Source organism: Heteronotia binoei, chromosome 3 (assembly GCF_032191835.1).
Source record: "Heteronotia binoei isolate CCM8104 ecotype False Entrance Well chromosome 3, APGP_CSIRO_Hbin_v1, whole genome shotgun sequence".
Lineage (NCBI taxonomy): Eukaryota > Metazoa > Chordata > Lepidosauria > Squamata > Gekkonidae > Heteronotia > Heteronotia binoei.
Window position 1 is genome coordinate 159,576,205 of NC_083225.1, and position 72,089 is coordinate 159,648,293.

Here is a 72,089-nt window from a genome sequence, read left to right on the forward strand (position 1 = left end):
GCAAAGTATCTAAATTCCTTCATAAAAGCATTTGTCTCCTGCAGTACATCTTATTTGAGAGACACAGCTGATTTTCTAAATCATATTAACATCATTCAGGAGCTATTGCAGGAAGCTATCTTTGTCACTGTGGATGTTGTTTCTTTATATCTGAACATTCCTCAAGATGAAGCTCTGGACCTCTTGCAGGATGTTTTGGATAAGAAGGAATGCTTTTTCCAGCCGCCCACCCCATCCCCACATTTTTTTAAACCACTTGACTGAGTTATTTTGACAAAGATTTTTTTTCCAGTTTCAAGGACAATTCTTTTGGCAAATCTCAGGTACAGCCATGGGGTGTAAATTTGCCCCAGAATTAGTAAACTTGTTCATAGACAGATTAGAAAACACCTTCATCCTCCAGAGGGATAATAATATCCATATGGAAAGCATAATCCTATATAAAAGGTATTTGGATGATAATCTCATCCTTTAGAAAGGTTCAGAGGAGTTCCTTATCCAGTTTGGGCAGTATATTAACACTATACATCACAGTATTACATTTGAAATGCTACAACAGGTCTAGGATTACCTTTTAAGATGTTTTGATTAAAAAGGAAGGTATTGAATTACATACTAATGTTTTCAGAAAACCCACAGATGCTAACTTTTTAAAGTAGGTGATAGATTCTATCACCTGAAGAGAAATTTACCTTTTTCTCAGATGTTAAGGATTAGAAGAAATTGCAGCCATGATATAGACAAACCAACATCCTTATGGAACAATTAAAGGATAGATTATATTCTTCCAAAATTCTCAAACAAGCCTTTTATAAAACTATGAATATACCAAGGGAATCATTATTGACACCTAAGATTCACAATAACACAGATAGGATAATCATTCCATTAATTTATGATGGCAGTCATACTTGCATGAGAAATATAACTGGAAAACATTGGTACCTTTTGTCTGACATCTCTAGATCAAAACCTCTACTTACTTTCAAGAGGACTAAAAATCTTAAAGATATGTTGGCCAGAAGTACACTTAATGAACATACTTCAGATGATACCCTGGCAGGGGTTGGACACAGTCCAAAAGGTTACTTTCCATGTGGCAATTGTTCTGTTTGTGACCTTTGCCTTAAAACCAATGTATCCCAAAATTCTTCAATGACCAGAAGTTACTATATTAGATCTTTTGTTAATTGTAACTCTAGAGGCTTATTTATTGTATACATTGCCCATGCAATTTGCTGTATGTAGGAATGACAATGCGGCCAGTTAAAGTGAGAATAAACACAGAGGCTGCATCAGACTGCAAAGATTGCAGGCTCTGCTTGTGAAGCACTTAATATCCTTGACACATACATATAATGAGCTTAAGTTCTGGGCCATAGAAAAGCTCCAAGTGTACTATTTACAACAAATTGACTTTAGAAGAAAAGGGAGTCTTTCTGGATCTTCATGTTGAATACTCTTGTGTCTAGAGGTTTGAATGAAGAAATTGATTGGCTTTGTGTCTGATGGACTTAGCTGCTTTTTGGATTCAGGAGTGCAACTAGGCTGATGCAATTTTCCTCTCCCAGATAGTGCTGATTACCTTTATGTAATCATTTTCTCTCTCTCTCTTCTGTTGCATCACATTTCCCCACCCTCACCTGTTCAGGGGGTGAACTATTATAGTGCTGATTTATTTTCTAGTTGTACCTGCACACTCCATTGGAACTTTGAGCACTTCAGATTGGGCCTAACCAGGTAAATATTGCACCACTGCAGGTCCACCCCCACACCAGTTAGCGACGTACTTTCCCCCTAAAATTTAGAAGACTTAAATTTGTAGTTGTTTAGTCATATGCTTTATGTGTGTTTTAGATCCAAGTGCATATGGACTATTGTACATCTTGATGAGCTGCCCATGTTGCATCTCAATAATATTTATCATCACGTATTCCATAGGTGAATATCTCAATGTAAGGTAGTTTCCCTAGTTCCATATATTTCAAAATATTTAATTTTATTTCATAAAAATTGTTGCTCAACAAACATTGATAATTATTTTTTTCTCTCCCCATCCCCTCATTTTAGGTCCATTCTGTATATATGGAGTGCCCAGTTTGATTTTTACCACTGAGGGAACACATTTGGTATTGGTTGTTGTGTACCCTTCAACTTGTATTTAGATGACTGGACATTTGTCTTTATATGCAGAACCATAGAATTGTGGTTTTTAAATGATATTTTAGCACTTTTGAATGCATAATTAAAAGTATATATGATATTTTGTACATTAGCACTATGTTAAACAAGGTTAACCACTCCTTGTAGGGACATTGTGTCTTATTATAGTGCTATCCTGCTATTACTACCATCATTTAATCTGGGCCTATAATTGCTTATCCTGTATGATGTATTGATTTAACTCTGAATTGTAGGTTTTTATTGTTATTACTGTATGTTGTGATCCACCCTGAGCCTGTTTATGGGAAAGGATGGAATATAAGCCTACTAAATAAATGAATACTAAATAAATAAATAAATATTATATAGACATCCTTGAATATCTCAAGCTTAACGTGTATACACTGCAAGATTTCCTCTCTTGCATTTTCATCTGGTTTTGTCCTCTTTCAGTATGACATAAAAGTACGTCAGCTGTTAATAAATCTTTCTTGGGCAGATTGTTTCATTGCTAACATACTACATGGTTCTTAATGCTATTCTAGCATCAAAAGTGAACCATGACAACTCTGTTTACAGCTTTCTTGTGGTCTAAAAATAATGTTAAAATGTAGCCTTATAGAAAAAAAAAATTAGATTCTGCTTCTCTTTTTTTATTACTTCCATTCCCCTGTAAGATTACATCCAATTTGTGAAAAAAAAAGATTACATCCAATTCCTCTCATATGAAGTAAAAAAAAAAAGTTGGCAAACCATGGGTGAAAGATTGACTATAATCACCTAAAATCAAAGTAGTACATCTTGCTGGTGAAATGAAATGATCTTTCTGGCAAAGAAAGGATATATATAAAGCCCCTGAGTGCATATTATAAATAAAAGTACTCATCCTTTTACATGCCAATCAACCATTGAACAAACCTCTTAATTTCAAGTACAAATATCAGAATGTTTAAAGAGCTTGTTTACACTTTATTCAAGCATGTATTTATTTCATGCCCTCTGTAGGCTTTGCTAGTGGTGTGAGAATTTGTGTGTGTGTGTTCTGGCTCAGCCTGCTTTTGAGATCCTGCAGAAGCACTTTTCCTTTGGCTTCGGTTGCCAGCCATTCTATACTTTATGGGGCACTCTCTTTTAAGATCAATAGGTTGTCCCAAGTCTTGTACTGAGAGTACTAGATGGGTGAGGTGATAACGCTACACAAAATGCACCGTTCTGATCTCTTTGTCTTAAAACGAGGACCTGTGTAACATGGTAGGTAAAGGTGGAAAAGAACCTGGGGTTGTGGGTCAATGGTAGAGTATCTTGTTGGCATGTAGAAGGTCCAAGTTCAATCCCCATCATCTTCAAAATAGGTGGCATGAAAGACTTTTATAAACCCTGAAGGTCTGATGCCATCAGTTTAGGCTGTATATTAATCTTGAAAGACTAATGAGCTGATTCTTTGGCAGCTTCATGTATTCATGTGACCTGCACAGTAAGACCCTAACAAGTACTAATTTGAGACAAAGGCATTAGGAAATGAATGATGAAATGGCCAGCACCATGGTGGCATAAAGAAGCTATGTATATCCTAAGAGGAAGGGCAGGTAGACCTAGGGATGCCAGCTTCCAGGTGGGACCTGGAGATTCCCTGGAATCACCTGTCATCTCCAGAGATCAGTTCTGGAAAAATGGATTCTTTGGAGGGTGGATTCTATGTCACTGTATTCAGCTGAGGTCCCTGTCCTCCCCAGACTCCATCTCCAAATCTCCAGGAGTTTCCCAAACTGGCTGCCCTCCCCTCCCCTGGTGGCCAAGGGGACCTGGCAACCCTAGGACCTGGAAGGCAGTCTGACATTTCTAGTCAGTGAGTCAGATGTGGATTTCTCTGCTGTCCTCCTGCTTCTAAACCTTTTTAATTTAAGTAAACTACATTTCAAAACACAAAACCATCTAATTATTTCAGTTAAAGGTCTATCTTATTTAATTGAAGCTACAAACAGAGACATAACAATTTTCTTCTTCCTGCAGTGGTCATAAGCAAAGGTTTATTGGTGGAGTTCAATTGCAAAAATCTCTCTTATCAGATGGCATTTTAAATGGAAGCCCTGCTGGGTACCCAACAGCTGCATGAATATCCAGAGCTTTTATTATTGCAGTATAGTGTTTTTCCCCCCTTACCACTGTAGCAATAGTTTTCTATAGATGGATTCTGGAAGATAGACAGTGGCAAGTTTTGTTGCCGGAACAGCAAGCATTAAGTAACATTTATAAAGGAAATATTAAGCTTATCTTGAATCAGATTCATTATACATTTTCAAGTATTGCTTAGCCTATGATCTTGGGAGCAGGTGCTATTAAAGTCAGAAAGCATGCTTGGAGGTAAGTGTGCCTAGGTTCAGCGAAAGTGATGTACCAGTGTAGATGATGTTACTGGTTGTTGTTTTTTTAAATTCTCCCATTGCTACTCTGACAACTGGAGTTGACTGCAGGAGGCCTGGGAGCCCTAAGTGGTATAACCTTGTACCAAGCACAAACTGAATGTAAGTTAGAAAGGACCAGAACGATACACGGGAATGAGCAATAGCTGCCATGATTTTTCCTTCTTTAGGAACTCAGCATGGGAGGATTAAGCAGAACAGAATGAAGGGATCCTGTCTCCAAAATTTTCTAAAAACATCAATGGGATTAATGTAGGATTGTCAACCTCCAAGTGGAACCTGGAGAGCTTCAGGAATTCCAACTGATTTCTCCAGGGGAATTTATCTTGGTTGTAAAGGTGAAAGATTTCCAGGTGCCAGCTGGAGGTTGGCAACCCTAGAGTCCACCTTCATTCCCCCCCCCCCCTTCCGCAGAGGAACTAATGAATATCTATATTTATAGTGGGCTATATTCAAACTATTGGGCCATTGCACTCATTTCACATGCCAGCAAGGTCATGTTAAAGATCCTACAAGCTAGGCTTCAGCAGTATGTCGATCGGGAACTACCAGAAGTTCAAGCTGGGTTTCGGAGAGGTAGAGGAACTAGAAATCAAATTGCCAACATTCGCTGGATTATGGAGAAAGCATGGGAGTACTAGAAAAATGTCTATTTCTGCTTAATTGACTACGCTAAAGCCTTTGATTGTGTGGATCACAACAAACTGTAGCAAGTCCTTAAAGAGATGGGAGTACCAGACCACCTCACATGTCTCCTGAGAAACCTGTATAAGGGTCAAGAAGCAACTGTCAGAACGGGATATGGAACAACTGTTTGGTTTAGAACAGGAAAAGGAGTTCGACAAGGATGTATATTGTCACCCTGCTTATTTAATTTATATACAGAGCACATCATGCGGAATGCAGGCCTGGATGAAGCACAAACCAGAATTAAGATTGCCGGGAAAAACATCAACAACCTCAGATGTGCAGATAACACCACTCTAATGGCAGAAAGTGAGGAGGACCTAAAGAACCTCTTGTTGAGGGTTGAAGAGAAGAGCACAAAAGTAGGCTTGAAATGCAACATCAAAAAAACTAAGATCATGGCATCCGACCCCATCACACCTTGGCAAATAGAAGGAGAAGACATGGAAGTCGTGACTCTTGACAGACTTCACATTTCTGGGATCCAAGATCACTGCAGATGGTGACTGTAGCCATGAAATTAAAAGACGTTTGCTCCTTGGGAGGACAGTTATGGCAAACCTAGGCAGTATAATAAAAAGTAGAGACATCACCCTGCCAACAAAAGTCCATATAGTCAAAGCGATGGTATTCCCAGTAATGTATGGCTGTGAGAGTTGGACCATAAGGAAGGCTGAACGCAGAAGAATAGATGCTTTCAAGCTGTGGTGCTGGAGAAGAATCTTGAGAGTCCCTTGGACTGCAAGAAGATCAAATCAGTCCTAAGGGAAATCAACCCAGACTGTTCACTGGAAGGTCAGGTGCTGAAGCTGAAGCTCAAATACTTTGGCCACCAAATAAAAAGGGAGCACTCCCTAGAGAAGATCCTGATGCTAGGAAAGACAGAAGGCAAAAGAAGTAGAAGATGGCAAAAGATGAGATGGCTGGACAGCGTTTCTGATGTAACTAACATGAATTTGAGCAGATTTCGAAGGATAGTGGAAGACAGGAGGGCCTGGCATGACTTTGTCCACAGGGTCACAGAGTCAAACGCGACTGAACAACAGCAAATGGATTTAGAGCCTATGGAATTATTATGATTTTTATGGTTTTTGACAGACCCTCTGTGGGCCTTTCCTCTCTTAGGTGCCCTTCCTAGGCCCTCATGGTGACCTCTTTAGCATGTGAATTTCTTGTCAGGGAGTCCGGGCCTATTTGCTTAATAGATAATTTCTCTCTATGAGGAGAAGGAATTAGTCCTTCTCTTTATACCTAAAGACCTCAGGGGAAACTCAGGACTCAAAATGGCCCTTATGCATTTGAGAGGGACAATGGAAACCATTCTCAAGTGAAGTGGTAGGAAACTGGAGAAATTATACAACTATGACTTTTTTTCTGGGGGAATGTGGTGGAACGGAGTTGTGGAACCTCTTCATGGAAACAAGATTATAAAAAAAATCTTTAAAAGTTTATGAGAAGCACCTGTGTGTTTCTCTTTCATTTCCCTCTTGAGAATTCTGGCACCTCTTTTTCCAGAAAAAAAGTCCTATATATAACCATTCTCCCAATGAGCTCAGCAAGCATTCTATGGAGTTGAATAGCAAAGACTGTAGCTTATATCACCATTGTGTGCAAAGAAAGTGTACCCTTATCTCATGCTGGGCATGTTGGTATGTTGGCTTGATTCAGAGTCTGTCTGAGCCATCAGAAAAATAGATGAACTAGGGCCTACTAGTTCAAGGTTAAGGACAAGTGAGGAGGTGTTTATTTTTCTGCTGAATGGAAAGGGGTACCTTTCCATTCAGGGACGGTAGCTCAGTGGTAGAGCATCTGCTTGGGAAGCAGAAGGTCCCACGTTCAATCCCTGGCATCTCCAAAAAAGGGTCCAGGCAAATAGGTGCGAAAAACCTTAGCTTGAGACCCTGGAGAGCCGCTGCCAGTCTGAGAAGACAATACTGACTTTGATGGACCAAGAGTCTGAATCAGTATAAGGCAGCTTCATATGTTCATATGTTCATGATCCCCTCCCTATCCAAAAACTCCTACCTGCTTCCATGTCAATAAATCACCAGAAGTAAGGTTTCTAGCAATACGGCAGCTGTGTTTAGTAGTAGGTATATGTGATGGCCTTCTATAAGCCTCAGCTGAGCAGCTGAAGTAGGTTCCCCTCACAGAGTAATGTAAAGACCTTTCACATGTTTGGGGGACTGTGGAAGCAGAAGAGAGGAGAATGATGGAAGTTTTGGGTCACCATCGGGGATAAAGACAGGATGTAAACAAACAAACAAAGTGCTTCAAGACCTGCAAAACCTTTCAGACCAAAGTCCATAGAAGCACGAATGAAAAGCATGCGTGCATCATGGTTCTATCAACCTTCCATTGAATGCATTGTTTGCCTCTAGTCACTGAAGTTTCATATCCTTAAAACACTGAAGGTAGTCCTTTGTCTGAGAATTTGTAATCAGTCTGTCGGTTTCAGAAGGCACAGGGACTCTGGCTGTAGAAACTGGTAGATGCTTCAGTCTCTGTAAAAGGGGAAACCAAGCTAAAGTGTGGGAGGTGAGGGTGTTTTTGTTTTTGTTGTTCCTTGTTGCAAATAAGCTAACTCCAACAGACTGCGTTCCTTCACATTCTGAGTGGCATGAACACACACAACCCTGCTAATTGGCTGGCTGGCAATGCTGTGGTAACAGCAGGACTTCAAGAATGATTGCAATAATGAATTCAATCATACTAGACTTTTATTTGAAGAAGATGCACAGGGCATGAGAAACAGGCATTAAAAAACCCTAAAACTGGTGAAAAATACACTCACAAGTCCTCAACAGAAATTAGCTTTAAACAGATTGGGTGGTGAAGCAGGCAGCTGCAAGGCTAATTTTTCTGCTGATAATCAGCACACACATTAATTTCATATGCTTCAGTAGTTTGGCAAGAACAATTCTATTTTGCTTTTCATGAAGACATTTCTTTTAAAATGTTTGGCACAGGTGCACTGCATTTTAAAAAATTTATTTCATCCTCCTGTCCTGGATTTTGAGATGTTTCATCTCATCGTGACTGGCAGATGCATCTTTACTCTTGTCCCAGGCAATGATCTGAAGGCACACTGCTGAAGTTAAGCAGGTCTGGATCTGATAGGAGATCTCCTGGGAATCCTATCTGTGCCACCTTGCAGGGGATTGATGGGGGAGTTTGTAGGGGAGTTTAAAAAGATTTCAAGCATTCAGGATTTCATACTTTCTGCTGATGTCACCAGAAGCACAGCAGAGTTTTTGGAATATGTAAGGGCCTTGGAAAAGCTAACTACTTTCGGGGGGGGCGGGGGGGAATAACACAACTCGCACTGGTAAACCTAGGGTTCCTAATCCCAACACTGCATTGGCAAACATTGATAAATCTGGGGGGCAGTGCCTGAGGAGGATGGAGTTTAGGACTATGTGATGTCATTGCTGGGTGATGCCTTAAGTCACCTCACCTAGTCTCTATGATCTTTACTTTGGTCTATAATACAGAGAAGGGGAAAATGCTAGAGTGTTACTATATAAGGCCATTTTTTCTCCTGGTACTGAATTTCTCAGGAGCTTGAAATTGGGGTTGGGAACAAGCAAAATCCCAGCCAGATACATGTGAGACCTAAATCCATTATGAATCAAGTCAGGAAGTTTTTGCCCATCACTAATTTGAGTAATTATTTCCAACTAAAGTAAAAAAAAAAGATAAATACATCAAAATTTTAAAATTTGAATGTTATGCATGAAATACAAATGTTGATACAATGTGAATAAGAACATAAGAAAAGCCCTGCTGAATCAGACCACTGGTCCATCTAGTCCAGCATCCTGTCTCGCACAGTTGCCAATGCCAACCAATTCCTCTGGAGGTCCAACAACAGGGCATAGAGGCCAAAGCTTTTATTAAGGAGAACTCACAGATGCAGCTACAATAGATAAATACTTCCTGCTGTTTTAAAACCAGTGGTTTCCCTGGCAACCAGTTTAAGTTTCAAATAATTATTTAAAACACACAACATGAAGTACCGACTGACAGTTTTATCGCAAAGTAATGAAAATGTTTTAAATATAAGTATCAAATCCTCTTTAGTAAACTGGATATCCTGTGCAGAGACATGGATCCCCAAATAGATTAGGGAGAAGTTAGAGGATATCTCTACAGAAAGGAGCACACATATTGTCTGTAAAAAAAGAAGACGTAATTTTTGCTTTCTTCCAGTATTGGTGGCACCTGAGAGTTGTCCATGCACAATGCTCTCATATTTTCAACTAATGTTGGGAGCAGAGAGAAGCATGGGAGCACTGACCCTCAATTTCCTCCCACCCAGATGAAAGGCTGAGGGAAAGCAAATGAGGGTGGGGCTCAGACCTGTAGCCAGAAAATTTTGGGTGGAGTGGCCTGGGAGCTAAAAAATTGGGGGGAGGGGGTGCTGTGGGGCTTGACTGCTTCTTCCCTCCAGTGGCCAGCCCACCGGGCCCTAGGTCTCTCTTGCACTCTCTCTCTGGCTGTTGCTCTGTCTAGTCACTGTCGCTCTCCCGTTTTCTGTCTGGCTGTGGCTCTCCCACTGTCTCCTTCTCTCTCGTGCTGTCGTTCTCTCCCTCTCTCTCTGCCACTCTCTCACTGTCCCTCCCTCTCGCACTGCCGTTCTCTCTCTGCCGCTCTCCCTCTCACTGCCCCTTCTCTCTGCTGTTTTCTCTCTTGCTGCCCCCCTCATTCTTCCACTCTCCCCCTCACTACCAAAGGCGGCAAAGCTGGGGGGGGCTGGCCTGGTGATGGCAGCAGTGGCCAAGTGGCTGCCCAGAAGGAGCAACCAGCCAGAGGTGCCCAGGCCAGCAGGAAAGGGGAGCTGGGAAGGCAGAGGACACAAGAGGAGAGTGGGTGGGCAACTGGCAAGGGAGGGGAGGGCTGGGAGGGGGTGGGCCTGGTGGGCCTCTTGCTCCAGGAGGCAGCTGCAGGAAAAGGGCTGGCTGAGGAGCATTGGTGGGCAGGAGTGCTGGCCAGGCCATCGTGCAGAGCAGGCTTCCTTCTCTGCCCCACCCCGTGTCCCCCTGAGCTGCGCCAGGGTCTTCCTGGGAAGGCAAGAAGCAAAGACAGCTGGATGGGGGAGAAAGGGGGGAATGCCACTTTCCCGTTCTCTCTCTCGCTGCCCCTCCCTCTCTGTTGCTCTCCCATGCGCTCTCTCTCTCACTGGTCCAGGAGGCCCTCCAATGGAGGGGCCCTACATAGGGAAGGGGGGGTTAATAGAACAGCCTGCCCCCCATAGCTACGGGCCTGGTAGGACTGCCAACTCCATGTGGGGAAATGACTGGAGATTTTGGGGTGGGAGTTCACCAGAGATGTGATGCCATTGAGTCCACCTCAAAACCAGCCATTTTCTTCAGGGGAACTGAACTCTGCAGTGCAGAGATCAGTTGTAATTCTGAGTGATCTCCAGGCTCCACCTAGGGGAGTACGAATTGTGCCTGGACAACACATATCTAAGGTGGCACCAGTCCCCACCCCCATATATATCCTTTAAGGTACTATGAGACAATCTGCACACAGACCGGACTGCGGCCCTCAAGCATATCTTCTCCAAGCCATCAGGTACATCAGATCAGCCTTTGGGCAGATTGTATAAGGCTGCCAACCACCAGGAGATCTCCCAGCATTACAACTGATCTCCAGACTACAGAGATCAGTTTACCTGGAGAAAATGGCTGCTCTAGAGAGTGGACTCTATGGCATTATAGCCCCACTGAAGTCCCTCCCCTCCCCAGACTCCACCTCCAAATCTCCCAGAATTTTCCAGCCTGGAGAGCTGACAACCCCAGCTATCCACCATGACAAGACCCCAAGATCTTTTTCCTGCTCAGTCAACCTCAATTCTGATTGCATCATTATATATGGAAAGTTAGGATCCCCCCGCCCAATTCACTATTCACTTCCTTATATTGAACGTCATCTACCACTTCTTACCTATTCACTCATTTTGGAGAAATCCTCTTGGAGTTCTTCACAAGCTGCTTTGTTTTTCACTGGCCTGAATAATGTATTATAATTGGCAAATCAGATAACTTCACAGGTCATCCTCAGTTCTCAATGATCTGTGAACAAATTAAATGGCACCAGTCCTGATACAGATCCCTGGGGAGTCCCACCACCTACTTCCGTCCATTGTGAGAACTGTCTGTTTGCTCCCAAACTCTGCTTCCTGTTGTTTAACTGATATGTACTTGGCTCCAGTAAGGAAACATGGGTAGGGAGTGGACAGGGATGGTATAAATAGGGAAAAAAATCCTCTTTGTGCCTTTGCCATGCTCTTCTTTGGTGGTGGTCCTGTGTATGTGAGTGTATACCTTTAGTTAATCCTCAAGAACTAGTTTCTGTTTCCCCCATCAGGGCCTCTATGGAGGGAGCAAGTCTTGTTCTTGATGCTGGTTGCAGTTTCTCAGCGTGTGTGTTTGTATTAATGTTCTCCTTTGGTAAGTTTTTCTCTCCTCGTTGGAAGCAATAAGGAGACCTATTGTTGAAACTACCTGAGCCTCCTGTGTGCTGAAGGATGAACTGAACCAGGATAGGTTAGCTCACACCTACCTACCCTACCCTAAAGGATACTGCATGATGTCAGAAGTGGATTGGGAGTCAGACAGACTTATAAAGGGAGAGGTCCATTCAATGGCGAACTGGGTCTGAAAATACTGGTTGCCAATGAGACAAAGGAAGCCCACCCACAACTATGAGGCTATCATTTAATTTTTATAAGAAATAAATAAAGTATTCAAAAAATATATTAATGGAAAAAGGTACAATTAAAACTTGCAAAAATGTATTATTATTTTCATTAAAATAGTAATACAATGTAAATTTTAGTTGCATTACAGTAATATATTGGAACTTCTATTATACTCTCAAGCTACTAAAAGGGCATTAACATTTTTAACATATTGCCTAATGTTTAAGGGGACCCACTTCATTAGTCAGTCTGCTGCTGGGTCCATCCATAACTACTACCCATGGTGACTAGAGGGAACCTGCATGCGCTGAAGCAGCAAGTCTCTGAATACCAGGGCTAGGAGGCAGCATCAAGGGAAGGCCTTGGCCTCTACACCCTGTTTGTTTGATTCTCTATGTGGCATCTGGTTGGCTACTGTGAGAAAGAATGTGCTGGAGTAAATGGACCACAGAATAGTTTGGACAGCACAATCAATATCTAGATTAAGATTTCTATGCATGGACAGAAATAGATTGGCCCTCTGTCTGTTTTGGGGAAAGTTGTGTTTATGCACAACATAGGAAAATGGCTGGAGTACCATTTCAGATTTCATTAGAGTTGGGCCAAAAAGATGTCAGTAGAGAAGTTAACAAAACCTGACAAGATACAATTACAAACTTTTGGACATAACTTTTGATTAAGTTGCGAAAAAGCAGAATATTTTAAGAGTGTGTCTTGCATTTACTGTATACCTGATGTTGATGTTTTCCTTGAAGCTTTTCTCATGCTTACATAGTACATAGATTGAGTTCATTGCTTATAGCAAAACTTACTCAGTGAGTAACTAATGAACTATGCAGATGCTCCTCAGGAATAGTGACATACCTCTCTCTCATAAAGGCACTGTCCATGACTCGAGTAGACCATAGACTTCACATGCAGAAGGTCTCCAGTTCTGTCCCTTACATGATCACCTAAAGAAATCTCAGGTGCCTGAGATCCTGGAAAGCCACTGCTGGATAGAGAAAACTGAAAGAGGGTAGATGGACTAATGGTTCAACCAAATGGCTAAAATTATGGGATAGGGGAATAAAGAGGGCCTTCAGTAAAACCCTGAATTACTACTCTCTGATCCAGTTTGTTTCCTCTGCTGCTTTCTAAAAACAATAGTTAAGAAAGGCTTTTCTCCTGGTGGTTTGGATGTGATTGATATGAAGCAACCTCCTACATTCTTATTTTTCCCAAATAGTACTCCCCTTAGGATGTTTGCTTTTGCAGCTACATCTCTCCTAATAACTTGTTCTCCCTTCTGCTACTTAATGGTTAATAATCACTCTATGGGTTAAAAGGGGGAATGAGTTATATTTATTTTATTTTTATTCATTTCACCAATGAATACCTGTGGGAAAATGATTTAACTTCCCTTTAACTGACTTTTTTTTTTACATCAAGTCAAGCTGATTTATGACAATCCCTAGTGGGGCTTGAAGGCAAAGAGGAGGCTTGCCATTGCCTTGCTCTACATCACAACTCTGGTATTCCTTGGATGTCACCTTCCAAATACTAGTCAGGTCTGGCCTCACAACTTCTGAGATCAAAGAGACTGGGCTTGCCTGGGCTATCCAGGTCAGGGTGGTAATCAACTATTGGCATTATTGTGTATTTATGATCATCTTGATAATCTCAAACTACTGGCTGTACCACTGTTATGAATTAATTAACTTTCTAAGAATAAATGATGCAGTTTTGCATGCTCTTGCTGCTCAGTTTTTCATTTTCCTGGCTTTCATCCTACTTATTTGGGTTCATTGGCCCCGTTATGATCTTTCATTGAACCCCATTATCTTGGCCATCACTTTGTTCCCCTTGTTAAGGTGTGTTTGCATTTGTGGTTAGCATGACCTTCTGTATGAGATGCTTGTAAAGGTTCAAAGGGAAACTATTTATGCCCTGTGCAAACTAGATGGTGTTCTTCCTGTTGGAATTAATAACCTTAGTTTTCAGATGCATATATAGTTACAAAACAAACCACTCCACTGCAGCTCAGTTGCTATGGACAACTGTACTATGCTGTGTGCCAAGAATGAGGGAGCTGCATCTAGCTTCACTAAGGTATCAAAAAAAGAACCAGCTGTACTAAAGCTACACCAGGATGCTTAAAAGACTCTTGTGATTCAAAAGCAGGCGAACTATAACATCCTGCTATGCTGGAGAGCATGATGAAAGAGCAGGCAGTTGAGTATTCTTTAACTCCAAAAGACAAAGCTGGGTTTTATTGAAGCTTATTCAGTTAGATTTCTTATGTCACGGCCTGCAGGGCTTTAATAATACATCTCAAGGCCTGATAGGGATACATGTGAGTTTTCCGGTGGGGTAAATAGTCACTCTCTGGGCCTGTTTCAGGTCAGGAAAATGGCACAGTGGGAAGCCTGAACCCCTGCCCCCGTTGAGCAGTAGTTCTGATCTGAATCAGGGCTCTATGTGATTGTAATTAAGTTGGGAAAGTGGTGGAAGCTACTGAGATGTGCATGCCTGGGGACCCAACATAGCAATCAACCTAGGATTGCATAGTCTGGCTTGAAAAATTCCTGGAGATTGGAAGGCAGCATTTGAGGAGGAGGAGAAGCTCAATATGGATATGATGGTATAAAGTCTGCCCTCCAAAGCTGCTGTTTCCTCTAGGGGAGCCGATCTTTTAGCCTGGAGGTCAGGTGTAATTCCAGGAAAACTCCAGATCTCACATGGAGGCTGGTAACCCTAAATCATCCTGGCACTATTGTGGCTACTAATCATGGTGACTGAAGGAACCCACCATCTACGGAGGCAGCAGACCTCTGAACTTGTGCAAGGAGGCGGTATTAGGGGAAGACCTTGGTACCCATCTCCTACAGGGTAATTGGTTGGTTCTAGTATGAAAAAAGTATACTGGGCTGGTCTGATCCAGCAGGGTCTTCTTATGTTCTTACTGTGGGCTGACATAACCCATTCTTCTTTTTGTGCAGATAAGTATTTGGATTGGCCAGGTGAGGTATAAATACTAGAAGCTTGGCCTTCAGTCTGTTTTGGTCAATACTGTATCCCAGCATAAGCTCCTGACTGCAGGGGCTTTGGACTGGATATACATAATCCAGATAACTGAGTGGATCCAACCAGCCTCCAGGGAGCCCTCCTCCAGCCTAAGGAATCTTCCTCCAACAGAAGAGCCATTTCACTTGAAACAAGTCTCCTTAGGATAGAGGGAAGTTTTATGTTTTCCTCAGTGGAGTGGTAGGATAGGCACAGGATCCGTTACAATATATACTCCAAATGCTTTCCCAAGCCAGTGGGGAGTTACTTCTCACAGGAAAGAGTAGTGTTTCATTTTGGTGACAGTCTTTGGTGTTAAATTCTCTTAATATCTGTTCTATCCCGTTTCACGCACTATTAGCTGTAGGAGGGTATGGGAAAGAAACAGCAGGGGTAAGGACAGAGTGCCCATTCATGGGATTGGATTCAACCATAAATAAATAAAAAGGTAAAGGTAGTCCCCTGTGCAAGCACTAGTCATTTCCAACTCTGGGGTGACATTGCTTTCACAACGTTTTTACGGCAGACTTTTTACGGGGTGGTTTGCCATTGCCTTCCCCAGTCATCTACACTTTCACTTAATTTCTATCTGGTAACCTATTAAACCATCTGTTGTCTCACCTGCTAGTTCTAAACGTTGGCCACCCAGTCAAGGAAAGAAAATGTAATTTCAAAAGAACAGAGGACTTCTCCTTTATCCCCTGGTGTCAAACGTACATCAGAAGCTATTGATATGTTTGTTTGTGTACGTCATGGTAATTCTGCAAATGCTCAAAATAGAGAGATGTGTCAAAGAAAAGAGGGTGATATATGAGAATTTTGTTGGCTGGGAAGTTATGTGAGGTCAGCATAATACCCTCTAGAGAGATTAATCTAAACTTTGAAATTCTAAGTTTTTGAAGATGATCTCATGGGAAAGGAAACTAACTCCTCTTCCAATACTCGTGTCTGGGAAACGTATAATTGTCTTGTTTATCAGAGACATGCATGAATCATGCAAGTAAAACCACTTTGTTTTTCATATAAACATGACAAGTTGCTTGTTTTTTTTTTAAAAAAAAACACTGGCTTGCGTTTTATATAGAAATTATATATTACAGGTGTTGTTAATGGGAAACCTGATGTTTTGATGAGATGAATCCTGAGCCAGCTAACAAGGCGTATATTGCTTACACCAAATCAAATGCAACCTGCCAACCATGTATTGGTTTCTGCTAGGATCTTGATAAACCCCTGCTGAGACTGCAGAAAAATAGGGTGTGTATGTTAACATTTTTGGCAGGCACCAATATGTGTTTGCATTAGGCTTAGTAGGTCAAAGGTTGTTCAGATCTGATAAGTGGACAGATGTTCAAATATCACATGGCACATCGGCATTTGGTACAATGCCAGTATCTTTCAATCTAATAGCCAAGGGTTGACCCTTAAAACAACCTACTCCTCTCTTGTTTTGTATACAATGGGAAGAGCATAAGAGGAAAGGTAGAAAGCAGAAAATTAATTGGCTTTGTACTAACTGCTTCATCATATGCCAAAAGCTGCATGAATTCATTCATCCTTTATTCACAAATAAGTTTTGCATCTGGTTGATTTCCATAGTTGTTACATTTACTTATACGTCTAAAGAACTACCTCATTTAAAAAAAAATGTTACAGACATCTATTAAACTGCCAAAATATTCAAAATATATATGAAGCTGCCTTATACTGAATCAGACCCTCGGTCCATCAAAGTCAGTATTGTCTACTCAGACTCGCAGCGGCTCCCCAGGGTCTCAAGCTGAGTTTTTTTACAACTATTTGCCTGGACCCCTTTTTAGCTGGAGACGCCAGGGATTGAACCTGGGCCATAAGAGAAGCCATGTTTGATCAGACAAATGGCCCATCCAGTGACCAAAAAAACCCAGGTGTGCCATCAGGAGTTTCATCAGTGGGACCAGGACACTAGAAGCCCCCCCACAAGCACCAAGTATACAGAGCATCACTGCCCCAGACAGAGAGTTCCAGCAATACGCGGTGGCTAATAGCCACTGATGGACCTCTGCTGCATATGTCTATCCAATCCCCTCTCGAAGCCGGCCATGCCTGTAGCCTCGGTTGACAGCTGGTGTAACTAGGAGACCACTTGGAGTAGGGGTACAGAGTAGGGTTGCCAGCTCTGGGTTGAGAAATATCTGGAGATGTTAGGGGTGGAGCATGGAGAAGGCAGGGTTTATGGAGGCAAGGGGAGAGACCTCAGCATGGTACAATGCCACACAGTCCACCCTTCAAAGCAGCCATTTTCTTCAGATGAAGTGATTCCTGTAGTGTGAAGATCAGTTATAAAAGCAGTTATCCAGGCCCCACCTGGAGGTTGGCAACTAGTGCAGAATGATCCCCCCTCCACCTCTTCTCACACACACAATTAGGATTTCCAGGGCTTCTGTACCTTTACCAGCTATGCGTCAAACATAAACTAGCAGATTGTACTTTCCCCCCATCACTGAATCCTTAGGTCAGAAAATTTCATCTCCTGTTTTCTGGCACTAGCTTAATCTCAGCTCTTCCTAAACGACATTTGCATGAAAAAGATTAAGCCTGCAGGAGCCCTTAGTTATCCTGTCAAATTCAAACTGTTTGTTCTTGACTCACCAGGGTAAAGTCTGAGAAGCCCTACCAAATGTTGAAATCTCTTAAATAAACAGATGGTTCAAGACCTTTTTATTACACTGGAGGTTGCCAATGAGCTTGTTGCCATCTGGACCCTGTAATAATCGATAACCCTACTCATGTGCACAAAATTGCTACTGACAATGCATTTGTATTCAACTCTCTGGGCAGATTATTCTTCCACAAATCTAAGACAATCCCCCTGTTGTGTCAGTGCTGACGTAAAATAATGCTTGCTCTGCTAATTAATCCTCTCATCATTCCCACAGAGTATCTCCTGGATGGCTCAAGGGAGCACTTGCAGTCTCAGATTTCCGTTGTCTTTTCTGCCAAGGATATTTCCTGGAAGACTGATAAAAAATACACATTGGTCACAAGTGCGCAAAATCTCTTGCTTGCTTCTGTCTGGTTTTGAGTACAACCAAGCTGTACTTAGTTTCAGCCTAGGTGCCCATGGACAGGGAATTTGCCTAATATATATTATAAATTATATTATAAAATTATGGATAGAATTGACAGAGAGCTCTTTCTCCCTTTCCCAAAAAAAGAACCTGAAGGCATCCAACGAAGCTGATGAGCTGTAGATTCATGATAGACAAAAGGAAATACTTCTTTACACCAAGAATGATTAAAAAGCTAAGTTCGCTGTTGCGGGATCTAGTGATGACCATGGGCATAGACAGCTTTAAAAAGGGGATTAGCCAGATTCATGGAGGATTAGGTCTACTAGCCATGATTATTAAAGGCAACCTCCACATTCAGAGGAAGCAAACCTCTGAATCCCAGTGCCAAGAGACAACATCAAAGGGAAGGTCTCAGACTCTATACCCTGTTGTTGGCCCTCCAGAGGAACTAGTTGGCCACTGTGTGAGACAGGATGCTGGACTAGATGGACCACTGGTCTGATCCAGCAGGACTCTTGTTATGTTCTTATATTTAAAAACAGCATTATTCAAGGGTTATATCCCTTTGCCATTTGGTGTGCTCTGGCTGCTACATTTGTCAAGGCACAAAAGAACCTTTAGGGACAATCTGCCCCAGCAGAGCTCTGAGAAATGTAACTGCTGGTTTTATAAACATGTTCCTATTGGAATATTTGGTTAATATAGCAGAGTTTTGCCAGGTCATAGAAGTGTGATACTGAGTGCAGTAAATAAATCTCCCAAGAAGTATATTGCAAAAAAGGTAAATTTACATTTATTTAAGAAGATCCAGTTCACATTCAGGTTGCAGTCAACGGAAGAGAAAGAAGCCTAATCTAAAGAGTACTTTCCCTATGATGGCCAGTTTGTCCAGCATCGTGTATGGGCATATGGCATTGTCTGTAAGTACAGGAGAGAACTGCAGAGATATATTTCTCCATGGAAGGCCATGTAGAGGGAGAGAGGACAAGAGAGAGGAGGGATCAGAAGGCAGGTCTCAGATTAAAATAAAGAGAGACATCCCATTCAAGTAGATAACACTTATACATACTTAGAGTGATGTGGTGCCCTCCCCCCCCCTGCACCAATGTCCAGGTATGTACATTTTACTTGTGGAAAAGTGGAAGAAGTGCTACTTACTCAGTTTTCACTGAGTAATTATAGAATCAAAGAGTTGGAAGGGGCCATGTGGGATAGCTGTGAGAGTAAACTGAAGGAGGAAGGGACCAAGTATACATTGTGTTCCTTGCAGGAAAAGTTGAATAAAAGCATCTAATAAGGCACAAATCCTTATCTACAGTCCTGAATCCTGAGTAGGTTGACAGCCAAGGGTTGGCAATCCCCAGGATATGGCAGAGGGTGTAGACTCACTTGAATGGCATTCCATAGTGTAGTAAAGTCATTTCCATAACCAAAAGTGATGTTACCTCATTGTGGGATGCTCTAGCATTTCTCTGAAACTCTGTGGTAAGAACCACAAAGTTTTGGAGAAATTCTAGAATATCCAGCAACACGGGAATGTCATTTCCAGTTTCACAGCCAGATGGTGCCAGATGCTTTCCCCCTGTTATGTCCTGCCAGCAGGGGTCATTTTGTAGACAAAGAGGTGCTCATTAGCACACCTCTGACATCACCAGAAGCTGTACTAAATTATATCAGCATCTACCTTAAAATGCTTCTTGAAGTCTAATTGTCATAATAAAACCTTACTCCCACATACTTTTAAAATTACTTTCTCCTATGTGGAGACAGTGGCATGATGAAGATTTCCATCTGTCTGCTTTCTATGTTTTTGTTATTTTTCCATGTTTTGTGGGGGGAAATATTAGAAAGTTTGTCAAATCTTAAGAGTTCAGCAAAATTCCCACAGGGGGTATGAACAATGGAGCCCAGAAGCGAGTATTTTTTTTGGGGGGGGGGTTAAGAAAGAAAGAGCACAATAAAATTTAGAGGTTCCAGAGCTCCACTCCCGTGAGCTCCTGCCCAAAATGAGGCCTGCCAGCCAGCATTGATGAGGAACAGGGGTGCTTCAGTAAGAGTTTACCCTTTGAAATCAGGCAGGTGGTAGATTTAATCTGAGGTCTGATTTTTGCCTTTTAGGACCAAGACCTTCTTAGTAGTAGCATTGCAAGAATAGTCCTTATTGCTCAATTTTAGGCAGTTGGTTAAGTATCACCATGTTCTTAAAATGCTATATTTGTACTGCTTAAAAACATGGTTTTGTTTCTTTTTTTATTGTCCACTATTGTGATACAGATAATGCTTAATTATTTTACACTATCCAGAAAAGTGAGTACTCACCCAGTTGAAGACAGGAGATCCCCTGGTTTGGAGGCCCTTCCCCCACTTCAGGGTTATCAGAAAGTCGTGGGAAGGGGATTGAATGTCCACTGGGCACTTCATAGGGTATAATGGTCTCCTTAGGGTATAATGGAGAATCGATCCATGGGTATCTGGGGCTCGGGAAGAGCCTGTGTTTTTAAGGTAGAAGCACTGATTTTTTCAGCATAGCATCTGGTGTCTCTCCCAAACCTCCTCCTAATGTTTCAAAAAGATTGGACCAGGGGTTCAATTCTATGAGCCTCAAAAGAAAGTGCTCCCATCCTCTATTATTTCCAAGGAAGGGAAGACATTTAAAAGGAATGCAGTCCCTTTAAATGTGATGACCAGAACTCCCTTAGGAGTTCAATCATACTTGTCACAACTTTGGTCCTGGCTCCACTTCCAAAGTTCCCAAATATTTCCTGAGTCGGACCTGGTAACCCTACTCACTAGAAAGGTCATAGATAGCTTTTAAAGTAATAATATTGCAGAGAGTGCCAAGTTCAAATCCTGACTCTGCAATTATTCCAGAGTTTACTTTACTCTCATCTTAATTTAGCCCACATAGCTTTCGTGAAGATAAAATGGGATTGTTTCATTATGCTGCCATGGGCTGCTTAAGGGATGGGAGGCATACAAATGTGATAAATAAGGTCATGTTTATGAACATTGGGTTGGATCCCCTGAGCCATGATCAGAACAATGTTGGGAAATGCCATCTGACAAAGAGAGCTTTGACTGTCAAAAGCTTACACCAGGGGTCACCAAACATGTGGTTCTTTCACACATATTTTGTGACTCTCAAAGCTCCCACCATCCCATTGACTGGCTTGGAGAAGGCATTTCTCTCTTTAAATCACTTCTCCAAGGCAAGCCAGCTGGAGGCTGTGAGAATGCATTTAAAATTAAAGTCTTTCCACCTTCACCTCCCTCCCCAATCTAATTGCCTTCCTTCCTCATGGCTCTCAAACATTTGACATTCATGTCTTTTGGCTCTCAGACATCAGATGTTTATTCTGTGTGGCTCTTACAGTAAACAAGTTTGATCACCCCTGGCTTATACCTCCAATATCTCATTGGTCTGTAAGGTTTTACTGGATTCAAATCCAGGGAAATGCTACATGGTACTGGAGGATACTCTGAAGAGGAGGAACTGAAGTGGTTGAAATTAGTACAGAAAGATTTGTTCTGGCAGAAGTTGGGATATTTTGCATGATTTCCCCATCTCATTGCAGCCTCCCACCTGCCAGGCTGTATTTTGTCCAGAACATCCCCTGACCTTTTACTTTTGATTCTGAATGAAATTAGTGCTTCGGTATTTTTTATGTTATTTATGGAATAGCTTTTTTTCCTACTGCATTAGCTGGTTGTGTTGATTTTGTTTTTGATTCTGTTGGAAAATGCTTTGAGAAGTGATACTCTTATTGTTGCCAAGTTATCTGTATGTTAAAGAATTTATTCTGTTCCTTACTCTGGGATAGCTAGGACAGAATTTGATGGGACAAAACATAGGATTACCATTGAAATTGGCAGTTTAGTTTCTCAGCCTCTCCCTTGAAATATATGACATCATATCATGTTGTGTGTTCAGCCACTCCTCTCTGCTCTGCATCAATAGTTGCCACAAGGTGGGGGGTGGGGGCGGGGTGGAGTTTAGGATAAAGTAAAGTGTGCATGTTTTCATTACTACATATTGTGTGGAGGGATGGCGGAAGCTGACGCACGGTTGCCATTTTTGGCATCATGTTCTTTGTCATTTCTAGTTCTCTAACTCTGTATTAAGAGGACATATGACTTCAATGGTAGCTCTTTCATCTATGCCTACAAAATACAAAAAAAATCTCAGGCTCATTAGCTACAGATGTTATCTGTCCCATCCATTAAGCTAAATCTATAGATGAGGATGTAAGAGCAAAATTGTCACAGACAGAAAAGGAGTGACTCATCCCTACTTCCCTGATGCCACAGCTGAACTGTTCAGTGGCCTGTTTATGCTTGCTGAAGTGTCTCTCTTTCTGTTTGTGATGTTCTCCATCATGAAAGGTAAACAAGACCTGTTTATTTTCACCATAATTAAAATTAAACCTCTGACTAGTCAGCAGATGGAACTTGTGACATGATACTTCAATAACATCATTGGAAAGCATAGCACCTGCCATGTATGGTGCCTCTGGGTGCCATACAAACAGCACTTCCTTGCATTGTTGACCATATTTATATGACAATGTGTTGTAAATTGATATACTCCAGTCATGCCAACCAATCTGAACACCATTTATTTTTTCATGTCTTGAGGTCTGGCTCTGATAATTTCCTTAGCCTTCATTCTCATTCAATCTCCCTTTTCCTCTATTTGGTACTTTTTTCTTTGATCTCTCTCTAGCCAGTTCTCCATACATGATGGTCTAAGATCTAAGCATTCTACACAGCAATATGGAATCTTCAGGTCTTTTTTTGTAGAAAAAGCCCAGCAGGAACTCATTTGCATATTAGGCCACACCCCCTGATGCTAAGCCAGCCCGAACTGCATTTCTGTGTGTTCCTGCTCAAAAAAAGCCCTGGGAATCCTAGTTCTTGCTCTTAGGTGATACAGATTTGACTGTTCCAACCTACTCATGTGCTCAAAGAACTTGGTAATGCTGCAGTTATCCTTCTGTGTATTCTTTCCCAAGGAAGGCAGTTTCCCACAAACTAGCCTCTGATTGGTATAAAATTCAGACAGACAGCATCATTTGCTTTCTCCTTGGCCCTGGCTGTCACCTTGCCTTATACTGTTCTGGATCTCATGCCTGCATCTAGTCTTTATCTCTTTTTGCAGACCTGGCCCTGCTCCAGTCCTACTTCCTTCACTACTCTGTATCTTGTTCCTAATTCTTCCCCAAGCCACCTCTGGTTACAGAACTGAACTGACTACATCTGGTTTGACTGTCTTCCCAATGTGCCACATCACATGGATTCCTTGGCTGCTGACTCTGGCTCATTCTTGACTTCCTTTTAGACTAGAATCTCTGCCTCTTCTTGATCTTCTTCTGATGTTCTATATTTCTTATTCTCAGATATTGTCCTTTATGCTAAACCTTGCCTTACAGTGCTCTCTGCCCATACTGTGACAATAGAATTTCAAGCTAAACCTTAGTTTACCAGAAGTTCTGGCTCATGTGTGGGCAGGCAGTGGTAGTCCTGAAGCAGCATCTGTCCCCACATTTCCAACAGCAGTCCCATTCCAAGGCTGTTTCTTGCCAGGCAGCTCCAAAAGATTGTTTTTATCTGGTTGAACTGGAAGCTGCACATCAGCATCCTTCCATCCAAAAAGCAGGAGTGTCTTCTGAAACTTACCACATTTGTAATTAGTCTGATCTTCTGGCCCATTATTTACTATTAATCATCAACTTGTAAGCCATACAAGAATTTAGATGTGGGTTTTCTTTCCTGGGTACAACAAAGGATCATGGCCTATTACAACGAACTACTTACAAATTAGCATTGCATCTTATGAATGTAAGCACCATCAAGTTTCCACCGGCCATCAAAATAGAGGGGCACCAAAGAAGAGGTACAAGGACTCCTTGAAGAAATCCCTTGGCACCTGTCGCATCAACCATCACCAGTGGTCTGACCTAGCCTCAGATCGCAAAGCATGGAGGCACACCATCCACCAGGCTGTCTCTTCCTTTGAGAATGCACGCATAGCTGGTCTTGAGGACAAAAGGAGATTGAGGAAGAATCGCACTGCTACAGCACCAATCCCAAATCAGACTTTTCCCTGCAGCCACTGTGGCCGGATCTGCCTGTCCCGCATTGGTCTTGTCAGCCACCAGCGAGCCTGCAGCAGACGTGGACTACTGCACCCTTCTTAAATCTTCGTTCGCGAAGTCAAGCCGAGAGAGAGAGCGCCTCTGATTGGTATAAAATTCAGACAGACAGCATCATTTGCTTTCTCCTTGGCCCTGGCTGTCACCTTGCCTTATGAATGTAAGCACCATCAAGTTTCCACCGGCCATCAAAATAGAGGGGCACCAAAGAAGAGGTACAAGGACTCCTTGAAGAAATCCCTTGGTACCTGTTGCATTAACCATCACCAGTGGTCTGACCTAGCCTCAGATCGCAAAGCATGGAGGCACACCATCCACCAGGCTGTCTCTTCCTTTGAGAATGCACGCATAGCTGGTCTTGAGGACAAAAGGAGATTGAGGAAGAATCGCACTGCTACAGCACCAATCCCAAATCAGACTTTTCCCTGCAGCCACTGTGGCCGGATCTGCCTGTCCCGCATTGGTCTTGTCAGCCACCAGCGAGCCTGCAGCAGACGTGGACTACTGCACCCTTCTTAAATCTTCGTTCGCGAAGTCAAGCCGAGAGAGAGAGCGCCTCTGATTGGTATAAAATTCAGACAGACAGCATCATTTGCTTTCTCCTTGGCCCTGGCTGTCACCTTGCCTTATGAATGTAAGCACCATCAAGTTTCCACCGGCCATCAAAATAGAGGGGCACCAAAGAAGAGGTACAAGGACTCCTTGAAGAAATCCCTTGGTACCTGTTGCATTAACCATCACCAGTGGTCTGACCTAGCCTCAGATCGCAAAGCATGGAGGCACACCATCCACCAGGCTGTCTCTTCCTTTGAGAACGCACGCATAGCTGGTCTTGAGGACAAAAGGAGATTGAGGAAGAATCGTACTGCTACAGCACCAACCCCAAATCAGACTTCTCCCTGCAGCCACTGTGGCCGGACCTGCCTGTCCCGCATTGGTCTTGTCAGCCACCCGTGAGCCTGCAGCAAATGTGGACTATTGCACCCTTCTTAAATCTTCATTCGCGAAGTCAAGCCGAGAGAGACCATCAAGTTGCAACGGACTCATGACAACTTCAGCAAGAATCTTTCAAGGCAAGTGAGAAGCAGAAATGGTTTTCCATTGCCTATATCTGCAGAGCAGGGTTGCCAAGTCCAATTAAAGAAAAATCTGGGGACTTTGGAGGTGGAGCCAGGAGACTTTGGGGGTGGAGCCAGGAGACACTGGGGGTGGAGCCAAGAACAAGGATGTGACAAGCATAATTGAACTCCAAGGGAGTTCTTGCCATCACATTTAAAGAGACAGCACACCTTTTAAAATGCCTTTCTTCCATAGGAAATAATTAAGGATAAGGGCACCATATTTTGGGGCTCATAGAATTGGACCCTCTGGTCCAATCGTTTTGAAACTTGGGGGGTATTTTGGGGAGAGGCACTAGATGCTAGACTAAAAATTTGGTGCCTCTACCTCAAAAAATAGCCCCCCCAGAGCCCCCAATACCCACGGATCAATTTCCTATTATTCCCTATGGGAATCATTCTCCCTAGGGAATAATAGAAGAAGAAGAAGAAGAAGAAGAAGAAGAAGAAGAAGAAGAAGAAGAAGAAGAAGAAGAAGAAGAAGAAGAAGAAGAAGAAGAAGATATTGGATTTATATCCCGCCCTCCACTCCGAAGAGTCTCAGAGCGGCTCACAATCTCCTTTACCTCCCCCCCCCCACAACAGACACCCTGTGAGGTGGGTGGGGCTGGAGAGGGCTCTCACAGCAGCTGCCCTTTCAGGGACAACCTCTGCCAGAGCTATGGCTGACCCAAGGCCATTCCAGCAGCTGCAAGTAGAGGAGTGGGGAATCAAACCCGGTTCTCCCAGATAAGAGTCCACACACTTAACCACTATACCAAACTGGCTAGTGTGCCTAGTAGACATTTCCCTCCCCCCCCACGCTTTCTAAAGAAGGGGAGGGCCTCCAAACTAGGGAATCCCCTGCCCCCTCCCTCTCACACACACACACTTACCAGATCTTCCTCCAGACAACTCTACTTCCTGTGAAAACGAAAGCAAAGAAAGGGAGGGGCCGTTCTCAGAAGCCCTTTCTGCTTCCTGCCCAGCCTTAAAGGGGCAGACATTTTGCAAACGGCTCAGGAGCTCTACAACATGAAGCCTAAAGGTATGTTCTCCCCCCCTCCACCCCCCACCCCCGCTTCCAGAGTTTTGAAGAGCGGGAGATGAGGCTGCGAACCCAGAAGTCTCCCGCCAGAGCGGGAGGTTTGGGAAGCCTACTGCAGAGTCTTCCTTGGCAGGGCCAGATTAACAATTAGGCCAAGTAGGCACTGACCTATGAGCCCCATGCCTTTAGGGGCCCCAGGACAGCTTTTCTCCCAGCTTGCAGCCCTCCCAGGCTGCACACACAGCCAGCCACTGAGCTGCTCTTTGTCTGACTTGCCTGGTGCAGCTGCTGCTGGAGTCACCAAGTTTACCTCTCTCTGCCTCTCCCCCACAGCTTTATCAAAGGGGCTTTCGAGAAGGTGCCTGCAGGCTACAGCAGGGGCCACAGGCAATGAGGTGGGCATTCTGATTCTGAGATAATTTGCAAGGGGACTCCTGAGATTTTGATTGCCTAGGGGCCTCTGGCACTGTTCCTTGGTGATCCCAATCCAAATGTTGACACTGCTTAGCTTCTGAGATTGGACAATCAAGCTATACCATGCTCATTTATAGGCTTATTCTTCATCTCTCCATTGTACCATAGATAGCATTAAAAGATAACTATATGGAGGATAAGCCTATAAATTATGATTAGCCATATTCTGTATACCTTTATATACCCTGTTGCTTGGGATGAGGTTGTATCTGGAAGAGGCTTCAACCTCTGTGCTCCTGCTTGTGGACTTCAGGAGTATTTGGCTGGCCCCTGTGGGGAAAGGAATGATGTACTTGATGGGTCACTGGTCTAATGCAGCGGAGCTTTTCTCATGTTTCCTAATCATCTGAACAAATAATTCATTCTAAAGATGATCAACTGTTACTTCTGGTTACATAAAAGGTGCATAAAATAAAGCAAGAATATCCTTTATTATTTTTTAGATGCAAATTTTGTGGCACCTTAAAGACTCATGAAAGCCAAACAGTACAATATAGATCTATGACTGGATTTCCCATCTTGTTAAATTTATCTAAATATCATGAATGGCCTAACTTGGATAGCCCAGTCTTGTTAGATCTTGAAAGCTAAACAGGATTGCCCTAGGTTAGTATTTGGATGGGAGACTACTAAGGAATACCAGGGATAGTATGTAGAGGAAGGCAATGGCAAACCACCTCTGAATGTCTCTATAGGGTTGCCATAAATTGGTTATAACTTGATGGGGTGGGATGCACGAGGGGAGCGGGATTTGGGTTGGGACTATCTTACAGGGTGGGTAAGGTTAACATTTCCCCCTTTTACCACATTTTCTTTACCTGTGGAAACAGCCCTTCTAGAGCACCAGTTTATACTGGGGGAAATAATGTGTATGTAGGGAGGTAAATCCCCCTCCAAGCCAATAACACAGTCCCAATCCAGATAATTCCCCTCAGACACCCTCTCCACAATTGCTATTTAGAGACTGTTTAGGGAGGGAAGCCAGTCACAGTCCGGCTTGTCTCTAACAGATTTGTTGTGGAATTTATTGGAAGGATGGATGTTTGGCATTCAAAGTTATTACACAAATGTAGAGTTGTGAAGGCTTCTATGAATGATGTAGTCCAGCCCTCTTCCACAAGGGGTTATCTTGTTTTTCCTCAAAGAAGGCCCTATAGGTGGCAGACCTAACCTTTTGGAAAACCTCCAGGATATATCTGGAATTTGACTAGTAACCACAAATAATTCCCATGACATAATTGTCAGACAGCCTCACATCCAGCTTTACTCATAAATCAGACATAAGTATGCCTCCAAGCCACCCTCTTGAGTCTCTGCATGTCTAGTGTGTGATTCATGAGTAGACGTGGGCATGAATTCTTCTACGTAGGAATGATGAAGTCTCAACAACATTGGAAATGCACTGCAGCAGACAAACCATGCCTGGCTGTAATGGAACTTGTTGTTCTTTAATTTCTGGGGCTCAAAGGATGGCATTCTCCAGAAGTCATGCACATACAGTGTTGGCTTTTTATTTCTCCCAGATAAATCTGTTGCACCTTTATATGAATTTGCTTGTGACCCTCACAATGGAGAAACATGCATACAATTCAAGTTGGATCTGTTTGAGAATGGTCATTCTGAAGAAAAAGTGCACAGGATTTTACAGATTTAATAGTGATGTGGTTGAAAGTTGTATGAGTTTTATATACATTTGATTGCACTCTTAGTGGATAAGAACATAAGAGAAGCCATGTTGGATCAGGCCAATGGCCCATCCAGTCCAACACTCTGTGTCACACAGTGGCCCAAAATTTATATATATATATATATATATACACACACACATACACACTGTGGCTAATAGCCACTGATGGACCTCTGCTCCATATTTTTATCCAATCCCCTATTGAAGCTGGCGATGCTTGTAGCCGCCACCGCCTCCTGTGGCAGTGAATTCCACATGTTAATCACCCTTTGGGTGAAGAAGTACTTCCTTTTATCCGTTTTAACCTGATTGCTCAGCAATTTCATCGAATGCCCACGAGTTCTTGTATTGTGAGAAAGGGAGAAAAGGACTTCTTTCTCTACTTTCTCCATCCCATACATTATCTTATAAACCTCTGTCATGTCACCCCGCAGGCGACGTTTCTCCAAGCTAAAGAGCCCCAAGCATTTCAACCTTTCTTCATAGAGAAAGTGTTCCAACCCTTTAATCATTCTAGTTGCCCTTTTCTGGACTTTCTTCAATGCTATAATATCCTTTTTGAGGTGCGGCAACCAGAACTGCACACAGTACTCCAAATGAGACCGCACCATCGATTTATACAGGGGCATTATGTTACTGGCTGATTTGTTTTCAATTACCTTCCTAATAATTGCCAGCATGGCGTTAGCCTTTTTTATTGCAGTCGCACACTGTCTTGACATTTTCAGTGAGTTATCTACCACGACCCCAAGATCTCTCTCTTGGTCAGTCTCTGCCAGTTCACACCCCATCAACTTGTATTTGTAGCAGGGATTCTTGGCCCCAATGTGCATTACTTTGCACTTGGCCACATTGAACCTCATCTGCCACGTTGACGCCCACTCACCCAGCCTCAACAGATCCCTTTGGAGTTCCTCACAATCCTCTCTGGTTCTCACCACCCTGAACAATTTAGTGTCATGTGCAAACTTGGCCACCTCACTGCTCACTCCCAACTCCAAAACATTAATGAACAAGTTAAAGAGCATGGGACCCAGTACCGTGCCCTGCGGCACCCCACTGCTTACCAACCACCACTGTGAAGACTGCCCATTTATACTCACTCTCTGCTTCCTATTAATCAGCCAGTTTTTGATCCACAAGAGGCTCTGTCCTTTTACTCCATAACTCTTGAGCTTTCTAAGGAGCCTTTGATGAGGAACTTTATCAAAAGCTTTCTGGAAGTCAAGGTAAACAACATCTATTGGGTCTCCTTTGTCCACATGTTTGTTCACCCCCTCAAAGAAATGTAACAGGTTACTGAGGCAAGATCTTCCCTTACAGAATCCATGCTGAGTTTTCCTCAATAACCCGTGTTCATCAGTGTGCCTACTCATTCTGTCCTTGATAATGCTTTCTACCAACTTTCCCGGTATTGAAGTCAGACTGACTGGCCTGTAATTTCCCGGATCTCCTTTGGAACCCTTTTTAAAGATGGGGGTGACATTTGCTACCTTCCAGTCCTCAGGAACGGAGGCAGATTTCAATGAAAGATTACAGATTTTTGTCAGAAGATCCACAAGTTCATCTTTGAGTTCTTTCAGAACTCTTGGATGTATGCCATCCGGACCTGGTGACTTATTAGCTTTTAATTCGTCTATCAGTTGTAGGACCTCCTCTCTTGTCACCTCAGTCTGACTCAGGTCTTTCAACACCCCTTCCAAAATTAGTGGTTCTGGAGCGAGCAAACACTTCTCATCTTCCACAGTGAAGACGGAGGCAGAAAATGCATTCAGCTTCTCAGCCATTTCCCTATCCTCCTTCAGTAATCCTTTTACCCCTTGGTCATCCAAGGGCCCCGCTGCCTCCCTGGCTGGTTTCCTGCTTCTATTATATTTGAAGAAATTTTTATTGTTGGTCTTTATGTTTTTTGCAGTATGCTCCTCATAGTCCCTTTTTGCCTGCCTGATCACAGTCTTGCATTTGATTTGCCACAGCCTGTGTTCCCTTTTATTAATCTCACTTGGACTGGTTTTTCACCGCTTTAAGGAGTCCTTCTTACCTTTTACAGCTTCCATTACTTTGTTTGTTAACCATGCAGGCCTTTTCTTATACCTGTTTGTGCCTTTCCTAACTTGTGGTATATATTTTATCTGAGCTTCTAGGATTGTAGTTTTAAATAGCCTCCAAGCTTCCCCAAGGGTTTTGACCGTATTTACCTTTCCTTTCAGTTTCCTCCTCACATGCCTCCTCATCTCAGAGAATTTACCCCTTTTAAAGTTAAATGTGGTTGTGCCGGTCTTTGGGAGCAACTCCCTATTTATACAAATGGTGAAATCAATAACATTATGGTCACTGCTCCCAAGCGGTGCGATCACTTTACATCTCTCACCAAGTCTTGGGCATTACTTAGGATCAAATCCAGGATCTCCCCACCCCTGGTAGGTTCTGAGACCATCTGCTCCATAGCACAGTCATTGAGAGCATCTAGAAACTCAGCCTCTTTCTCTCGACCAGAACACATATTGACCCAATCAATCTGTGGGTAGTTAAAATCACCTATTACGTATAGGTGGATGAAGACATCTTTTTTGTTTGGTGTTCCCTTACTGACCGTTCTTCCAGTTTAAGTATTTTAATAACATTTTTTTATAATATGTATTTTAAAAGCTTGTTTTAATGGTTTTGAGTTTTCACGGCCTTGGGGACTCTAAACTGAGTAGAAAGGTGGCATATGTACCTAATTTATATGTATAATTTATAATGGTCATTTGCTGCACAGTAGTAATCACACCAGTAATCTTGAAAAGAGTGTATATTACATGGGAAAATTTAGTGCTGGGAAATGGGAAATGGAACAGAAGTAAAGAATTGTGCATTTGATTTGCACAAGGAAGAAATGAAATTATAACAATGATTTCCAGGTCAAAACAGCAGGATAAGACATTAGAAATTGCCCCTACTGCCAAAAGCAAGGTGGTGAACTCTGCTTTTCTCAAGCAGCACCTAATTTTCTCTGTAGCAGGCAATGAGTATGCCATTCAGAGGGCAATTGAGAGATTATTTAGAAAGAGATGATTTTTCTCAAGGAATTTAGAAAACGGGTTTTCAGCTCCAGGTAATTTCCTGTGTAATTGGGGGTGGAGCCTGGGAGGGTGAGGAGAGACCCTCTGCAGGTCATAATGCCAGAATCCCCATTTCAAAGCCACCATTTTCTCCAGGGAAATTGATCTCTATAGTCTGGAGATCAGTTGTAATTCTGGGAGGTCTCCAGGCACCACTGGGAGGCTGGCAACCCTGGAATACATAAAAGAGCCATGACATACACTGTCATTGCCTCTCATATTATCATAGAAATGTTTTAAAACAATATATAATCAGAATTTTTTTTAAATTATGTTTTCCTTGGCAAAGACGCTTCATATTAGGTTTTTGTTACCAGAGTTTTTATATGTAGTTTCATCTGCTGCAAAAATCAAGAAACGAGGAAGGGATGAAAATCTGATATAGGCTAATAGAATTGGGTGTTTAAAGTTGTTCTTCCAGAAAAAAATGGACATATTTTTACCAGCAAGCTGGATAGAGTTGCCAGCCTCCAGGTGTGGTCTGGAGATCTCCTGCTTTTACAACTGATCTCCAGCTGGCAGAGATCAGCTCCCCTGGAGAAAATGGCTGCTTTGAAGGGTGGACTCAGTGCACTATACCATGCTGAGGCCCCTCCCCTCCCCAAACCATGCTGTCTCCTGGATCCACCCCCAGGATCTCCAAGTATTTTCCAGCACAGACCTGGCAACCTTATTTTGAAATGAATAGATTAATAGGATGTCTTCTGGGCCTTTGAAAATTTGGGATTTGTTACCAAAAGATTGGTGCTGGAAAATATCTGGAGACTTTGGGGGTGGATCCGAGAGAGGGCAGGGTTTGAGGAGGGGAGGGGCCTCAGCATGGTAAAGATCCTTGTGTTGTGGTGGTAGCAGTTGCTGAAACAATTTCTTAATATTCTTCATAGCCAATCAGAAGCCATGCTGGGTAAAACCTCCCACCTGGCCCAGCCCACATTTTAAATAACACTTGGTAGGCTCTAGGAAAGGTGTTGGTGGGTGCCATGGTGCCCACAGGTTCCAAATTGGAAGTACCTGGGCTAGATTGTTGGATCAGGATCTGGAAAAACTAGGCTGAAATCTCCACTTTGCTGTGGAAGGTTGTTGGATGACCTTGAGCCAGTCATGTACTCTCAGTCTTACCTACCTCACAGGGTTGTTGTGAGGATAAAATGGAGGGGAGGTAAATGATGTGAGCCTCTTTGGGTTCCCATTTGGAAGAAAAGTGGAGTATAAATGAAAATAAATAAATAATGAATAAATGAAAATTATAGGGGAACCAACCAATGAACAAGTGCAAGTGGTTACCCTCACCACCCACCTCAGAGATTAGGCTGGTGCCTGTGGCAATGGTTGTCTTGGCAGTCATAGAAGGTGAGGGAAGAGAATTTTTTCCTCCTCTATCCCAGGCATGCATAGGAGCATAGTCTGGGGAAAACAATAAGGGTGTGAATGGGTAAATACAAATATTATTTTAAAAAAATAAACAAAAGTTATGTATCTCCATTACAATTTGGGGTATATTTGTTCATCAGGATCATCTTTTTCTGAGCTCCTCTACTCCCATGATCATACAGTTTTCTCAGATCACATCTGGTGCAGCCCTTCATGTCCTCTGATCATTCTTAGAGGTTGTGAGGGCCATGCTGGGGTCAGTAGAAACATTTGTGTTCATTAGCGGGTCTGTAAATATTGTAGAGGCCTCTCGAGGAGGCCTGAAACATTTCAACTCTTTTTGCTAAAATGTAACTTAAAATGGTGATGGTGTAGAAACTGACCCCGGGAGAGCTGCCCTAGAATTCTTTTTCTGAGAAACAGTATTCACTGGTACCACAAAAAGAGATACTTTTCTGATAGTTACTCACATTGCTCCAGAGTTGTTCTCCCTCAGGAGTGGAACAGGAAAGATGATTGCTCTCTGAAGCACGCTGCAAACTTGCCATAGGTCTGTGTTCTCTGACAAGCTGTAATTCTGCCCATTAGGACACTTTCTTGGTCCCATTATTTGACAGAAAGGCCATTCTTTTTGGTTGGTTGACAGCTCTACTGAACATGATTCTTTAATTGGCCCTTCAGAGGATATAAATGCCAGACAAACCATTTTCTTCTGGAGTGGAAAAAGGGGCATTCCACTCAGTTGCTCATAGAAAGGTTCAGACACCTCTTTGCCTCTTCTCCTCACAGCCCTCTGTGTTGCCCTCAGGAGATTTTTTATCTTCTTACAAGCACTGAGTTAACAGGATTCTGTCACTCTGCCCGCCACAACAATAGTAGTGCGCACACAGTAGCTTTTTAGAAACCTGAAGGAGATATGGTACATACATTCCTTTTATTCTCTTACTAAAGCAGTGCTTCAAACTCTTTAAAACATGTTCAACCAAAGGCTAGAACAGAAAAGAATGAATGTGTATACCTAAGACAACAGTCTTTCTTATATTGCATCCAAGACTTTTTAAAGAAGTAGGCAATGTAAATACCATCAAACCTTGCAAGGTTCCCAGTACTGCAGCTCTTATGCTGGTGATGAACCCTAAGCTCAGCTCCACTGCCCCCACAGACAACTAGGAGATGGGGCTGGGTAATATCTAGGAGGCTGGATAACTAGAAGATGGGGCTGGGCATAGGGATGCTAGCCTCCAGGTGGGACCTGAGGGTCTCCTGGAATTACAGCTCATCTCCAAAATACAGAGAAAAGGGCTGCTTTAGAGAGTGGACTCTATGGCACTGTGCCTCATGGATGTCCATGTCTTCTCCAGGCTTCACCCCCAAATTTCCAGAAGTTTCCCAACCTGAATCTGACAAACCTATCCCCCATTCCCTGCTGGTGGCCAGGAAGGAACCTGTCAGCCTTATCTCTACCCCCCCCCCCCAAATAAATACTGTAAACAGCTCAGCTCAAAGCAATTTGCTCTGGACTGGTTGGCATTGTTCTCGTTGTTTATTTTGAAATTTTATCTGTTGTCAAAATTCTCACTGAGCATGTTGCTGCGTTTGTACAAGGGTTTCAAGGTGCATCATATCCTCCAGAGCAATTGGAATGCGCAGCATGATGAAACTCAGCACAACCACTATGATGTAAGAGCAACTTAAGGTGAGACTAGCTCTTTTCTCTTTCATTATGTCTTTTAAGAAGTACGTTAAGGCCAGTTTGATTCTGTGATTATCTACCTAGAGAAGCCTTCTGAGTGGATTTTTGTTGTTGTTGTTTGTTTTGACAAGGCAGACCTGTGTGATGATCATATCCTACTTCTCTGCCATAAAATTGGCAGCCTGATATGAATATTTCATAAACACAGTAATAACCTGTAGTGAGAACTTCTGTTAATCCGATACTTCTTATGACTGCAGAATTCTATATTACTGCAGTAAAGGAGAGACCACTACAAATCAAAATAATACATCCACGTGAAGTACCATTAACAGTCACTTGTGGTAAAAATAACAATATTCATCATGACAAACACATTATAAACATGCCATATACATATAACGTAAGTACATTATACATGTACTGCCTCAGTAGGTATTGATAATGGTACTGTTCAAAAACGTGCATACTCCCAGATCACCAGAAAAAATGCAGAAGTGCTTTAAGATATAATGGGAGAAGAGGAAGGAGTAGAGATTACCAAATTCCTGTCCTTGGCTGCAGCTGTGTCTCATATGGATTTTTGTTTACACATCTCCTGCTCTCCACCACAGACTTTCCAGGGGTCAAAAGGAGTCTTCTTCCTGATATTTAGGTATTTATACCCCATGCCTCCCGCAGTGTCACCTAGAGTAGCTTACATCACCATTTTCTCCTTCTTCATTTTATCTTCACAACAATCCAGAGAGGTTGGTTACACCCAGTGAGCTTTCATGGCAGAACTGGGATTTGAACGTGTGACTCTCAGATCTTAGACCAACAATCTAACCACTTCATTATATTGGATCCAATTAGAGGACTGATAAAAAAATTAAAGGTCATAAATAGCTGATAAACAGTTCTGCAAATTATATCCATACACTTAAAATTGAACAAAGGGACTAAAATTGCCAAGCAGTTAAAATCAAAAGAAGGAACAATTGCCTTCTGTCTTTTTGAAGCCATTCTTGTTTGAATGCATCTGATGGAGAGCCTGTAATGATGCCTGATGGGGAGCCTGTAATGATGATTACAGGTAAATCATGCATGCCAAAGTAAAGAGAGAAAAAACTGTTGAAGGATATAAGTATAATTATAGCACTCATACTTTATTAAAGTGCATTGGAGCTTCTTGCAAGCACATGGTTTAAACAGAATAGAATTTGTCACTGTATAAATGGAAGGCCATTTTGTGAGAGGAGGCATCGCTAACTCCTGGCTTCTTCAGCTTTCCCTACTGCAGGTTTGATGGCCAAAGTCATATAATAAGCATTATAAGTTATTATAATTTCCAGACACTGGTGTACAGCTGTTACCTGCAGGTAGCTTCAAGCCCAGGAACTTGTTGTACCTGTCCTCATAGGCTTCCCAAATCAATTCTTGAGTAATAATAAGCCAGTCAACAGGAAGCGTAAAAGCTGATTAAAACATGACTCTAGTCAAGAGGATGTGAAACAAGACCTAAAATATGAAGGGTATGATCACAGGGAAGGTGAGACCCGTTAAATACTTTGTTGTTGAATTGCTGCTCCATCTCTGAATGTACACAATGATTATTCCATGGATATTTTGAAGGCATTTTTTTAAAAATAATACAGGAAACCTCACAGTAGGATTGTATGTCTATTGGTATGAAGCATTTGATTCCTGAAAATCTGATTTTCCTCAAATGCACTTTGCATTTAGGGCTGCCACCTCCAGGTAGGGCCTTGAGATCTCCCTGAATTAAAACTGAGCTCTCAATGACAGAGATCAGTTCTCCTGGAGAAAATGGCTGCTTTGGAGGATGGAGTCGAATTATAATTCCCTTCCCCATAACCTGCTCTTCCCAGGCTCCACTCTCAAATCTCCAGATATTTCACAACTCAGAGTTGGCAACCCTATCACATTGCACTTGTGCAATGGGGTTCCTTTAAAGCTTTCCAAAGACCACTCCGATCCATCTCCAGGTATAGCTTGAGCTGTCTCTAACACAGAACTACAATGGAAAAAAGAGAATAAATTTTCATGAGTTGAGGAGTGTTAATTTTTAGCACTTGTCACAGTGAAATCAGCTCTTCACATGGTGAAATTCAGCTGATTCCAATGCCTAAAATTAATTTTATTGCAAATGAGACAAAAGCATGTGAAACATTCTAGTCTTTATTTTATTTAGTACGTTTTAATCTCACCTTCTCTCCAAGGAACTCAGGGTGGTATATTCCCCCTCTCCTTTTGTTTTATCCTCATAATAACCTTGTAAGCTAGGTCAAGCTGAGAGTGTGTGCCTGGCCCCAAGTCACCCAGCAAGCTTCCATGGCAGGGTGTGTTGAACCTGGCTCTCCCACCTCCTGATCCAATATTCTAACCACTAGTAACGGTTTGCTCTTCTTTCATCTCTATTGCTGCCCTTTCTACGTCCCTTGCTTCAGCCCACTTTCTTGACCTCTCAGCTGTCAGCAGTGTTGCCAGGTCTGTGTTGGAACATACCTGGAGACTTTGGGGGTGGATCTGGGAGAGGCAGGGTTTGGGGAGGGGAGGGGACTCAGCAGGGTACAATGCCACAAAGTCCACCCTTCAAAGCAGCCATTTTCTCCAGGGGAGCTGATCTCTGCCATCTGGTGGTCAGTTGTAAAAGCAGGAGATCTCCAGCCCCCACCTGGAGGCTGGCAACCCTACAATTCAAAGCTGCAGTTGCTTCAGCATGGAGCAACAGGCAGGGCTAGGCCTCCCTTTGTGAGCCACTCCTAATTCACTGGCTGCAGCTTGCTGGGGATGCTGGGCTGAAACGCTTTGCCTGTAGATAGCTGCATTTGACTAGTGAAAAAGGCAACACTTTGGTTTGGGTATTTGTGCAAAATGTTGGAGACACATGGTGCTTAGTCCCAGGGCTTCTGAGAAGTAGTATGTGTGTAGGGAGGTAAGGAGTACCTCCAAGGAACAGTATTTTGGGATCATTTGCAGTTGCAGTTGAGTGTATGTGAGAAACTCATGATCCATGGAGGGAAATTAATCCACAGAAAATGTCAAGAGGATTAAAGCCACTGTCTCTATAGTTGCCATGATGAGAGGAAGTAATGAGGGAGAAGCAAATTCTACTAAGTCCAGTTGGGCTTAATTCCCCTTTCTCAGTTTGCTCACCCTTTTCCCACCTCCTTTCCTCTCTTAATCTTGCATTTTTAAAGAATGTTCTTTAATTTTTTTGAACAGGGGCCATGTGCAGCTCTCAGTCACCATGCTCACTTCTGTAACTGGAGCTTTTCCTTCTTTCAATGGGGAGGATGGAATCTGGTCTGGCAAATGAAAAGCCTTCTTTCTCTCCCTTCCTGGAGCCAGCTTCTGCACTGATTTATTGTATTGGGGGCTGAGACATCACAAAGACATCACCTTGCCTTTCCAAAATTAGATCCAAAAGCATTGGGGTAGATTGTGGCTCAGTAGTAGGGTTGTCAGATCCTACCTGGCTGCTGGTGGGGGTTCCACATTCCATTCTGGGATTGCTCTGGTTTTTGGGCAAAACTCTATGGTTTGAGCCCAAATTCACCATAGAATTTCCTCCCAAAACTAAAGCACCACCCCCTCAATGTCAGTGATATGATGATGTCACTTCTGGGTGATGTCATTATGTCGTGTTTGGGGGCATTTGCGGGCAGGGTTTCCCCACTGGCCAGCTTGTCAGCAGCAGAAAGGAGGCTACAAAAGTGGGGAGCCCAGCAACCCTACTCAGTGGTAGAGCACCTGCTTTGTTTACACAAGTTCCCAGGTTCCATGCCTGGTATCTCTGTTAAAAGGATCAGGTAGTAGGTAATACAAAAGACCTTTGTCTGAGAGCCCTGGAATCTGCTGCTAATCAGAGTAAATAATACAAGGATTGCCAATCTCCAGGCAACAGAGATCAGTTCCTGGGGAGAAAATGGCTGCTTTAGAGGATGGACTCAGTGGTATTATACCCTACTGAGGTCCAACCTTTCCCCAAACCCCTCCCTGCCCAGGGTCCACCCCCAAAATATCCAGATATTTCCCAGTCCAGAGTTGGCAACCCTAGACAATATTGACCTTGACAGACCAATGGTCTAACTCAGGGTTGTGTGACCTTGGGTTGGTGCTGGTTGCCTGCTTGTTGTTTGTTTGAAAAATTCTCGGGCTTGTTGAAAATGTGACAGCTGCGGCAAAAGCACATTTTCTTCGTACTGCACATTGTCTCATTTAAACTGGACTGCTATCTGTGCAAAACCAGCTGTGTGGCACAGGTAATTGCTTTGCATCAGTAGCAACCTCATTTAAGTGAGATGCTGTGTGAGTGAAAAGTCACACGAAAATATGCCTTTGCCTCAGCCAGTCCCATGCTTAACTCAGACTCAGGGCAGACGGGGTGTGTGGGGGGGGTGGGGGTGGAATCTTGGGACTGGGGTAGTCTGTTGGGGGTGGGGTCGCCCTACAGGCTATTGGTCGACTGGGAGTTTTCCAAGTAGCGTTAATGGCCAGCCCAATGCTAATCAGACCTATGTGAAACAAAGAGAGCATGTGTTTGAGAGTTGGCTGTGTTTTATACATAATTAGTTCTCAAGAAGCATCCAAAGGAATAAGTAGGCACAACTGTGGTTTATAGCCTCATTTATGCTGCTGCACCAGTTGTCATCAGATGTGGCAAACCAACACTAAGCTGCTCCTGAGGAGTGCTCTCTCTCTCTCTCTCTCTCTCACACACACACACACACACACACACACACACACACAGAGTTGGGTCCAGACTAAATTTCTGCTCACACAGGGCACTTCTGTCCTTGGAAAAGAAAATTCCTGCCTCCCTGAATTCCTCTACAGCCCACTGATCTTCCAGTGCTGCACTTGGGGGACAGGGTGCTCTCAGGAGCAGTGTGAGAAACAAATTGGGGGAACTGGTAGGAAGTATCATACCTCTTCCATTAGCAGAAAATTTAGTCTGCATTCAAGCAATAGTAGACCCTCACCCACATTGACACCAGTTATAGGTGGGGATACCATGAACTTCATGGTGAACATGTTCAATGAGCAGATATACTGTGTTTGACATCTGTGATCACCTGTCTGATCTGTTTGCCTGACAATTATCCACCTTAGATTGGGTTGTCAAAGTGCTATGCGGCTGTGCAGTAGCTCAGATGGTAGAGTTTTGTTTCCTTGCCTTGCTGGGGCTTTTGTATCTCCACAGTAAGGGGCAATTTTTGTGTACAGTAAGGGGTCAGATAATTAATGTGAGATTAGAGGGGGGGGAGAAATGTGCATGTGTGAAATAATGTCAGCGACACAGAGTTCAACAGAACCAAACAGTAAGGCTTTTTAAAAATCATATTTATTTACACTCGATAGCAGACGGATTGATTTGCTAAATGTTTGTTTATATGATTGGCTGCCATGCAGTAAGTGCAGGACAGTAAGGGAGAAGAGACAGTAGGACTCCCATTGGGTTACATATATGAATGTACATGTGTTTAGTAATGCCAGTGACATACTATACTGTACTGTGTTTCACTGTTTGAATATGTGAAAAATAACCCAATAAACACTCCAGAACTGATTGCAAACAGCCAAACTGATCACTGAAAAACCGATTCCCTGTTTACAACTAGCAATCAACTGAACCAACGGATGTTCGAACATTCCTAGTTATAGTGCAGTCCAGATGTGGCCATGGGATGGCATACAGAGGAGCCTGAGAAGGCTCAACTTTACTCATCCTTGCAAAGAATAGCTGTGCCACAGAAAGAGCACTGTGTGACTTCTGACATTTGAAAGGTTTGCAGTGACATATGAAATTGCAACGCCTGCTTATGGTGAATTAAATGACCTGTTCCCCAGGCACAGCATGTGATTTGGTTAGGGAAAATAAAAATCTGCTAAACTTGAGCACCGATTGATTAATAGCTGGGCTTCATCTTTCAGTAATACTCACGAATGAATAAACACATACATTTATGAACCACCTTTCCAAATGTGCCCAAGATTATGTGCACACTAAGAACAGATCAGCCAGTGGGGCTCAAAACTGTTTGATGTACCAGTCTCCCATGACAGTAACAGATTAATTGTTGACTTAAATATTGGTTTTCATTCACTTGCGTCATGTTGCTGTCTTTGGTCTTCAAATTATCTGTCTTCTCTCTTGTCCTGGAACATGATTATTGTTAAGTAGCCCTTTGGTTGGTCCAGGACAAATGGCTGACCACTGTGTGCTGGGCTAGATGTACCAATGGCCTGATCCAGCAGGATCTTCTTATATTCTTATATTGCAGTAGTTGGTTTAGATAGCTGAAAAAGCTGCGAGTCCAGTTTGGCTACACTCCAGAGATGTGCTAATAAATGCAGGCATACCATTCCACAAATGAGTAGCCCTTTTAATCTCAATTATGGCCTTGGTGGACATATAGCATGCAAAAACTTTTGTGTTTAAATGGGTTGCTTCACTCTAACTGCATGTCTAGGAGCAGGAGAGGAGCTGGCAAATACTTTAGGGAAGTGATACTGACACTGAACATTTGTTTTCTCTTTTCCATTTGCCTGAGATGTTTTTCAGCAGACATCATTATTCATACAATGGGACTTGAAATGTTTATTGCACTTTCAGCTGGAAAGCACAAAGGCAGCCAGTCACATGAGGGATGAGGATTCCTAGTTTTGCCAACATTTCAAATCCTTGGAGAGCTTCAAGCAATTCATGCCAAAACCTCAAATTTAATATATTTCATTTGTTTTTAATTTTCATAATACTCCATAGAAAGGGTTCACCAAGCCTTTTAAGCAACAGTCAATAAGCTGGTGAAAGCTAGCAAGGTAATCTTCCTTCCTTCCTTCCTTCCTTCCTTCCTTCCTTCCTTCCTTCCTTCCTTCCTTCCTTCCTTCCTTCCTTCCTTCCTTCCTTCCTTCCTTCCTTCCTTCTTTCCTCTGCCTTTTTTCTCCTGAAAGGACCCTGCAACAGTGACCTCCCAGTTTCAAGGACCTCCCCCTTCTTATTCTGAGCTTGCCCCTTTCATCTGTTAAGGCTGGGTGAGTGGGTGTCAATGTGGCAGATGAGGTTCAGTGTGGCCAAGTGCAAAGTAATGCACATTGGGGCCAAGAATCCCAGCTACAAATACAAGTTGATGGGGTGTGAACTGGCAGAGACTGACCAAGAGAGAGATCTTGGGGTCGTGGTAGATAACTCACTGAAAATGTCAAGACAGTGTGCGATTGCAATAAAGAAGGCCAATGCCATGCTGGGAATTATTAGGAAGGGAATTGAAAACAAATCAGCCAGTATCATTATGCCCCTGTATAAAATGATGGTGCGGTCCCATTTGGAATATTGTGTGCAATTCTGGTCATCGCACCTCAAAAAGGATATTATAGCATTGGAAAAAGTGCAGAAAAGGGCAACTAGAATGATTAAAGGGTTGGAACACTTTCCCTATGAAGAAAGGCTAAAACGCTTGGGGCTCTTTAGCTTGGAGAAACGTCGACTGTGGGGTAACATGATAGAGGTTTACAAGATAATGCATGGGATGGAGAAAGTAGAGTACTTTTCGCCCTTTCTCACAATACAAGAACTTGTTGGCATTCCATGAAATTGCTGAGCAGTCAGGTTAAAATGGATAAAAGGAAGTACTTCTTCACCCAAAGGGTGATTAACATGTGTGTGACACAGTGTGTTGGACTGGATGGGCCATTGGCCTGATCCAACATGGCTTCTGTTATGTTCTTATTGCTGCAGAGCATGTCTCTTTTGTTTTATTCTGTGGGTCGTGCCTTTTAAAAGTTCATTTTCCTGTTTCAAAAAACACAGCTGAAAGTGACATAGTTGTCTTTGTAGCAGGGGAAACCAAATCAGTTCCTCCTTTCTATCTCTTGTCCCAGATGTTCTGGATGGAATGGACCTGTATTGTTGAAGCTAGACAGCATTGGACCTGATCGGAATAAGAGAAAAGGGAGCATTCACATTTTTATATGATGTGATGTCTTGGACATCCTGGATAGTATGTGCTACATAACTATGTAAAGTTATAATATAGTGGGTTCTATGCATTGAAGAGGCGAGGTTGAAGTGATAAACAGCTCTTTATTAGATACAGCATGGTGGGTAGCTGCTCTATAAAGACTGGAGAACTGGGCCCACAGGGTCAACTATATACAACTCTGTGTTCCCACACAAGCACATTTTTGGATCATTCAGACTAGCAGGGGCCTGTGATTGCAGCAGGGCAGCAGGGATTTGGATCCCACTGCCCATTGTTCCCAAGTTCCCAAGCTCAATCCTTCAGGCTCCAATGAGCCAGGCAGGAACACCTTCCCCTGCTGTCTTGATAACCACATTATTTCACATACATAACAAAAGTCTTTACTACTAAGGAGTGCTAGCTTTGCTATAGATCGTGGCTGTATAGAAAAGGCTGATCTGAGCTGAACACATGAAGCTACCCTATATTGAATCGGAACATTACTCCATCAAGGTCAGTATTGTCTGTCTGGACTTACAATGGCTCTCCAGTAGGGTGACCATAATGTCTGAAGGCCAGCCAGGGACACTGGGGGGGGGGGGGGTGGTGCGTGCGCGGAGCGCGCGCGCCGCCGGAAACAGGAAGTGACGTCACTTCCGGTGATGTCATGCCACCACCGGAAACAGGAAGTGGCATCACTTCCTGTGACATCATTTCCCCCGCGTCACCTGCCGGAAACAGGAAGTGACTTCACAGCACTTCCTGTGACGTCCCCAAAAATCCCCCAAATATCACCACCGGAAACAATTTTGTTCTCAAATCCTGTATATACTTCATCAGTATATGGGATAAGGCACTTTCTCAACTGTGCTGCATAATGCAGCCTATTTATTTTGTCCTGTTGGCTCTGTTGGCTCTATCTGCGCCACCTTCATCACTTTCGGGGTGTGGATCCCCCAGTGGGGTGGTCTCCCGACTCCCTCCGCTGACTGTTTCTGATAGCCCTGCGCCCCCTCTTTCATTTGATATGTGTCCCGTGCGGGTGCCACCCTCCCGCCGGGAGATGCCGCAAAATGAGCCCCCTTGAGGCTTATGGCGGCAGGGCTCGGGGGAAGCGAGCTAGACTGCTGTTCTTTTGAGGGGTTATAGAGTGTTTCGAGCCCGTCCCTGTGGCATTGGTCCCATCGTTGTGGGACCCAGGGGGCCGGCGCAGCGGCACGCCGAAGCAGCCTGTCACTAATAACACCGGTCAAGATGCAGGACAGGAACCTGGAAGTGACCGACAGGCTGCTTCAGCGTGCCGCTGCGCCGGCCCCCTGGGCCCCACAATGATGGGACCGATGCCACAGGGACGGGCTCGAAACACTCTATAACCCCTCAAAAGAACAGCAGTCTAGCTCACTTCCCCCGAGCCCTGCCGCCATAAGCCTCAAGGGGGCTCATTTTGCGGCATCTCCCGGCGGGAGGGTGGCACCCGCACGGGACACATATCAAATGAAAGAGGGGGCGCAGGGCTATCAGAAACAGCCGGCGGAGGGAGTCGGGAGACCACTCCACTGGGGGATCCACACCCCGAAAGTGATGAAGGTGGCGCAGATAGAGCCAACAGAGCCAACAGGACAAAATAAATAGGCTGCATTATGCAGCACAGTTGAGAAAGTGCCTTATCCCATATACTGATGAAGTAAATACAGGATCTGAGAACAAAATTGCACTAGAAGACACAAACACAAAGCTCCCTTACACTGAATCAGTGCTTGGGTCCACCAAAGTCAGTATTGTCACATAAGAGAAGCCCTGTTGGATCAGGCCAGTGGCCCATCCAGTCCAACACTCTGCGTCACATAAGAACATAAGAGAAGCCCTGTTGGATCAGGCCAGTGGCCCATCCAGTCCAACACTCTGTGTCACATAAGAACATAAGAGAAGCCCTGTTGGATCAGGCCAGTGGCCCATCCAGTCCAACACTCTGTGTCACATAAGAACATAAGAGAAGCCCTGTTGGATCAGGCCAGTGGCCCATCCAGTCCAACACTCTGCGTCACATAACAACATAAGAGAAGCCCTGTTGGATCAGGCCAGTGGCCCATCCAGTCCAACACTCTGCGTCACATAACAACATAAGAGAAGCCCTGTTGGATCAGGCCAGTGGCCCATCCAGTCCAACACTCTGCGTAACATAAGAACATAAGAGAAGCCCTGTTGGATCAGGCCAGTGGCCCATCCAGTCCAACACTCTGTGTCACATAAGAACATAAGGAGGGAGGGAGGGAAGGAAGGAAGGAAGGGAGAAAGGGAGGGAGGGAAGAAGGGAAGAAAGGAAGGAGGGAGGGAGGGAAGGAAGGGAGGGAAGGGAGGGAGGAAGGAAGGAAGGGAGGGAAGGAAGGAAGGAAGGAAGGAAGGAAGGAAGGAAGGAAGGAAGGAAGGAAGGAAGGAAGGAAGGAAGGAAGGAGGGAAGGAAGGAAGGAAGGAAGGAAGGAAGGAAGGAAGGAAGGAAGGGGGAGGGAGGGAGGGAAGGAAGGAAGGAAGGAAGGGAGGAGGGAGGGAGGGAAGGAAGGAAGGCAAGGGAGTGAGGGAAGGAAGGAAGGAAGGAAGGGGGAGGGAGGGAAGGAAGGAAGGAAGGAAGAAAGGAAGGAAGGGAGGAGGGAGGGAAGGAAGGAAGGCAAGGGAGTGAGGGAAGGAAGGAAGAAAGAAAGGAAGGGAGGGAGGAGGGAGGGAAGGAAGGAAGGGAAGGGAGTGAGGGAAGGAAGGAAGAAAGGAAGGAAGGGAGGAGGGAGGGAAGGAAGGAAGGGAAGGGAGTGAGGGAAGGAAGGAAGGAAGGGAGGGAGGGAGGGAGGAGGGAGGGAAGAAAGGAAGGCCGCCCCCGCCCCCCCGCTTTCGGCCCCCTTACCTTATTCCAGGGCGGCGGAGTCCAGCGGCGGCGGCGGCGGGGAGTCCTGCGGCGGCGGCCTCGCGGCGAGGGAGGGAGGGAGCTGCCGGCGCTGGCCTCTGGAGGCCTCCAGGGACCAGCGCCGGCTGCTCCGCGGCTTCCCCGCGGCCTCCGCTGGTCCCTGGAGGCCCTCCAGAGACTCTGGAGGGCCTCCAGGGACCAGCGGAGGCCGCGGGGAAGCCTTCGCTGGCCGGCGCTGGTCCCGGAAGGCCCTCCAGAGGCTCTGGAAGGCCTTCCGGGACCAGCGCCGGGTGCCCCGCGGCCTCCCCGCGGCCTCCGCTGGTCGCTGGAGGCCCTCCAGAGACTCTGGAGGGCCTCCAGGGACCAGCGGAGGCCGCGGGGAAGCCTTCGCTGGCCGGCGCTGGTCCCGGAAGGCCTTCCAGAGGCTCTGGAAGGCCTTCCGGGACCAGCACCGAGTGCCCCGCGGCCTCTCCGCGGCCTCCGCTGGTCGCTGGAGGCCCTCCAGAGTCTCTGGAGGGCTTCCAGCGACCAGCGGAGGCCACGGAGAGGCCTCCACCACTGCCGCCGGGCCCCGCGCGCGGGCGGGGAAGGCGGCGAGTGAGGGAGGGAGCGTCCCTGCGCGTGCGCAGGGGCCCTGCGCAGGCGCAGGGACGCTCCCTCCCTCACTCGCCGCCTTCCCTGCCGGCGCCCGCGGCCCACCGGCTCCGGGGCTGCCTAAACCGGGACCTTTAATGGTCCCGGTTTAGGCAGCCCGGGAGCCGGGATTGGGTGGCCAGATCCGGGAATGTCCCGGGAGACCGGGACGGTCTGGCCACCCTACTCTCCAGGTTCTTGGTCTTTTTAACTGGAGATGCTGAGGACTGACTTTGGGACCTTCTGCATGCCAAACAGATATGCTCTACCACTAAACCATGGCCCAATGTATCAGCAGCCAGTGTGGTAAGGTGATTAGATGGATGGGCTTGAATCTGGAAGACCTGGGATTAGACTCCTGCTCATGCATGAAGCAAACTGGGTAGCTTTGAATCAGTCGCACTCTCAGCCTAACCTAATTCACAGAGGTAGGTAAATCAGGGATTGTTAGGTAAATCAGGGAGAGAAGACCACTGTGGGGTAAAAATGCAATAGATTATTTAACACCTCTGGATTTATATCACTGCCTGGAGAACACTGTGTTCTCCAAAATTCCAGAAGCTGGCTATCTGTGGGGTGCAATATGTTGCAAGAGGGTCATGTGAAAAACAATGCAGCTTCCAGGACTATCTTGCAAAGCTGAAGACTCCTAGGTCACACGGGCAACACAGATGTTGCTAACCTTTTTCTGAGGATCGTTCCAGGATATATTTGCAGGGTAAAAATAGTACTGGTTTAATAGGAGAATAGACAGGAGATCTGAATCATGGAATTCAATAACCAGTTAGTGTTAGGGAATTCTGTTTGAAATTCTATTTCTTTATCTCAAACAGTGTGATGGATCACTGGATCAAATAATCATTGAGAGGCATTTAACATGAAAAGCAAAAACATATTTATTTCTACAGGGAAAGGGTACTGGGAGATGAAAATAACAAACACTATAGAACTACATTCTCACACTAGAAGGTCTGAGAGGAGCAGAACAAAGCAGAGCAGCTCTCATAGCTGAAACAGCTGGAGAAATTGCAGAGAATTTCTGAGTTTTGAAAGACTTCATTCTGAGGTTTGTGGGGCTGCCTAAAATTCTGAGGTGTGATAGCTGGGGAACTGCTGTTTGTTTGGTCTTTGTTTGGTTGAGTGGGCTAAAGGAGAAAGAGATTGAGAGTGATTGAGAGTGATTGCTGCTGATTGCTGAGGAGTGCCTCTGCTCCACCCTCTTTGCATTTTAAGCTGCGCCTTGCCAAAGGCAAGAGCCTTTGGCGCGAGCCGAAGGGCTCTTGACATGTGGCTCTTCGCCTTGGGGCTCCCTAACGACCAGGAACGCAGATCCCTGATTTCCTTGTCCTCCCAATAAGGTAAGTTGACCCTCCAGAAGGGGAGCCACTTAAACAAACAGCATTTAAAGAGGACTGTATATTTTAAAATATATATATATATATCATGAAGATAGAATGCCAGCAGGGGGTTGGGGGCTTTCCAGTGTTTTGCACTGAGTGTCACATGTATGACTATCTGCCCAAAGGACAGAAGTCTTGGGTGTGTGCTCGATGCAAGGAGCTCCTGGTCCTCAGGGAAAGACTTCATACCCTTGAGGCCGAGGTGACTGCCCTGGAGAAGCAGAGACGGTCAGTTAGGCACTTGGGGAAGCTTTTACAATGGTCTACAGAAGATGAAGTAGTGAAATCGCAAATGATTAAATGGGCAATTAATGTAAATAAAGAAATAAAGATGGAATCTTGGGAATATCTGTGGAAGAACTCTATGAAACTCGCAACATGTCAAAGTATTAAAGAAAATTGTTTTAAGATGATGTATAGGTGGTATATAACTCCTAAAAAATTGGCAAAGATGAATAATAAGATGCCAGACAGATGTTGGAAATGTAAAAAGCATGAAGGTTCTTTCTACCATATGTGGTGGACTTGTGAAAGAGCTAAAATGTTTTGGCAGATGATTCAGCAAGAGATTTTTAAGATCTTGGGATATGAGTTTAACAAAGTTGCAGAGACTTTTCTGTTGGGACTACAAATGGAAACATTTCCAAAAGAAGATAGAACTTTAATCTGGTACTTGCTCTCAGCCGCTAGGACATTGTATGCGCAGTTGTGGAAGCAAGAAAAAATACCAGAAAAATGGAATTGGATTATAAAAGTTATGACATGGAGTGAAATGGACAAATTAACAAGAATATTAAGAGACTATGATTTGGAAGTTTTTAAGATGGAGTGGAAGAAGTTCAGAAGATACGTAGAAAAAGAGTGGTAAATAAAAGGACATTGGACAATTTTTGATAATGATTAAGTTTTAAAAGAAGAATATAACTTGGTTTTCTTAATAGTTAAGGGTACCTTTAATATTTGGGTTTTTTTACGTAAATAATACTGGCAGGGGTCAAATAACAGGGAGAGGGGTGGGGGGAAAGTATGATATGGGGTAGATAAATTTTTCTTTTTAAGTTGTAAGATATTGATATAGATTTGCTACCATATGTTACCAATAAAATTGTTTATATACACAAGAGATTTAAATTACCCAGACATCTGCTGGAAGTCCAACTCTGCTAAAAATAAAAAATCAAATAGATTCCTGACTTGTCTTGCTGACAACTTCCTTTTCTAGAAGTGAAGAAGGAAACAAGGGGATCTGCTATCTTGGATTTGATTCTCACCAACAAGGAAGAATTGATTGAAGAAGCTGAAATAGTGGGCACCCTGGGCAGTAGTGACCATGTGATTTTGGAATCTACAGTCTTAGGGAAGGGGAAAGCTATACGTAGTCAGACTTACAGGTTGGACTTCAGAAAGGCAAACTTTGATAAACTTAGAACTATGCTGGGTAAAATTCCATGGTCAGAAATACTTAGGAGGAAGGGGGTTCAGGAGGGGTGGGAATTTCTTAAAAGCGAAATACTGAAAGTGCAATTGCAGACAATTCTTATCAGAAGAAAAAATGGAAAAAGCCTTAAAAAGCCAAAGTGGCTCCATAAACAGCTCTCTAAAGACTTGAGAAATAAAAAAGACTCCTTTAGGAATTGGAAGGAGGGCCTTATAATCAAGGATGAATATAAACAAATCACCAGTGCTTGTAGAGAAAAAATTAGGAAAGCTAAAGCTCAGTATGAGCTTAGGCTGGCCAAAGATGCTAAAAACAACAAAAAAGGGTTCTTTTCTTATGTTCAGAGTAAGAAAAAGAGCAAGGACATGGTAGGCCCATTGCGAGGGAAAGAAAGTGAAATTGTAACAGGTAATGAAGAGAGGGCAGAACTGCTCAATTCCTACTTTTCCTCAGTCTTCTCTTCTGAGGGGAATGTTGTTCAACATGGCAAAAACAGAACATATAAGGAGTTTCTTTAAATGAAACTAAGTCCTCAGGGCCAGATGAATTGCATCCAAGGGTTCTAAAAGAGCTTGCGAATGTAATTTCTGAGCCTCTGGCTATTGTTTTTGAGAATTCTTGGAGAATAGGAGAGGTGCCGGAAGATTGGAGGCAGGCGAATGTCCCCATCTTCAAGAAGGGGAAAAAAGAGGATCCGGGTAACTACCGACCTGACAGCTTGACGTCTATACCTGGAAAAGTTTTAGAACAAAGCATCAAACGGTCGGTCCTGGAACATTTAGAAAGAATGGATGTGATTACTAAGAGCCATCATGATTTTCTCAAGAACAAGTCATGTCAGACTAACCTGATCTCTTTTTTGAGAAAGTGACTACCTTGCTGGATTGGAGGAATGCTGTAGACATCATTTATCTTGATTTCAGTAAGGCTTTTGATAAGGCTCCACATACTATCCTTGTTGACAAGTTGGTAAAATGTGGTTTGGATCCTGTTACCATTCGGTGGATCTGTAACTGGTTGACAGATCGCACCCAAAGAGTACTTGTGAATGGTTCGTCATCCTCTTGAAGAGGAGTGACAAGTGGAGTGCCTCAGGGATATGTCCTGGGACCTGTTTTGTTCAACATCTTTATCGATGATTTGGATGAAGGAATAGAGGGAATGCTTATTAAATTTGCAGATGATACTAAATTGGGAGGGGTTGCAAACACAGAAGAAGACAGAAACAGGATACAGGATGGCCTTGACAGGCTGGAAAACTGGGCTAAAACCAATAAAATGAATTTTAACAGGGATAAATGTAAAGTTCTGCATTTAGGCAGGAAAAATCCAATGCATGGTTATAGAATGGGGGAGACTTGTCTTAGCAGTAGTATGTGCGAAAAGGATCTAGGGGTCTTAGTGGATTATACACTGAACATGAGTCAACAGTGTGATGCGGTGGCTAAAAAGGCAAATGCAATTTTGGGCTGTATCAACAGAAGTATAGTGTTCAGATCACGTGATGTGATGGTATCACTTTATTTTGCTCTGGTAAGACCTCATTTGGAGTATTGTGTTCAGTTTTGGGCACCACATTTTAAGAAGGATATAGACAAGCTGGAACGGGTCCAGAGGAGGGCGATGAAGATTGTGAGGGGTCTGGAGACCAAGTCCTATGAGGAAAGGTTGAAGGAGCTGGGCATGTTTAGCCTGGAGAGGAGGCAGCTGAGAGGTGATATGATCACCATCTTCAAGTACTTGAAGGGCTGTCATATAGAGGATGGTGTGGAATTGTTTTCTATGGCCCCGGAAGGTAGGAGCAGAACAAATGCGTTGAAATTAAATCAAAAGAGTTTCCACTCAACATTAGAAAGAACTTCCTTAGAGCGATTCCTCAGTGGAACAGGCTTTCTCGGGAGGTGGTGGGCTCTCCTTCCTTGGAGGTTTTTAAACAGAGGCTAGATAGCCATCTGATAGCAATGAAGATCTTGTGAATTTAGGGGGAGGTGGTTGTGAGTTTCCTGCATTGTGCAGGGGGTTGGACTAGATGACCCTAGAGGTCCTTTCCGACTCTATGATTCTATGACTATAGAACTACATCCTCACACTAGAAGATCATGTGCTTAATGGAGACTACTTCCTCCTTTTTGACCTCTTTGCCGAACAAAGGAAGTCGCCTGACTAACTGACCAAACAGACAAAACAGGTTTTTCCGCTTCTAGACCTTGATTGACAGCAGTCAGTATCTTCTTCCCAGGTCATGCAGACAATAGGGAATCAAGCATAGTGTTAACCCTATAATGACTGGAACTTTAGAACATTGCAAAGGACATACAAAGCAGATACATATTTCCAACAGTTTGAACACGAAAGGTGTAGCTGTGGCACTAAAGGACAGTGCAGTGAGAAATGGCTTAACCAGGTGCAGTCAGTCCTGTAACTATTCTTCTAAATGGTTCAATCCAATCAATGTGCTTTTTGGTGCAAACACCCTGTTTTCTGGCCTGTCTTGCTTAACAAAAAGAACTTCCTGTTAAGTTCTAGTTCTTGCAATGAAACTTCTATATCTCAGTTTGTTACTGAATGAGACTATTTCAAGATCCCTAACTCCTAATCTGATTAAGGCTGTTAATGGTAGGATATTTTGGAGGTCATTACTTTATAGGAGTGCTATAAGTCAGAAAAATGACTTGACGGCACAAAACGCAGATCCTCCTTACTTCCTTCATGTTTTCTTTCCGCATGGTACAGAATACCAGGAAGAAAGGGGTCAAAATGGCAACTTAGATCTTCTCCTTTGAAGACCTTCTCAACATACAGTGCTGGTAAGAAATTTAAGTCACTGCCTTCCTACTTCTTTTCCTCTGAACAGATCAAAATTGACTTTTGAGGGCCTTTGCCGCTTTCATGAAAACCAAACTTTTCCCCTCTTATGAGAAAAACTATGTTCTGGAACATGGAAGCATACTCTGTCCCATCAAGTCTTCTCCATGTGCGTTCTCTTGTTGATTTCATCTGGTTTAATACCCAGACTGCTACTAAAATTTCTCCACTTGGCTTTCACACCAAGTGGCATTCCTAGAACTCCAAACTTCTGGATTTGCATATAGGACAGGTAATACCTCCTCCATTTCCCCTGCTGTCTTCATTCTTCCATCTCAATTCTCCATTCTCTGAGATTATGTGATGCAGAGTATGGGTAGATATTGTGAGCATTGGGACTGGAGTACACATATTTGTGGCCTTAGAATTTTTGATGGTGTACTCTGTTTGCTTGTACTTTGACTCCAGGACAATAAAAAGACCGTGCTTATTCTATTAAATCCCTGCCTCCACCTTCATTCCAGTCTTGCACTGGAGCCTTGTCCCTTTGTCAAAAAGGTCCCTAAAATAAAGTACTGTTGTTTTAAGTCCCAGGCACTTGATCCTAAGTAGTAAGGTGTTAAAAGTCCTGCTACGTCAGAAAGCAAGAGGCAATAGAGGAAAGCAGGGCTTTTTTTTTTTTTAGCAGGAGCGCAGTTCTGGCTGGCTCAGGGTCATGGGTGTGTGGCCTAATATGCAAATGAGTTCCTGCTGGGCTTTTTCTTCCAGTTTAAAAGTTTTATTGGTTTTCTAGAAAGTTAAAGGGAATGGGTAAGGGGGGCTAGAAAATTATAGTTACAGATAACAGTGTTATTATAATCTGATCTGCATGTAATATACTTTCTTAAAATACAAATATTGTCACATGTTATTATCTCTTTACATTAAATCATCAACATCTAAATACTATGTTTTAGTGATTGTAAGTCTTCTTGTTAAAATGTCTATTTAAGCTTATGTTTCTAATAAAAATGATATTATAATAAACAATACAGGAGAAGGGAGATATAAGTTCACACCAAAGAATCTTAAGAGTCTTGAGCGTCTAGCCAAGCATATAGTTTCACCTGATATTTTCTTGCTTCTTCCTTAGATTTCCCAGCCAGCAACTGGGATAAATAGTCCAGCTCAGCCATTTCCAGAATTTCCCCCACCAAGTCCATTCTCATGGGGATCTCTTGCAGCTTCCATCTCTGTGCCAAAAGAATCCTAGCTGCTGTGTTAATGTGTGCCAACAAATGTTTAATCTCTTTGGAGTAGTCACCAGGATATATGTTCAATAAAAATAGTTCTGGTTTAAATTGAATCTGTGTCTTCAAAATTTTCTGTAGTAGTTTGTGAACCATCTTCCAATAGTCATTCACCACCCCACAGGTCCACCACATATGACAGAAAGACCCAACATGTTGGAAAGACATTTCCAACATTTGTTAGACATGTTAGTATACATCTTACACAATTTCTGCGGGATTATGTACCATCTATAAAACATCTTATACAGATTTTCTTTATAGGTTACTGACTTAGTATGATATTGAATTTCCGCAGCATCTCCCATTCTTCTAGCATAATATTACACCCCAGATTTTTTGCCCATTGGACCATACAATCTTTTACTGTCTCATCTTGCATCTTCATCTGTAATAAGTATGAATATAGCTTGGAAATTAATTTTTCTTGAGGACCTAAAAAGATTTTGTCAAATGGATATTGTTCTATATTGAAGTCTGTTGTCTTGTCTTTGGCACATCTAGATTCAACTCAACCACCAACTCATTTTAATGTCCATTTTTTTCTTGCTCTTTCCTGGTTTTCAGTTGGTTATCATTTTTCAACAGTTCTTCATATCTATAACTCTGGTTAGGTTTCAAAAGATTTGGAGAAGTGAATGCTTCCACTGGAGATACCCATCATGGAATTTTCTGATAAATTCTCGGTTTTAGCCACAACCATTAGGATACAGAGATTTCTGGAACCAGTGGTTTTTAAAGGAAGAATGTCCTTCTTGTCTTTGGCACCATAATTATGCATGCCAGCCCAAATTAAGGTCGTGACCCTCTAACAATAACTGTCTCCTGTCATTCAGTAGCACCCAGTCTCTTACCCAAGAGAGCACAGAGGCTCTGTAATACAATTGCCAATCTGGGAGGCCCAAGCCTGTAAAGGGGGACCCCTGAATAATTAATGAATACCCCTATTAAAATGAATGAAAGCATGCTTCTGCCTTCAAAAAGAGGGTGCCTGATGCAATGTTCGTTAGAAGCACAGACAGCTTTCAGTGGGAGTGGGTTCACAGATGTGTATTAGGATAACACAAAGGGGCCTCACTGAGAAGCTTCTTGCTGGAGCTGATAATGCATGGGGACAGGAGGTATGGAAAAGTACTAGAAGGAGAGTAAGGGGGTGGTGGGGAATGCTGAATCAGATAACTTGTGAAGCCTGACTGCTAAGCTTGCTTTGTGCTTAAAAAGATGGTCTGAGGATCGGTGGGGGGAGGTTCAGTATTTTTGGAGCTATGATGCTCAACTGGATCCTGCTTATGGTACCAGAAGTAAAATACCTCACCTCATACCAGTAATGTGTGCGGCTCTGTTATTTTCCTGCTACACCTGCTCTCAATTTAGAGTCTTGTAATATCTTTAACTTAATTCTTGGTTTTTTACCATGCCAAATATATTTAGAGATCATCTTGTTCAGTTCTTGAAAAAACACATTAGTTAAAAGTACTGGAATAGTTTGAAATAAAAATAACAGTCTTGGCAAAATGTTCATCTTTACTGAAGCTATTCTTCCCATTAGGGATAAGTTCAAATCTTGCCATTTTCCCAAGTCTTTTTTAATTTCTTTAAGTAATTTATCATAGTTATCCATCTTTAAGCTGCTGCACTGCTGGGCTTTTTCTACAGAAAAGCCCTGTGCTAGACAATGGTGGTGTCAGGGGGTGTGACCTAATATGCAAATGAGTTCCTGCTGGGCTTTTTCTACCAAAAAAAGCCCTGGAGGAGAGCTTTCTATTTTGTGTGACTCTGAGCCCAATTTGGAAAGCAGGCTCATTTATACATGACACATTTTTAACAGAAATGTGTACAGATCACCCATCAATAACAAATGTGAGTCTGATACTGTGAATCCTCTAAGAGTGGAAGTAGACATGATGCTTGACATAGCTTGCCTTGAAAATCCCATCCCTGTGCTGAGGTCTCTCTCTTCTTTTCCTACTATATTTATGGAGACTTACCCACATTGCCCTCTTGTCTCCATCAGTGATACAGAACTAGATGTGAGAAACACAAATATGACATCATCACACAGGTAAGTCTCCTTAAATGTTACTGGGGTGGGGGGAGAACACCATGCAGATGTAGCCCTGTGTCAAGCATTGCATAGTTTGGCCTTAAGATTCCAAAAACTTTTTCCTAGTCCCAGCAGCATAAGAAAACTGACAGAAGTGTTAGGAAATGGGTATATTTTTCCTCCGAGCCGCTTGCTAATCACTTCTAACTCCTCTTGACACACTGTGTTCATTTGCTTAATTGGGGGCTATGACTCTGTGGACTCTAGTGTGGTATGCATTACACAATGACTCACATTTGCCCGGCCTGCAGCAATATAACATAATGCCTATGTGTATTTATGGCTTAACAGCATTATGTTGCCAGAAGAAGAGAGAACTTTAGATGATTTGTTCCTTATGTTCTGGAATATGTATTCCGCCCTGCCTCTTTCCTCTGCAAAGCCAAGGCTGTAATATGAGCATTACTGTTATTCTGTTAGTTTTAACTTGGTGCTGATGAAAAGGCTGATGGGAATGTATATTTGCAAATGTCCTGCTTTAACTGGGAAGAGATGTCCACGCAGAGCTGGTTCCTGTCAATCTTTTAATGCACGCACCGAGGCAGAGGCTGTGCTCAAGCTGCTTTTGTTGCTTTGAAATAGGGTCTGAAACATTGTCAGTCACACAGATTAGTAATTTAGAGCTTTGTCCCTTGCTATGGAAGAGGGAACTAGGGTAAATGTGGCAGCAGCCCTAGGAATTATTTCCAGCTCTAGCCAACTATAAACAGGAAAAGTTTGTCAGGTCCAAGTGCTATATTTTCATATCTGAAAAAAAAACCACCCTGTTATGCAAAGAAAATTTAAACAATTTTGTAAAAAAATTGAAAAAAAAATTTAACAACTTGAAATGCAGATATACCTATCTGGGAATCTTGACCTGGGTAGCCCTGGCTAGCCCAGTCTCATCAGATTTTGGAAGCTAAGCTGGGTTTGTCCTTGGTGGTACTTGGATAGGAGATCAAGGAAGTCCAGAGTAGCTATGCAGAGGCAGGGAATGGCAAACCACCTTGGTTCATCTCTTGCCTTGAACACCCCATGGGGTTGTCATAAGTTGGCTGCAACTAAATAGCACTTTTCACCACCACATTTGAGAATCTGAGTAAGATGTTCTAGAGGAATACACTTTTCACAAAACTAAACCTGAGAATTTATTGAACATTATTACAATTACTCCAGGTAGGATCTGGTGTCAATTACAGTAACTTTCCTGGGAGGTATCACAGATAGAAAGGATGAACTTTAAATAAATGTCATCCCCATGAGCTACATCCATGTCAGAATTCTATTATCCAACTCTGCCTCCAGCCCCTCTTCTCTGCAGCATTAATTGCTGTGATAATAGAGGTCTTTTTGTGGGAGGGCACAGTTCCAACCACCTTGAAAGAGGCAGTTTTGCAACCCCTCCTGGAGAAGATATCCCTGGAACCCACTGTCATGAACAGTAGGCTAACATCCCAGTTTAGGGCAAGGTGATTGAACAGGTGATGGCCACACAGCTTCAGGCAGTCCTGAAGAAAATGGATTATATAGTCTCATCTCAACCTGGATTCAGGACTGGGTTTGGAATACAAATGGCCATTTTCACCCTGATGGGTTATCTTTAAAAAGTGAGTGATGGAGAAGGGCACTCCTGTTGATTCTCCTGGACATTTCTGTAATGTTTTGACACTATTGATCACAGTATCCTTCTGGTGTGAGGCTGGCTAAGTTGCAAGTAGGAAGTGCCACCTTTTGCTCTTACTTGACTGGCCAAAGGTGTTTAAAGTGACTGTTGTGAGTGGGAGAGATTGGACCAGTTTTGTGTAGTGGTTAAGTGCAGGAACTCTCATCTGGGAGAACCAGGTTTGATTCCCCACTCCTCCACATGCAATTGCTGGAGTGACCTTGGATCAGTCATAACTCTCTCAGAGCTGTTCCGCTCAAGTGCAGTTCTTGGAAAGCTCTCTCAGCCCTACCTACCTCACAGGGTGTCTGTTGTGGGGAGGGGAAGCAAAAGGAGATTGTAAGCTGATCTGAGTGACGAGACGTGTTGAAGGCAACATGCTTTATTAGTGAGTACATCACAAGGCAAGGCAACGCGGGCCGGGTCCTGATTATATACATACCCCGGAACAACCCTCAGTCTGGCCAGGTCCAATCCTGGCCAGTTAAACTTCCCACCACAGATTTTGATTGGCGGAGCATATTTGCGGAGCTACATCCGGGGACTAGTGAACTTCCACTGGTCACCTTCATAGCGTCCGCTGTGTTGTAATTTCGGGACTGAAATGCAAGACACAACACTCATCCCCCCCCCCTAGTTCAAGACACGAAGTCTTTCAAGTAGGCTGGCGCCCTGCATTCATGGGTCGACCTCCTCGGGGTTATTTGGGGAGTTGGAGCGGCCGCCGTGGCTGGTGGGGCGGCTGGTTCCTCGTGGTGGAGTGACACTGGAAAAGGGCTGTCCGTCGCCTGTTGCTGTTCTGGAATCTCCTATCTGGGGGGGGGGGGTGCTCCCTCCGCTGTGGTGCTCTTCCGCCCACATAATCAGTGCTGCCCGCATAGGCTGGGCAGCTTCCGGGAGTGTTGCTGTTAGTACTCCCCCGCTTCCTGCTCCCCCAATCGCTGTTGGTTCTTCTGGCAATGTGCGACAGCGCAGTTGGTCAATATGCCTCCTTAGGATCTGGCCCCCCTCTGACGAGACCACCTGGGCAGCTATCCACTCCGGCCCGCTTGCAAGGTTCTTTGCGTATACCGGATCCCCTGGAAAGAATCCCCTAGTGGCTTTCCTGGTTTCGGGGGAACTGCAGAGGTCCGTAGCCCGGTCAGGATGCAACCAGTCTAGCCTCGTGATCAACTTCCTCCCTATTAGTAACTCGGCAGGGCTTAACCCAGTGACGGGGTTGGGGGTGATTCTGTTATCAGATATGAAGGCTGCCAGGCAGTGATCCCAATCTCCTGGTAAAATGCGACCCAGGGCCTCTTTAGTGGTGCGCACCATGCACTCTGCTTGGTCATTGGTGGCTGGATGGAAAAGGGTGGACCGAATGTGCTGGATGAGGTACCGATTCAAGAACTCCTGGAATTCCCGGGAGGTGAAAGCGGTCCCATTGTCTGTGACGAGGGTCTCGGGAATCCCATGAGTGCAAAAGACCCTTCGCAAGGCTCTGACCGCCGCCGCGGTGGAGGTTGAAGCTACGGGAATCACTTCCGATCACTTGGTGTATGCATCGACTAAGATAAAGAATATTTGGCCCTGGTATGGCCCCGCAAAGTCTAGATGTAACCGGGACCACGGCCTCCTGTTGGACTCCCAGCGGTGAACAGGGGCACTGGGCGGATCAGGTCGGGACTCTTGGCAGGGTTGGCACCTTCGAACCCACCCTTCTATCTCCTTGTCCATCCCCGGCCACCATACATAGCTACGTGCCAGGGCCTTCATGTGCACTGCCCCCGGGTGTGTTTTGTGTAGGGCTTCCAGAACTTGCTTCCGCAATGGGGGGGGGGGAACCACCACCCTGCTACCCCAGAGAAGGCACCCCTTGTGCATGGACAGTTCTTCTCTGCGTGATGCGAATGCCCTGAATTCTGCATCCAGTTTGCCCGTGGGCCACCCCCTTCCCACCCAGTCTAAAATGCGTGTGAGGATGCGTTCTCTACCCGTGGCCCTAGCTACCTCAGTGGCATGGAGGGGCCTCTCTGGTAGAGTCTCTATAAGAACCACATTGTGGGCGGGGGCGGGATCCGGGTCCATAGAGGGTAGCAGCAGGCGGCTGAGGGCATCTGCGTGTCCCATAGCTTTGCTGGGGCGGTGGACCAGGGCATATGTGTACGAGTTGAGGAACTGGTTCCACCGTAGGACGCGTTGTGACAGAATTTACGGTGTTTGGCGGTCTGGGGCGATTGTGAAACGCCTACCGTACAGGTAGTCATTGAATTTATGCACACTTGCCACTATTGCCAAGGCCTCCTTGTCTATCTGGGCATAGTTGCGCTCCATGGGGGTCAGGGTCCTCGAATAATAGGCCACGGGAACCTCCCTCCCATCTGGTAATTGGTGCCCCAGAACGGCGCTCACCCCGTACGGGGAAGCATCACAAGCCAGAATCACTGGTAAGGATTCGTCAAAATGGTGGAGCACATCATTGGAAACTAGGAGGTCCTTGACTGCCTGAAAAGCGGTGGCCTGCTTCTTTTCCCAGACCCACGGGGTGTTTTTATCAAGGAGCCTATGAAGGGGTTCTGCAATGGCTGCTTTGTGGGGCAAAAATGAATGATAAAAATTTAATAATCCCAAGAAACTTTGTAACTCCATCTTGCACATGGGGGCCGGGGTGTGGACAATAGCCCTGGTCTTGTCAGCCGTCAGCTGGATTCCTGCGGCGTCTACTGCAAACCCCAAGAACTCTATCCTTGACACCCCGAGGGAACACTTCTCCCGCTTTACTTTAAGTCCCGCCGCCTGGAAACGGCGGAGTACCTCACACAGACGGCTGCTGAATTCCTCAGCGTCCGGGGTGGCGATCAAAACGTCATCAAAAAAATGGTTGCACTCCGGGGATCCCTTTGAGAAGAGCATCCATTATGCTCTGAAAAATCCCCGGAGCCACACTAACCCCAAATTGCAACCGCCACACCCGAAAAGCTCCCCTGTGAGTCACAATGGTCTGGGCTTCTGCTGTCTCGGCGTCCACCGGGAGTTGCTGGTACGCCTGGGCCAAGTCCAGTTTCCCAAAAACCTTAGAGCTGCTAGGGCTGCCAGTACTTGGCTGACCACTGGAACGGGGTATGGGTTGTCCTGAAATGCCTTATTTATTGTGCATTTGTAATCAGCACATATGCACACATCTCCATTCGGCTTCACTGGAGTGACTATGGGTGTTTCCCATGCAGCATAGGATACCACTTCTAGCACTCCCTGGGCCGTGAGGCGGTCCAGCTCCACTTCTATTTTTGGTTTAAGAGCGAACGGAACTTGCCTGGCCTTCAGCCTTATTGGTCTCATGTGGGGATCAAGGGGTAAGGTGATGGGATGCCCCTTGTAGCACCCCAGAGACCCATCAAACACTTTCGGGAATTCCCAGCACACGTGCGTGAAATCTTGCGTTTGAATCTGCTGCACCCCTACTATTTGAATACCCAGTGGTCGAAACCGCCCAACCCAAAATCTGTACAGGGTTTTTTGGAAGTCCCGCAGTATAAAGTCCGCTGGTCGCAGCCGGGGCCAGCCACGGGGACAAAGTTTTCTTAGAGACTCCTCCAAAATTATGGAGATGGAGGAGCCCAAGTCCAGCTCCATTAGGCATGGAGCGCCCTCGATTAGGACCGACACCCTGACCTTATCTGGGGTGGTGAGGGGCAAGTTCATTACCTGCAGGCTAGTCGATGCGGTCGAGTAGGCATCGGTCGAGTCATGGTTGGTGGACTGGCGTCTGATGGTGGCCTTGACCCGGCAAGCCCACGCTATGTGGCCCACTCTTCCGCAGTTCCTGCAGTTCACATTACGGTAGGGGCAGTCCCGGCACTCGTGTGGCTGCGTGGGCGCTCTTGGCCCTCATGGCTGCGTGGGCGCTCTTGGTCACTCATGGCTGCGTGGGTGCTCTTGGCCCCATTCCTGGTTGGCAATGTAGCTGGTTTGCCTCCTCCTCCTCTGGGTTGCCCGGTGCCATCTCCTCCTGGTGGATGGCTTCCACTCGTGGGTTGTTGTAAGCTTTGGTTGCTCTCTTGAACTCGGTGGCTACGTTGAAGGCGAGTTGGAGGGTTAGCTCTTCCTTTGCGAAAAGCTTTTGCTGCAGTCTTTCATCTCAGAGGCCCCAAATGAAGCGATCCCTCTGGGCTTCATCCATCTTGTCAAAGCTGCAGTTCTCTGTGATTTGGCGGAGGGCAGCCAGGTAGACGGCGGCTGTCTCTCCCGCCCCTTGATCCCTCTTGTGGAAGAGGAATCGGCGGGTGATGATGGAAGGCTGGGGCAAGAAGTGCCCGGTCAGGAGTCTGACTATCTCCTCATACATTTTCTCCGTGATCTTTGCAGGGGCCAAGAGACCCTTTGCGATCTCGAATGTGGCCTCCCCACAGACACTCAGGAGCACGTCTCTCTTATGGCTGTCATCTGTAATCATGTTCGCTCGTAGGTAGCAGTCGACCCGCTCCATGTAGGTCTCCCACCTATCGGGGTTGGCGGGGTCGAACTCTGCAAGGTGGCCTGTCATCCCACTTGGGTTAGCCATGGTGATGGTGGCGCTTCTGTCTCCCTCGAATGCATGCATTCTTCGTCTCCGGCCAGGTCAGCGAAGTCCCGCTTGGGGAGTTACCTGGCTAGAATCCCATCCTCGTTGCCACTGTAATATACTGAGTGACGAGACATATTGAAGGCAACATGCTTTATTAGCGAGTACATCACAAGGCAAGGCAATGTGGGCTGGGTCCCGATTATATACATACCCCGGAACAACTCTCAGTCTGGCCAGGTCCAATCCTGGCCAGTTAAACTTCCCACCACAGATCTTGATTGGCGGAGCGTATTTGCGGAGCTACATCTGGGGACCAGTGGACTTCCACTGGTCACCTTCGTAGCATCCGCTGTGTTGTAATTTCAGGACTGAAATGCAAGACACAACATAAAGGGTGGAGTATAAATTCAATATCATCTTTTCTTCTTATATTGCTCTGTAAAGCAGAGCAGCCCAGAAACAAGCTGGATTTAGTAGTGCAAGGCTTCAGAGTTACTAGCAGAAAACCAGTTAAACCAGATTTTTTGAGTGACATGGGGGAGGGGAAGATGAGTCCAACTACTTTACATTAGGGTGAAAAGGCACTGGCTACTAGTTGTACATCTTCCATGAATTATCTTTCAATGAAAGAAGCATTTGTTCCTTTCAGCAATCACTATTCTGAGTCTGCAAAGCTTTCCCATATGTTGGCCTGGCTCCTTGAAGCACAGCCTTTGAACAGTTCTGCTTATGTGTTGTTGCTCACTATGATTTCATCACAAAGTATATAAACTTTGTTCATCCTCCAGATTCCAGGGTGGGGGAAACACAGGGCCTCATTCACAACCTGGCTTTGCTAATAAAACCAAATTGCTAATAAGATATGGCTGGGTTCCTTCCCCTCCCCACTCCATCAGCCTCAGACATCTTTTTTATAATAGGTAATTATGAAACACCCTTCACCCTGGCTCAGTGCCAAACTGAGACGCAAAAAATGTAACTACAAATATATTCAGAGGAAAAGCAAACTTACACTTTTGTGACAGATAGGAATATTCCAGTTTGAGCTATAGTAATTACTTATATTGCTCTGTAAAGTACTTTTCAGATTATCTCCATATGTATTTGGAAGCCTAGGAACTATGTATATCAGGAACATGCATGAATAGCAAGGAGCCCAGAAATTGTGTATATAAGGAACATGTGCTAACAACAATCCTCCCAGTATGTGCAGTTGCCATATTGTCTGACATAGGGTTGCCAGATACTGATGGGCAGGGAGGCCCATCAGATGCATAGTCACATGTCCACATCACTGCTCATCTGACCTGGAAGTGACATCATCACATCTGGGACAGTAGGCAAAACTCTATGTAAAATTTGCTCTGGGCAAAAACTCTATGGCCGTTTTCGCACTAGCGTTTACTCCGGCATAGCACCCCATTTACCTCCGGATCTTTTCCTGGTTTTCGCACCTGTTGCTCCGGCGCTGCGGTTTGCTCCGGCGCTGCAGGGGTTTCACGCCAAAGTATCTAGATCCACCTCCTTCCGGAGTTTTTGAAAACCTCCGGATCCACACCGGATCCACTCCTCGGAGTTTGCTGTGGGAAATCCATCCACGCCGGATCGACTGCTTTGTGGGCGTCACCCTCTCCCTTTCCGTCCTCCCACCCCATCCACCCCCTTGGCCAATCATCAGCCGTTCGCGGCGCTTCCCAAAAGTGCCCGCACGGCCATTTTTTTTAAAAACTTCATCTTTCTTGCGTAATAGCGATATTTCGAAATTAACAAATAGAAAAAAAAAAACCCTCCTGGAATAGCCTCAATTGCCACTTCAATTGGTTTCGTTAGAATTTTTTTTTATTATTATTGACTTTAGTTGCGTTATTTCGCTGTTGCGTTATCTCGCAACTACATTATACATTGTTGGGGGGGGGGAAATCTAGTGCCGGCGCGGGCCAAAGCGTTCATGTGTGTGTGTTTTAAAAAGGCAATGCCTCCCTCAGCTGTGCCACCAGGATTTCTGGACCTGCACAAAATCGCCATGTATAAAATGGGAAGTTGGAGTCCTGCATTCTTCTCCCTGGCTACATTCCGCTCGGTTAGAAAATAGACGCGAGCTCGCTCTTCACACGCGCCACAGAAGGGGAAGGAGAGAATGGGGCGGGGGGGGGGAGCTCTGGCGACAGGAATCAGTCAGGTCCCCGTTGCAAGCGCCAGCCGGGGAGGGGAAAGAGCGCGGAGGAAATCCCAGCTTCACCACCCGGGAGGGAGCGAGGCTGGGAAAGGAAGAAGCTGCCACACACACACACACACACACACACACAAACCCCTCGATTTCTCTCTCTTCGTTATTGCGATATTTCGCAACTTCAGAATTTGGGGGGGGAATCTAGTGCTAGGATTCTCCACTGTGAATGCTTCTGTTAATACATAAAGGGCTATGGAGGATACTACAGCTGCAGCCAATCCATAAGCAGAAGCAGCACACGTGATGCGGTTTGTCCACGAAAAGAAGGGGAAGGACCAGCTGTGACTGCTCGATGTTACGTTATTACGTCCTTACGCAACCAGACTTGCGCTTAAAAAAAAAATGATTGACAGGGCATCGAACTCAAGTCGATGCCAGTGGGAAAACGATTTGAGCCGGGGCTTCAGGGAAGGCGACTCCGCAAAGAGTCACTAGTGCGAAAACGAGAAAAATGATCCGGACATAATTGCGCCGCAGAATAAGGGGAGCAAACGCTAAGTGCGAAAACGACCTATGTAAAATTTGGCTTCTATCAGAGAGTTTTTGCCCCCAAAACAGTGTTGCCTCAATGTTCCAGATGTCATGGTGTCACTTCCAGGTCATGTGGGCAGTGATCTTCCTCCTTTTCTAGGTAAGTCCCTCCCCTACTGACCAAGGATAACTCCACCTCCGTGAGGAGTTCTGACAACCCTACCTGAACAGGGGCAATACAGCTTTGAGTACAGTTTCAATAAATGTGTGTACAGGCGTGGTAAATTTGTGTACAGTGGTGCTAAATGTGAAACATGAACCTGAAAAACCAAGGGTTTGAGTGGCATGGACTGAAGCTGAAAATATGTGTATTACCCCTATTCAGACACTGTGACAACCATACATACTGGAAAGATATATGCATGGTTGCTAGATTCCAAGTATGCATGGATGTAACATCTGAAAAGGGCTTAACTACGGCCGTTTTCCCACTGAGCTTACCTCGGAGTGACGTCCCTCTTCACCGCGCAGCGTTTGCGCGGATTTCCCACCAACTGCTCCGAGGCTGCTCTGAGGAACCAGGAAGTTCCCGACCTTTTGCATCGCAAATGGAAACCGCTAAAAACCAGTTTACGGTAGCGACACACAAGCCGCAACTCTACTTGGTTACTCGGAGCAGCCTCGGAGCAGTTGGTGGGAAATCCGCGCAGATGCTGCGCGGTGAAGAGGAACGTCGCTCTGAGGTAAGCTCAGTGGGAAAACGGCCTATGTATCTGTATTCACTTCTAAGGTGTGGCATTACATGTGCTAAGGATCAGGTTCAAGGTTTTGGTGCGTACCTTTAAGGCCCTTAACTATTTGGGTATTGTTGGGACTGCCTCTCCTGGTAAACCCCTGAAAGAGCATTGCGCTCAGCTGATAAGAACTTGCTTGTGGTCCCCAGCCAGAGAGACATCTGGCTGTCCTCTACCAGGGCCAGGACTTTTAGTGCCCTAGCTTCAACTTCGTGGAAAGCTCTGCCAAGTAACATCTGTGCTCTGTAAGACTTGTTACAGTTCCAGAGATTTGGTTGAGGACAGCAATGGTGTCCCCCCGGCTAGCACTCTCACTCCCTCACCCCGCATGCAAGGCGATAGCACAGATAGAACTTGACCACCATCTGTTTGAATTGTAATGAGTTAAGAATTTTACTGGGATGTTGAACACTGCTCTCGGCCTTATTTAGAGAATGGGCATAATAAGGTTGCATTCAGACATCACAGTAATTTGGTTTACAAGCCATGGTTTGATCAAACTCCAGCTAATTATGACATTTGTGTGCTGATGGTCCAACTAACCATGTTTTTTCTTGCTTGGTACCAAATCTGGGTTTCAAACTAGGGTTTGTAGCTTGAGTGTTAACCACAGTTTGTACTAATTATGGCTTAAAGAAACATCTGAATTCCACAATTTATTGAGTTTGTTGTGACTGTAGAGATGGCAGTATAGGAAAGATGGTTTTATGCAAGAAAGCAGAGACAAGCAGTGGACAAGCTGTGGTTTATGCATATGCTGGACTTGTTACTTTCATCAGAATTTGTTACACAAACCACCATTTATGATGGCGTCTGAATAGGTATGGAATAAGACAGGCCCAACTTGCCTTGCCCACTTTTCTTAACCAGAGAATGTTCCTAAAGTAGGTTCTATCTTCGTGTCACAGCCTCTTTGTCAGGGCTGAACTAGATGACAAGTCCTACCCATTGAAGCCCCAGGGATCTAGAGTTACCAAATCCAATTCAAGAAATATCTGGGGACTTTGGGGGTGGAGCCAGGAAACTTTGAGGGTGGAGCCAGGAGACATGTTGTGACAAGCATAATTGAACTCCAAAGGGAGTTCTGGCCATCACATTTAAAGGGACCACACACCTTTTAAATGCCTTCCTTCAATTAGAAATGAAGGATATGGGCACCTTCATTTGGGGCTCATAGAATTGGACCCCCTGGTCCAATCCTTTTGAAACTTGGCAGGTGTTTTGAGGAGAGATATTGAATGCTATGCTAAAAATTTGGTGCCTCTATCTCAAAAAACAGCCTCTCCAGAGCCCCAGATAGCCATGGATCAATTCTCCATTATACCCTATGGGAATCGCATCCTAGGGAATAAGGGAGTGCCTAGCAGACATTCCTCCTCCCCCCCCCCCGGCTTTCTGATAATCCTGAAGTGGGGGGAAGGCCTCCAAAACAGGGGATCCCCTGCCCCAACCTGGGGATTAAAAATACACAACCAAGGTTATAGTGACCGGATTACTATTATATTGTAGCAAACATATACAATATCAATTCACATAAAGACTGAAAAATCAACTCCCAAAGTTCCACAATTCCGTCAACGGAGTCCCGATGTACAGGAAGTCAACTTGATTACTCCTGCTTTGATTTTGCTTCCAGCATAGGGGGCTCCATGAATAATATTTCAACCAAAGGACAAGTGCTCAGAAAACTATATTGATGGTTTTTGATGCGTCAATTGACTGCAGAAGAATTTCTGATAGAAAAACAGGACAGAAAGTCTCCACTAAAAATTTCAAAGTGGCACTACACTCAAAACGGCTCAGCCCTACAGAGATCCTATGCCATTTTGAAGCAGTGAGCTCCCATTATGAAACTCCTTTTAACTGTGCCATAGGACCTGATTCTGGTTGGGATCAGCACGAGCTCATTTACATACTAGGCCACACCGTCTGACACTAAGCCAGCCGGAACTGCGTTCCTGTGTGTTCCTGCTCAAAACAACAACAACCCTGGCTGACTCTTTTCTTTGCAATACCCTTCCCATCTTCTTCCTTAAGAGATCTCCATCACTACTTGTATTTGATAAAAGGAGTTTTGGCTCTTGAAAGCTTATGCCCTCCAAATCTTGCTGGTCTCCGAAAGTGCTACTGGACTTAAATCTAGCACTATAATAAGCTGCAATTTCTATACAAACCAGGAACCAAAACTTCATGAAGGTTAGAATCCCAGTTTGGAAGGGGAAGAGTGGTGGACAAGTTCCAGTTAATCTTAATGTTCATGTTCAGATATCATGGCAGATTTCCAGGGGTGGGGGCAGAAGGTGAAAAGAAATGAGCCCAGCAACAGGTTTCATTCATGCACATCATAGACAAACCTCCGTTTGTTATGCCTATATTACCACCATTTGGATGTATTTTCATCCAGGTTTGTGGTGCTGCAGAAGGAGCAAGCTGCTTCAAGTTTTCCCAACTCTCCACCCACCTATTCCTATGCTTGTGTGCCCTTTCTCCAGCACTCTCTGTAGGAGGCTGCTGGGAAATTATTATTCCAAGTCCCCAGTCCTGTAATATCAGTTTAACAGGTTTGATTCAAAATTCTTTGAAACAAATCAACAGCCTTATCACAGTGAAATCTGAGACCTTGACAGTGCAGTCCTAAACAGAATCACACCCTTCTAAACCCATTGACTTCAATAGTCTTAGAAGGGCATCATTCTGTTTAGGACTGTGCTATAAGTTTCTGTTTAAAAACCAAGCATAGGAGTGTACTCCCCCCCCCCCCCCCCCATGAACCAACAGATCTTCCCTAGTGCAACACAACATGCTTTCATTTTCTTTGCTCTTTCCAAGCACAGTCTATGCAGTTCCTTGTTGATACAAGTTGATGGGGTGTGAACTGGCAGAGACTAACCAAGAGAGAGATCTTGGAGTTGTGGTAGATAACTCACTGAAAATGTCAAGACAGTGTGCGATTGCAATAAAAAAGGCCAACGCCATGCTGGGAATTATTAGGAAGGGAATTGAAAGCAAATCAGCCAGTGTCATAATGCCCCTGTATAAATCGATGGTGCGGTCTCATTTGGAATACTTTGTGCAATTCTGGTCACTGCACCTCAAAAAGGATATTATAGCACTGGAAAAAGTGCAGAAAAGAGCAACTAGAATGATTTCAGGTTTGGAACACTTTCCCTATGAAGAAAGGTTAAAACGCTTGGGGCTCTTTAGTTTGGAGAAACGTCGACTGCGGGGTGACATGATAGAGGTTTACAAGATTATGCATGGGATGGAGAAGGTAGAGAAAGAAGTACTTTTCTCCCTTTCTCACAATACAAGAACTTGTGGGCATTCAATGAAATTGCTGAGCAGTCGGTTAAAACGGATAAAAGGAAGTACTTCTTCACCCAAAAGGTGATTAACGTGTGGAATTCACTGCACAGGAGGTGGTGGCAGCTACAAGCATAGCCAGCTTCAAGAGGGGGTTAGATAAAATATGGAGCAGAGGTCCATCAGTGGCTATTAGCCACAGTGTGTGTGTGTGTGTGTGTGTGTGTATATATATATATATATATATATATATATATATATATATAAATAAAATTTTTGGCCACTGTGTGACACAGAGTGTTGGACTGGACGGGCCATTGGCCTGATCCAAAATGGCTTCTCTTATGTTCTTATGTTCCTTGGCCTTTCTCTTTAAAGACAAAGCAAAGGAAAACCCCAGCAAGATTGTTGGATCGGAACTTCTGCACCAGAGTGACAAGGTTGAAGGAAAGCCTCCTTCACTCAGGCTTAAAGAAGAGATTAGCCTACTGACTACAGCAGTGGCGAAGCCTCTGTGTGAAAGCTTTTCCTGCAGCCAATCTAGGGAAGGGTCAGAGCGTAGCACTGCTTTCAAAATGGTGGTGCTAAGCTCAGTTTTTCTTCTCCCCTTGCAGTTCTTTAACGGAGTCATTCCACTGTGGGGGGGGGGATCTTAGATTTCTGTTTCAATATGCAATAAATAGACAATTTTTAAAAATTTCCACATCTTGAGCTTGAGAGACAGACAGGGCTTTTTTTGAGCAGGAACACAGTTCTGGCTGGCTTGGTGTCAGGGAGTGTGGCCTAAAATGCAAATGAGTTCCTGCTGGGCATTTTCTACAAAAAAGAAGCCCTGAAGACAGATAAGATATTATCCAAATGCCTGGTGTGTCTTGCAATGGGAGCCACTTGAGGGCTGTGCTGGAACAAATTTTGTGGAGTTCTCCTGTGTCCCTCACTGCAAGAGGTCACAACAGAATTGCCTGCTGGTCTTTAATAACAGTAATGGACAGTGTGCTTATTGGTAGTCATAGCAAAACCAGTCAGGAAAACATTTGATGTTACAGCTGCAGGTTGAGGTGAGATGAATATAACATGCTACTTGGGGATATGTATTACCAACACTTCTGGATTAATTCAATCCTCAAATTTCAACTCAGCATTATATCCAGGGATTATACTAACTCCATATTTGTTAGTGCATGCCACCTCTTAATAACTAGCCTGTTAACCGCTGCGAAAAATAGCATCATTACAGAATGAACTTACCTACATCTCAAAAACTCTTTCATAATTACATGGGCTACCTCTGAGATTTCAAACTCACATTACAGCCAGGTGACATCATCTAGTATCCAGTGAAGGGGCTAACTTTATGGCACTCTTAAAGCCCTTCAGCACTAAATGAATATTTATATCTTCGACAGAATTTTTCCATAGTGACTTTCCCCTAATTTGCCAAGTTTGGGTTTCTAATTCCTACTTTGGCTGGCTTGCATTTGGCAGCCATCTTGTAAAAAGCTCACTGATTTACCTATCAGTACAAAGTATCAAGGGAGAAGCAGTGCCTTGCAGACTTCTCTTTGCAAGGCAGTGTCCCTTTAATAGAGGATTAATGTGTAGAAAGAAGTAGTTAAAGCTTCTCCTGGCATGGAGTTAAAGGGCATCACCTTATAATTGCAGCAGATCAAACTGATATTAAAGGGACAGCTAGTTTAAAAGCTGGCAACCCTCAAAATTGCACGACCACTGCCAGAGCTGGCAATTCTAGTACCATATTTACTCAAAAAGGAAGATAACCCAGGATATAAAGTGACCACTCGCCCCCCCCCCCACCAAATCTTATATACAAAACAGTTTTTATTATTGGACATAATTGTAATTGGTATGCGAATGTAAGACAACTTCCTTTTTGACGGCATGACTGGGGGTGGAAATGCAGTCTTGCATCTGAATAAATACTGCACATTTTATCCACCTTTCTGCATAGAAGGTCAGAGCAGTGTAGAAGGTTTTTCCTTAATCATTTTATCCTCACAGCCAACCAATTTAGTAGGTGAGGCTGAGTTTGCGACTGGCCCCAGGTCACCCATAAGCTTCCATGTAAGAATACAGCTATGAGCCTAGGCTTTTTGTAGGCTAATTCTCTAATCACAACATCCCACTGACTCCTCTCACCTTTACAATGCATGTTTACATGGGGCTTGTAATGAATGAAATGAAGGTTCTTTTGCCTTTAAAAATGCCCCCTGCCCCCAGGAAGTTCTCCTAGCTCTTTTGTACATGCCTATGCAATGATTACTTTCCCTAGTTCGCAATGGATTACTAGGTTTCAGAGTCTGCATAAAGAATTGGTTTACACATACAGCATAATGAGGCAACAGAGTGTTGAGGTGCTATAATGGACTGTTCCACTTCAGGCTGCAGGGGAGGGAGTTCAAAGTTCTCCTACTTTAATAACTCCCTGCAAATGGAAAACTGGTACAGCATGTTAAGACTCTGGCTAGATCCGTTCTTTGTTGAGTGATAAGATGGTATTTGCAAGAAGCTTTGCTGTGGTGGAAAACACAAAAAATGTGATTACTCCCCCTTAGAGTTTGAAGTGGTACAGCCCACACTAGCACCTAATTGTGCTGCATGCATTGCCCAACTCCGCTGCTTTTTTTGTAGAAAAAGCCCAGCAGGAGTTCATTTGCATATCAGGTTGCACTCCCTGGTTTGGAAGCACATGACTGCCGTATGATGGGGAGTCACGGTGGGACAGTGGCTCAGTGGTAGAGCATCTGCTTGGCAAGCAGAAGGTCCCAGGTTCAGTCCCCGCCATCTCCAAAAAAAGGTCCAGGCAAAGAGGTGTGAAAAAGCTCAGCTTGAGACCCTGGAGAGCCGCTGCCAGTCTGAGTAGACAATACTGACTTTGATGGACCCAGGGGGGTCTGATTCAGTATAAGGCAACTTCATATGTTCAACATTGGGACTAGTGAGCATATGTTCATATGTTCAACATATGTTCATATGATGGGTCAGGCCATCCGGAGCTCTGGCCAGCCCAGGTGGAGATCTGCTCTTGTGGGCTCCAGCAGAAAAAAAGCCCTGCCCAACTCTAAGAATACAGTCTGGAGATGGTTTGAATATCCTGTTTCATTATGTACATGTGTGCTGCCAAGTTGCAACTAATTTATGGTGACCCCAGCAAGGCAAGTGACAAGCAGAAGTATTTTGCCATTGCCTTCCTCTGCAGAGCCTTGCTTGGTGGTCCAAGCTTCTGAGATCTGACAAGACTGGGCTCAAGGCTGCCAACAGCCATTATGAACCCCTGGACAGATAATCCATCTGGGGCCACCATAGGACCCTTGTCTGAAGCAAATATCATAACAAAGCAAATCATTTGTTTGGTGGTTACCACACATCTATCATAATAAAAAGGATCTGGATGTCCATCTGTCTGGCCATTTTTGGCAGGCATAATCCATCAGAAAATAAAACTAGGAATCTCAAAATTGGCCACCAGCTTCAGGATGATCATGGGAGTTCCAGGGTCAAAAATGAAAGGCGTTGGAATATCCTGGCCCAAGTTATCTCCACACCATCCTCATGCTGTTTGCAATGGGCACAAAGCTTGTGTCATCATTAACGTGTCAGACTAGGATCTAGGAAACCTAGGTTCAAATCCCCACTCTGCCATGGAACCTTGTTGAGTGACCTTGAGCCACTCACACTCTCCCAGCTTAACTTACCTCACAGGGCTGTTGTGATGATCAAATGGAGGAGAGAAGAGCAATGCAAACCACTTTGGGTGCCACTTGAGAAGAAAGGTGAGATATACATGAAGTAAATGAAGTGCTAACTCCTTTTCCTCATTTGTTATCACTGAGGCAAGTTTAACATTTATCAT